The sequence below is a fragment of the Gossypium raimondii genome, chromosome 7 (genome assembly GCF_025698545.1).
Source record: "Gossypium raimondii isolate GPD5lz chromosome 7, ASM2569854v1, whole genome shotgun sequence".
Taxonomy (NCBI): domain Eukaryota; kingdom Viridiplantae; phylum Streptophyta; class Magnoliopsida; order Malvales; family Malvaceae; genus Gossypium; species Gossypium raimondii.
The window spans coordinates 42,621,380-42,693,468 of record NC_068571.1 but is presented as its reverse complement, the minus strand read 5'-3'; the positions used below and the strand labels follow the sequence as shown (position 1 = coordinate 42,693,468).

General features: G+C 33.1%; 4 protein-coding genes, 1 non-coding gene and 1 pseudogene across 5 annotated transcripts in view; 3 read left to right on the top strand and 3 right to left on the bottom strand.

The window, feature by feature from the left end:
- Positions 1-22,702: 22,702 nt before the first annotated feature.
- On the top strand, positions 22,703-25,113 carry LOC105789991 (two-component response regulator ARR12). The gene is made up of 5 exons (XM_012617357.2): positions 22,703-23,007; positions 23,102-23,248; positions 23,331-23,705; positions 23,780-23,856; positions 23,942-25,113. Exons 1-5 carry the CDS (start codon positions 22,878-22,880, stop codon positions 24,911-24,913), a joined length of 1,701 nt encoding a protein of 566 aa, XP_012472811.1. The 5' UTR covers positions 22,703-22,877; the 3' UTR covers positions 24,914-25,113.
- Positions 25,114-34,160: 9,047 nt separating this feature from the next.
- Positions 34,161-34,267, bottom strand: LOC128042622 (small nucleolar RNA R71). The gene has a single exon (XR_008198137.1). It is a non-coding gene; the product is annotated as a small nucleolar RNA R71 (small nucleolar RNA).
- A 13,773-nt stretch (positions 34,268-48,040) lies between these two features.
- Positions 48,041-52,036, bottom strand: LOC105790005 (E3 ubiquitin-protein ligase COP1-like; annotated as a pseudogene).
- Positions 52,037-58,807: 6,771 nt separating this feature from the next.
- LOC105790012 (zinc finger CCCH domain-containing protein 3) lies at positions 58,808-63,207 on the top strand. Its single transcript, XM_012617387.2, has 7 exons — positions 58,808-59,224; positions 59,636-59,805; positions 59,952-60,005; positions 60,561-60,677; positions 60,751-61,044; positions 62,207-62,482; positions 62,612-63,207. The coding sequence occupies exons 1-7, from the start codon at positions 59,161-59,163 to the stop codon at positions 62,948-62,950; spliced, it is 1,314 nt and encodes a 437-aa protein (XP_012472841.1). The 5' UTR covers positions 58,808-59,160; the 3' UTR covers positions 62,951-63,207.
- A 1,523-nt stretch (positions 63,208-64,730) lies between these two features.
- On the top strand, positions 64,731-69,566 carry LOC105790038 (protein-tyrosine-phosphatase IBR5). Its single transcript, XM_012617429.2, has 5 exons — positions 64,731-65,261; positions 67,431-67,530; positions 68,439-68,496; positions 68,729-68,835; positions 69,091-69,566. Exons 1-5 carry the CDS (start codon positions 65,025-65,027, stop codon positions 69,384-69,386), a joined length of 798 nt encoding a protein of 265 aa, XP_012472883.1. The 5' UTR covers positions 64,731-65,024; the 3' UTR covers positions 69,387-69,566.
- Positions 69,567-70,576: 1,010 nt separating this feature from the next.
- The window catches only part of LOC105790023 (zinc finger CCCH domain-containing protein 3), a 4,263-nt gene continuing 2,750 nt past the window's right edge, over positions 70,577-72,089 (bottom strand). Inside the window, exons 6-7 of the mRNA XM_012617409.2 lie at positions 71,248-71,523; positions 70,577-71,118 (exon numbers count right to left, since the gene is read on the bottom strand). Coding sequence (XP_012472863.1) covers positions 70,774-71,118; positions 71,248-71,523 — 621 coding nt within the window. The 3' untranslated portion in view covers positions 70,577-70,773. The remainder of the gene's footprint in view (positions 71,119-71,247; positions 71,524-72,089) is intronic.

The following is a 72,089-nucleotide window of genomic DNA, read 5'->3' as shown; positions in this document are numbered from 1 at the left end:
TGCTACTGAAATTGTAAAGCATGTTAAAGCATGCCACTAATATTTTAACATGCCACTAATATTGTTACCGTTACCGATTAGCATGATGTGCTTCACTGATTGTATGCCATATTTGCATTTGCATGGGGTGGGTATTTGTGGTTAACGCAGGAGTTTGGTAGAGAACCGGACGTCATTTAAAATCTGCAATATTGTAGTCAGTGCATTGTATTGGAGATTTGAGGTGATTGGGTGATTTATCGCATTTTACTGGTAGCTTGACTGTATTTTTACTGGCAAAATTTCTGCATATTTTTATTGGTGATTTTAATCACAACGGGCTTAAGCCTATACTATTTTGGAGTTCAGATGATTAGGGGTGAGCAAAACTCGATTCGACTCGAAAAAATCAAATTTTTTTTTCAAATTTCGAGTTAAATGAATCGAGTTATTCGAGTTAATCGAGTTATTCGAATCAACTCGAAATTTTTTTTCGAATTTCGAGTTCGAATCGAGTTGATTTTTCGAATTCGAATAACTCGAATAATTCGAATAATTCGAATATCCAATTATAATATTTTACATTTTTACCCTAAACTCCCAAACTTTTTTATTGTTCCCTCAAAACTTTTACTCCTTCCCACTTGCCCCCAAAACTTTTACTCCCCTCCCCTCCCAACCCCCCAATCTACCCAAAATCCATTTCCCACCAAAATTTTACTCTCCCATTTATTTTTTTCTCAAAATTTTACTCCCAAAAACCCTCAAAACCTTTTATTTTCTCCCAAAATTTTTACTCCCTCCCACTTTTTCCCTAAAACTTTTATTCTCTTCCCATCCCACCTCCCATCTACCCCAAACCCTCCCCCCTCCAATTTTTTAATATTTTCCCTCCAAAATTTTACTCCCCTATTTACTTTCCTCAAACTTTTATTCCCCAAAACTTTTATTTTCCCCTAAACTTTTACTTCTCACCCTTTACTCTCAAAGAAAAATCAAAATTATCCAAAAAAAAATTACTAAGCATAAATAGTAATAATTTCATTTATATCTACTATTTATATTATTAAATTAAATTTCACATTTTATATTATTTATATTATTGAATTGTTTAGTCATATTGAATATTTATATTAAAATTGAATTATTAATTATGCCATAAAATATTCATGTTAAAATTTTATATTGGTATCAATTTCACATTTTATTTTTAAAATAACTTTTATTTAAAAATCATATTTTTACATTTAATATATTTTTAATTCCAAAATACATAGTGACAAGAATCAAGATAATTGAAACAACTAAGCAAGCAAAGAAGCTAACCAGTATATAAAAAATTAATAAATAAATTATGAGGTGATGAAAGTTAATAAAAAATTTGATTAAGGTGGTCAAATTTTATTACGATGGGTGACAATGGTTACAAGGACCCAAAATTATTTTTTAAAATTTAACTCGAACAAATATATTCGATTCGAATTCCATCTCACTCGACTCGATTCGAGAAAACTTCAAATAAAGTTAGGATGATAAAACGAGATTCGAAAACTCAATTAACTCGAAAATTTTCGATTTGATTCGATTCGATCGAATGCTCACCCCTACAGATGATGGGTTCTAGGGAACTTGTGGTGTGTAGTGGATGAATGGGTAGGATTATGGCATTGAAACATTGAGCATGCCATGTTTGTATGTTGTATTGACTTGTCAAATTGGTTGAATTTTATAAATTGACGAATGATTGTTTGATAGATTAAAAAACAAATATGAGAAAAGTGGAAAACGACCATAAGGAGGATTTTTAGGGGATTATTCTCAATTTTTTTAAAAAAACTACCCACTAAATCCTATTAGTTATCCTAATAAGATTTTCTCCAAGTTTGAGTTTAACCGAAATTTTGACAGCTTGTACAGCACAGCAAGGAGAACAAAAATAATTTCTCTTCTACACACAATAAGATTCGAACATAGGACCTATGAGTAAGCTAAGACCTTACCCCTAAACCAACAAACTCATTCTTACGAATAACTTACAAAAATTAAAGATAACCCTTACGAAACAGGTCAAATATGGAATTAAAATGTTTTTAAAAAAATCCTAAGGGAAGAGAATCAAACACAAGTCTTCAAACACACATCTAGAACACTAAACCACTAAATCAGATCAATCACTTGATATAACTCCTACAACATTTATCCTTAAAACAGGATGTGACCACTCTAGGTTCATTAACCCAATTTCTACTAACCCGGTTTTGAGATGTGACATGATTAACTATCCCAAAAGCTTGTTGTTTATACATATAAAATGGTTTAGCGGAATTAATGATTAAATTCCTCCAATTAGTAGCTAAACCATATATTTTGAGAACAAAACTTCCTTATATGTATAAGGATATGATATTTTACATAAATCAACACTTGTTTGCATCATGCCATAAGTTTTGACAAACACTCTCCATTACAATTGACTTTTGGTCAAGAGCCAAATGCAACCCATTTTAGAAGTTTTAAATGTGCGGTATATGTTTAAGTTGCTCCATCACAATGCACAAAATAGGTATTCAAAGAAAGTTAGGAACATACATTATTTAGAGTTTTCTTATATTATTAAATGTGTTGAATAAATTAAAGATTCAATTATAACATGATTTGATGATTACAACTTTAACTTGACAAGTTTTCTCAATAACAGAGGGAGAGAAATGATAATAACTAAATGAGATAAATTACTTGGACTTAATTATAATGATTTAGATCCTCATATAAAGTAATTTGAACAAGAAGTTCAAAAAAGATAATTCATTTTGTTGACACCACTTTTTGGATGAAAAACGGAGCCGACTTGGGTTTTGGAAAATGAAAACGAAAATGGGAGTCGCCACCGATCCTTTTTGATGAGGTGTGATCGGATCACCTTGCAAAGCGATTATTTTTAATAAACGATTTAATTTAAAACAACGATTTTGGTCCACGAAATTCAGAAAAATGGGTTCGGAGTCGATTCATACGAGGAAGGATTAGCACCCTCGTCGCCCAAAATTGGTACCTAGTTGATTACTTAATGTCTTAGTGTCGAAAAACTGAAAACTTTAAAGAAATTTAAAATACGATCCTTAAAAAAAAAACTCGAACGACATGGATTAAAATTCAAAAGGATATTTGGTAATTTGGATAAACGAGGAATCGAAACCCAGCACCTTAGGGCACGTTCCTCGAATTTCCAAACGCAAAACATTGCCTTATTTTGAAATTTTTGAAGAAGGATATTAAGCCATTTGGTTGAACGAGAAAAATCGACACCCAGCACCTTAGGGCATGTTTTCTCGAATTTCCTAAGCGCAAAACATTGCCTTATTCTTAAAAGTTTTAAAAGGATATTAAGCCATTTGGTTGGACGTGAAAAATCAACACCCAGCACCTTAGGGCATGTTTTCTCGAATTTCCCAAACGCGAAATATTGCCTTATTTTAAAACATTTTCCTTTTTTGAAATATGGCATTTATATGCATAATGGAATAATAAATGTGATACTGAGCATAAAATAATATGTGTAAAGAATGAAATAAATAAATAAATGAACATTAAGTAAAACAAATAATAACAAAGAAAGAAAATTGATCCAAATTATAAGATATATATATATATATATATATATATATATAATATTTATGCACATATAAGGAAAACATTTATATATAATTATAAAAATATGAAAACACATATATATATATATATATATATACATATTTTAAAGCTATCAAATATAAAAGCTTGTATAGGTATATACATATATGTATGTATACATGTATAAAAAGGATAAAAGAAGATATATTAGTATATATGTACTGTAAGAGAAATATATATAGACCTATATGTATATATATATATAAATTATAAAGTATAAAACATATATATAAATGGGTACAAGTGTAAAAAAAAGTGTATATATATATATATAACAAAAGCTAAAATTTTAAAAGATATGGACGAGTAAACAATAATAAAATAGTAATAACAAAGATAACAAATATAATAATAATAGTTAGTTTAATAATAATAAGAGTCTTAAAAATTAGATTAAACAATAAACAAAACATAGGACGAAATCGAGAGCAAAATGAAATTACAGGGTAAAAACTACAATAAAACAAACAACAAAGACCAAAATGGAAATGCGCGTAAATGTCAGGGACCAAACGAGTAATAAAACCCTTATCGGGACACGTACGTTGCTCGGTCGCCAGAAGGTCGGGGCGAAATCAAAAACACACGAAAGTTCGAAATGAATTAAAGGACAATAATATTGAACAAAAGGAGTTAATCTAAAAGAAAATAAACGCAGAAGGACCAAAATCGTAAATAGACCCTCAGGTATGGAAACACGCGGACCTTCATCGGGTCGGCTTGATCCATGTCAAAACAACGCCGTTTTGGGACTATTGAAGCCAGTCCTAAACGACGCCGTTTAAGGTGTCTATTTAAGCCTGTCTTTTTTTTTTGATTTTTCATTCCTCTGTTTTAAACAAAAAAAAATTTCCAAAATACTCTCCCCACCCCTCATTTCTCCGGCCAAAGACCTGCCAGGCCACCATGCTTGGTCATGGATTGTCGGCGCTTGGTCTGTGCCAGAAGCGGCGGTCGAGGAAGGTGAAAGGTCGATTTTTTAAACCCCGTTTCAAAAGCCTTTTGAAGATCGGGTTTTAAAGACCCCAAGGCCGAGAGAGAGAACCCCAAAAGTCGCCATCCTCGTCCATTCTCAGTGACTCGGACTCCGGCGACGTCACGACCGCGACGGGTCAGGTACGCTCTTTTTATTATTCTTGAGTTATTAACTGTAAAAAAAACCGAATGGAATCAAAGAGGAAAAAGACTAAAAATATCACCTTTTAAACTGATTTTATTTTTTTGATATTTTTTCAAGAAAATCGGACCCTTTACATGTTCTTAGTTTGGGCTTTTATAGCCGATTTACATGAAATCCCTAGTCTATGCCTATGCCTGTCTTGCTTGCCTTGATTTGCTTGCAGGGATCAACGCACGTGGATGGAGGTGACGGTGGCGATTGGCGGTGGTTCTTGGCAGAGCGGTGAGCGAAGACCAAAGGTCGAAGACCACAGGAGCGCGCCTAGTGCTCCTCTGCTTTCTGCTAGGGTTTTTGTTTTAGGTTTTAATGAGGGTAGACTATTGGGCCCATTCGGGTTTGGAAGGTGGGCTGGTTCTGCTGGGTTAGGTCTGTTTTAGGTGGGTGGTTGGGTACCGGGTTATTTGGTTATTGGGCTGCCGATTCTGGGCTTGTTGTTTTGGACATTATGGACTGTAATTTGGACTTTTATTTTGAGTTTAATTGTGCCCCGGGCAAAATGGCCTGCAACAGCTGCCCCTCTTTGCTCGTTGTCGTGTAACGAGAACAGAGCAAAGACCAAAAAAGGCCAATTTTGCCCGGTCTTGTCGAATCTTGACTTCTTCTAGTACTTTTTTTTCAAATTGCCTCCTTCCAGTCCACTGTGTCTTGTTGCTTTGATCCCCTTCGCAACAACTTCAGGAGGATGATGTTTGTCGTTTTAGTCTGCTCCACTGCTACGTCAGGGAGATAAGACTTAATGTTTCAACTTGTTTCACTGTAATCTCAAGAAGATAAGATCTCCGGCTTCAATCTATTCCACTATAACCTCAGGGAGATAAGATCTGAATTTCTTCGGTCTGTTCCACTGTAATCTCAGTGAAATAAGACCTGACGCGATCTACTCTGCTGTAACTTCAGAGAGATAAGATCCTTCATTTTAATCCACTCCACTGTAATCTCAGGGAGATAGGATTACTAACTTCAATCTGCTCCCCTGTAATCTCAGGGAGATAAGATCTGAAATTCTTCAGCCAGCTCCACTACAACCGAGAGAGGTAAGTTCGTCTTCGACCTGCTTCGCTGTTAATGCAAGAAGGCAAGATCTGTTGTCTTCAACCAGCTCCATCATAGCCGAGGGAGGCAAGGTTTGTGTCTTCAACCTGCTTCGCTGTCAATGCAGGAAGGCAAGATCTTTTGTCTTCAACCAGCTCCATCACAACCGAGAGAGGCAAGGTTTGTGTCTTTGACCTGCTTCACCGTCAATGCAGGAAGGCAAGATATTTTGTCTTCAACCAGCTCCATCACAACCGAGAGAGGCAAGGTTTGTGTCTTCGACCTGCTTCGCTGTCAATACACGAAGGCAAGATCTTTTGTCTTCAACCAGAGGCAAGGTTTGTGTCTTTGACCTGCTTCGCTGTCAATGCAGGAAGGCAAGATCTTTTGTCTTCAACCAGCTCCATCACAACCGAGAGAGGCAAGGTTTGTGTCTTCGACCTGCTTCGCTGTCAATGCAGGAAGGCAAGATCTTTTGTCTTCAACCAGCTCCATCACAACCGAGAGAGGCAATGTTTGTGTCTTCGACCTGCTTCGCTGTCAATACACGAAGGCAAGATCTTTTGTCTTCAACCAGCTCCATCACAACCGAGAGAGGCAAGGTTTTGTTTTCGATCTGCTTCGCTGTTAACGCAGGAAGGCAAGATCTGCTTCTTTAACCAGCTCCACTGCAACCAATGAAGGCAATGCTTTGTTTTTTTTATTTTCACTGATCTATTTTCTGGGAAAAATGACATGTATAATGAACCTAATTATGCCTAAAGATTAGGATGGAATGATCAAAATGAATTAAATGCTCCTAACTGGACATGTGTGAATGGTGTTTGTATAAATGCAGGATTTTATTTTTTTTCGAGAACGATCCCACCGAGGTTGTCATTACTCGAAGTTTATTAAGGTTTTGTGACTGACGCACTACAACGTCCTCTCACTTGACCGACTTCTTCAAAGAATCACTTTAGTCAGATTGCCCTTATTGTGAAATCCACTAGGACACAAAATTTGTACCATTATTCTCTCACTGTAATACAATCGTAAAAATATATGATCTTTCCTCAATCCTTCCTTATCACAATTCAAGGATACAGGATCCGAGTCGTTCTAGTTCCTTACACCATTCCCAAGGTGTCGTACCAAAGACTTATGCGCAAGTGAAGGCTCTCTTCTCTGAAGTAACCTCTTCCTATTGCTTGATGATCATTGCTTGCTTGTTCATTTAAGCTTTGTCATTAACCCGTCATCTTATCATTTTGTTCAACCAATGCATTCGACAATGAAATTCAAAGAGAAAGCCTAAATTCAGACTCTTCCTTCTTAGATTTCAACCTTTAAAATTGGTGTGTTCTAAACAATAGTCCTGTTTTAGGCTCCTATATTAATTAGAAACTTTTCAGAGTAATATACAAAACTTTTTTTGTGAAAGTTTTATTAGCCCATTAATCATTATTCCAATGCTTGCAAAAATGGTCATAACAATGGATAAGAATAAAGTTGGTTCTGAGCATAGCTCGAAAGAACAAATTATCGAAAATAGTAAAGAAGGATAACAAAAGAATTAATTGGGAATGTATATCTTGGAAAGAAAGAAAAAGTATTCCAAGAACAACAAATAATATGAGAATTGGGTGCCCCAGATATCGCAGCTTGAACTTCTCTATACAAACTTTCTGAAGACCCTTTTGAATTGGACATGTGTTTAGGAGATCTACAGTGCTCTGTCGATGCCCCCAAGATGTCGCCTATCCTTTCCTGTTGATTCAGGCATAGCAAGATCAACACATGCCCCAATATGAGCAAAACTTGAGCAGCTTATATCACCTCAAGCCCCATTTCGATCATTATTTGAGCCGCCCTTTTCGGGTTTCAGCTCAGATCCCCTTTGGCCTAAGGCGCCCTTTGCGGGTTTTCCCCTTAGCCTCTCCATTTTTACTCTTTTCTTTTTTCATTTTTCATTTTCCATTTTCATTCTTCATCTTTTTCTTTTTTGAACTTCATTGTCTTACAATCTGATGACAAGCTGTGATGTCGATTTTGAACCGATTCTGACCCTCAACTATCGTGTTGTCATTCCAGTTCAATACATTTTCCAATACCATCCTCTCTGGAATTCTATATTGGCATATGATGACATTGACGCATGCAGTAGCCTTTATCCATTTAATGAAGTAATTAATGATCTCAATAGTGAAGCAATGCCCATTAGAAGTCTTCGATAATGGTGATGTCCATGCCCCATTTTGCTCAAAATTTGAGTCGCCCTTTTTGGGTTTTCAACTCAAAACCTCTTTTGGTCACAAAGCGCCCTTTTTGGGTTTTCACCTTGGCCTCTTCTTTTCTTTTCCTTGCTTTTCATATTTTTATTTTGACTTTGATTGATTTCTCTTTTTCTTTTTCTTTTTTTTATTTTGATTTTTATTTTTTCTCTCTTTTCATTTTCCTTTTTTTTTGAATCGGATTTGAACTCTTGGGATTAGGCAAGTCCTCGTTATCCCTTTCAAAGGATCTTCTCTGATATCGGATTTCTTTTATAGAGCCTTTTGGGGCAAAACTACAACTGAAAACTTTTGATCTTCTTCTTCCATCGGGATAAAATCCAACAACATCTTGAAGGGATAGAAACTCGACTTCAAACGGGCAAAGCTATGCTGAATCGACGAGAACAGCATTGCCCCGGCAAAGAATTGTATCATTCATACAAGTTTAGACATCGTGTTGTTGTGCAGATTTCATTATCAGTGCTTAACCCGGCATATCCTGGTATGATCCTACAAAGACCTCTTTGAACAAGGTCTTGCTTCATTTTTGAGGACAAGTCAATTCCAAGCTCAGAATTCCTAGTGATTCATTGTGAGGTAGGATCTGTCTATCCTCCTACTCAACCATCCTCAATAAGTCCGGAGGTAAGCTACAATCTTTGTCATTTTCAAAGTCCTGAGATCCCTCTGAACACATGCCTTACTCAAAAGAAAAATCTGGGTTTGTAGCAGAGTCATTCACGTCATTGATATCTGAGGACCCATAATAAGCACCGAGGAATATACAAAACAATGTATAAATTTATGAATGATTATTTACAATATGATTATGAATGAATGATGGTTTGGAAGAAAATCCAAAAGAATGAAAGAATATAGAATTATCCGTAAAGAATGAAAATATCGGCTCAAAAATAATCGTAAAGATAACGTTCAGACATAAGTCTATTTCACAAAGAAATTTCTATCATTTCTAGGCTAAGAACAACAAAAATATTCTGACATTACTTTAAAAAGCTCTAGAGACTATAGGGTTTTCTTCTGCAGTCAAATTGCTTAGAACACTTCCACGTTTATAAGGCGGATATCTAACAAGGTCCCTTCTTAAGTTGCTTGGGCATTGCATTCACTCCACTCGTCAATTATGATTGGGTAATAGGTTTTCTGCACTGGAGGAATCATCAAATTTAACGACGCCCATACTGATAAGCCTTTCAATCAGTTTCTTAAAGGCAATACAGTTTTCTATGGAATGCCCTGTATTTCCCGCATGATACTCGCATTGTGCATTTGCATCGTGCCATTTGGGGTACGGAGGCTATAGAAGTTTCGTGTAGAGAGGGGCAACGATATGCGCGTTGAATAAGCTTTGATGCAGCTCCTTATACGACATCGGAATTGGCGTGAACTGGAGGTTCTCAGTGCCTTGTTTCACATAAGATTCTTGTCTTGATGAACCTTGTTGACTAGCGACCCCTTTACCTGGATGACTTACCGACCTTGAGTAACCTGTGTTGTTCACCTCATTTTCTCTTCTCCTTAGGGTTGATCTCTTATCACTCTCTTCCGCCTCAAATTTTTCGGCTCTTATAGCATTCTCAATCATTTCACCATTCATAACTATGTCAGAAAAGCTTTTTGTTGCACTTCCTAACATATGCGTAATGAACGGGGCCTTCAGCGTATTGATGAAAAGCATTGTTGTCTCTTTTTCCAAGAGTGGTGGCTGAACTTGTACGGTAATCTCCCTCCACCTTTGTGCGTATTGCCTAAAACTTTCATTAGGCTTTTTCTCCATATTTTGTAGGGTCATTCTGTCAGGGACCATATCAGCTACATGACTGTATTGTTTCATAAAGACTTGTGCTAAATCCCTCCAAGAACTAATCTGGGTACGCGTCAATTGATTGTATCACTTAGACGCTGCCCCTGTGAGGCTATCTTGAAAGCAGTGTATGAGCAGTTGGTCATTGTTGACGTATCCAGCCATACGCCTACAGAACATAGTAATATGTGTCTCCGGGCAACTAGTCCCATTGTACTTCTCAAATTCTGGCATTTTGAACTTATGGGGCAGTACCAGATCTGGGACCAAGCTTAAGTCTTTAGCATCAATCCCTCGATAATTCTCAATGCTTTCCATGGCCTTGAACCTTTTCTCGAGCCATTTGCATCTTTCCTCTAACTGCTTTGGCAATCCTTCTATCGTTTTCTCTTTCTCAGCCACTTCGTCGAAATCTGGGACGATAAAATTAACCAGATTATCGCCAGGACTAGAACCAAATCCGACCTGAAGGTTCTTCGGCATTGAAGCATCACCTTGAAGATGTTGAGGCCTAATCGAAACAGAAGGTCTTCGTGGATGTGGTTCAGTCTGAACTTGCGCATGCGGAGGTGTGAATCCTGGAGGAAAAAGTGGTTCATCATTGTTTTCTTCTTCATCACAAATCACAGGACCTTTCCCTTTATCCGCTCCCTTGGTTATTAATTGCGTCAATTTAGTCATTAGGTCATCTTGAGACTCCTTCATCTTTTGTACCATGTCTTTCTGGATCTTTTCCACATGTTCTTTCATTTGCACCTGCAACTGGTCTTGCATCTCTTTTTGCTTTTGCTCCAGTTTCTCTAATATTTGATCTATTTCTTTGGCTTTGCGACGAGTACCGTAAGGATGTTTGGTTGATTGGTTTTCCAGATTAGCTGAAATAAATTTACTCAATTAGACCCTTTAAATGGACTCTAATGCATGTAATACAAATGCATGAAATGTATGCCTAAAGAGACGTTGATTCTGATTCAATTACATTTAGGAAACTTTTCTATAAAGCAAATTCCCTTACATAAAACGGATACATGTACGGCCTCACCCTCATATTCCAAGAAACATCGGTCTTTTTCTTCATCCGCATGTTTGAGGTAATCTCGCCAATAGACGCCATTGCTAGCTCCACTCTTGATCTTGGTTGCAATCCATCACCTGCCAGTCCTCATAAGGCTCGTCCGCCTTTTTAAGGGATTGGGATGTTGAAGGCTCTTAGACAATTGCCTTGAATCCTCAGGCCACGAAGCAGGATCACGAACTCTTCCATCGCCATTCTTGTGTTTCTCAGAATATATTCGGGAAGTCGTATTGTTTTCCACTTTATCAAGGAATCCGTATTCCATGACAAGCTTTCTAATTTAGTAATCGAACTTGAATCAATATCTCTTTCCTAAGATGCAAATGCAATGTAATGCAATCATAATCAAAACACAACAAGAAGGGTTAGAATAAAACATAAGCAAGCACGGAAAACAAAAAAAACCTAATCAGGTAAATACTAGGGATTTGGAGTGGCTCTACCTAGGTTAAATTCCTAAGTCCACTATATGAGGGTTGGTTCTAAAGATAAGGTACCCGAACCAGCAGATTCCTCGATCTTCACCCATTATAGGCTCATACAGACCGAGTTCGGTTCAGGGGAATACATTTCCCTATGGCTGCACGGAGATGAAAATCTCATGAAGACATAGGTACGGATGTATCCCGGAAGTGATCCACTATCCTGCACGGAGGTGAAAACCTCACGAAGGACTAGTTTCTCACTCCCACTTAAACGGGTGTGACCAACGGTCATGCAATGCAATGTACAGAAAAATACCAAAATTTAAACAAACAGAGCAATTATAAACCACAATAATGAAAATTATAATGAAGAATGAAATGCCATGAAAGGATCGTAAATTTAAACCAAATTTTCAATTTTCGACAAAAAGACAAAAAGTAATCAACTCGTGGCTCGACTCACTTATTTTGAAAAAGTCCCCAGTGGAGTCGCCAAGCTGTTGACACCATTTTTTGGATGAAAAACGGAGTCGACTTGGGTTTTGGAAAATGAAAACGAAAATGAGAGTCGCCACCGATCCTTTTTGATGAGGTGTGATCGGATCACCTTGCAAAGGGGTTGTTTTTAATAAACGATTTAATTTAAAACAACGATTTTGGTCCACGAAATTCAAAAAAATGGGTTCGGGAGTCAGTTACGCACGAGGAAGGATTAGCACCCTCGATACGCCCAAAATTGGTACCTAGTTGATTACTTAATGTCTTAGTGTCGAAAAACTGAAAACTTTAAAGAAATTTAAAATACGATCCTTAAAAAAAACTCGAATGGCATGGATATTTGGTAATTTGGATAAACGAGGAATCGAAACCCAGCACCTTAGGGCACGTTCCTCGAATTTCCAAACGCAAAACATTGCCTTATTTTGAAATTTTTGAAGAAGGATATTAAGCCATTTGGTTGAACGAGAAAAATCAACACCCAGCACCTTATGGCATGTTTTCTCGAATTTCCCAAGCGCAAAACATTGCCTTATTCTTAAAAGTTTTAAAAGGATATTAAGCCATTTGGTTGGACGTGAAAAATCAACACCCAGCACCTTAGGGCATGTTTTCTCGAATTTCCCAAACGCGAAATATTGCCTTATTTTAAAACATTTTCCTTTTTTGAAATATGGCATTTATATGCATAATGGAATAATAAATGTGATACTGAGCATAAAATAATATGTGTAAAGAATGAAATAAATAAATAAATAAATAAATGAACATTAAGTAAAACAAATAATAACAAAGAAAGAAAATTGATCCAAATTATAAGATATATATATATATATAAATATTTATGCACATATAAGGAAAACATTTATATATAATTATAAAAAATATGAAAACACATATATATAAATATGTACATATTTTAAAGCTATCAAATATAAAAGCTTGTATAGGTATATACATATATGTATGTATACGTGTATAAAAAGGATAAAAGAAGATATATTAGTATATATGTACTCGTAAGAGAAATATATATAGACCTATATGTATATATATATAAATTATAAAGTATAAAACATATATATAATCGCGACTGCGACGGCTCAGGTACGCTCTTTTTATTATCCTTGAGTTATTAACTGTAAAAAAAACCGAATGGAATCAAAGAGGAAAAAGACTAAAAATATCACCTTTTAAACTGATTTTATTTCTTTGATATTTTTTCAAGAAAATCGGACCCTTTACATGTTCTTAGTTTCGGCTTTTATAGCCGATTTACATGAATTCCCTAGTCTATGCCTATGCCTATCTTGCTTGCCTTGATTTGCTTGCAGGGATCAACGCACGTGGATGGAGGTGACGGTGGCAGTTGGCGGTGGTTACTGGCAGAGCAGGTGAGCAGAAGACCAAAGGTCAGATGACCCTAGGAGCGGCGCCTAGGGCTCCTCTGTTTTCTGCTAGGGTTTTTTGTTTTAGGTTTTGGGCTGAGGGTAGACTATTGGGCCCATTCGGGTTTGGAAGGTGGGCTGGTTCTGCTGGGTTAGGTCTGTTTTAGGTGGGTGGTTGGGTACCGGGTTATTGGGTTATTGGGCTGCCGATTTTGGGCTTGTTGTTTTGGACATTATGGACTGTAATTTGGACTTTTATTTTGAGTTTAATTGTGCCCCGGGCAAAATGGCCTGCAACACATTTTATCACAAGTTAACTATTAAATACGTTTACTGACTGGATGAGAATAACCAAGTGTTAAATACCAACTAATGTTTTGATTTAAATAGAAGTCCTAGTAGGACAACTTGTTAGAATAATGAAAGTAATGCATGTATGAATATGGTAGATTGATTGGTACCAAATATGAAAAATCTCGTACAAGAAAATAAAAAATATATATGGTCATATAATGGATGTGAGTATTTGGAAGAGACCTAAGATATAACTAATCACTAAAACTCCAAAAGAGATTCAAGTACCTAAAGATGAAAACAAAGAAATCTTGATAAGTTATGTCAATATGAGAAAATATGGAACCATGAAAAATAGATTGTTGTTGACAACAATTTTGCATGCAAGATTATTATTGAAATAATGAAAGAAAATAAGAATCTTGAATAAATATGTTGAGAAATATTAACATAGATTAGATTGACCAAAAATGGAAAGACAAATTCAAGTATAATTAAATTTGTGAAGTTTTTGGACCAACGGTTCAAATATCTAAAGGTATAGCCATGGGATACAAATGAGTAAGTTTTGCAAAAACAAAATAAGAAAAATGAAGTTTTAATTAAGTCTTAACATTGATTATAAAATGTAAAATATTTTTTGTAGTGGATGCAATAACCTTTAGATATCTTTTTAATCTAATAGCTCATGAAAGATTTGATATGCGTGTAATCATTGTTATTATAGACTTTTATACAAATCACTATATAGTAAAAGTTTATATTAAGATTCTTAAAGGATTTAAAATGTTTGAAGCATATAGGAATATCCGAAAAATTGTTCACTATATGAATTGATTTGAACACATGTATTTTTATAGGAGGATTATGATCAAAGTTCGTTATAATTATTATTGAAACTCTGATGAGATCAAAATATATTTTCCCAAAATTTTTCCTCACTTATGACTTTCAAAAGAATGGTCATATAAATGCTTAGCAAATACGTTCAAGTGATAATTTGAAAAGCTAACATTTAAGATTGAATACATAGAATTTGAGATATCATGTGATGTTGTTATGATGGAGAGTAAACATACATTGTACTATTTTTCCCTTAACCGAAGTTTTGTCCCACTGGATTTTCCTAGTAAGGTTTTTAATGAGGTAACATGTTATGTGTATTATAGATATGTGTACTCATTTTCCTCCACTAAGAAATTTTTTTCACACAAGTTTTTATCTTAATAAAGTTTTAACGTGACACATTATCTACCAATGGATATCCAACGGGAGTATTATGAATATTTTATTATTAAGTGGATGTGTATCAAGATGAAGATAAGTTTAATATACATTAAGACTTTAATGTTTATCGAAATAAAATTTTATATAAATATAAATTTTGGAAAATATTATGAACAATAAAATTCCTACGTACCCTTTTACACTTCCAACTTCTTTATTATTTACTCTCTTTTATCTTTATTTCATAATAGTTTTGTATTTATTAAATTAAAGATTTTTTTATTCTCCAATTAACTTAAAAAGTAGATGATTTTGATGGAATAAATTTTAAATAGCCATTACAAATTGAAAAAGTTATCCCTTTTTCTAAAATTAGCAGAATATTATATAGAAATAAGTGAGAAGTACATGTACCGATAACATTTAACACCTTCTTTAGTTGGGGTTCCACAAACTCCCATCGTCCAATTTCATATTTTTAAGGAGAAAAGCTAAAGCTATCCACCACCCAACACTATTGCTATTTCACCTTTAAAGTATTATATAATATTTACCTTTTCTTTTAAAAATTAAGTTTAAATTTTGGAAATACGCTATCCCAACCACAAAACTTGGAGCTATGACCTATTTATTCATCTTTGAAAGTATATCATATAAATACTATCACTATCAATTAGTCATTGTGATGGACAAAATATTTGAAATGAACATTAGGAAGTTCCATCTTTGAATAACTCTTTCCCCTACTTTTATCCACCAAAATTTATATTGTATTTTAGTTTTAAGTTTATATATTTCAAAGACTATGTGTTTTTTGTGTAAAAGATATATAAATGGTTAGGCTAAAAGTTTAAAATTTATGTCTTAATTTCAAATATTATTTTATTAAAAATGAAAAGATGAAATACCCTTATATTAATTTTTTTAAATTTGTGTACTTTAATAATTTCCTAATTGAGTTAGTGCCTAGTTGACTCGTGACATCAACTCAACCAAGACTTAATATAAGTATAGATAAATATATCTAAAATTAAAACCCTAACATTTGATGTAGAGTTGTTCAAAGGTTGTCCAACTTGAAATATGGACCTCAAACTTTGTTCAAATTCGTAAATATTTGTAAATGGCTAACTCGAGTCTATTTAGGCCTGTTCATATTTTTAAATTTTTTTAGATATATTATTTTTAATTTTTGGTACATTACAAATTGTGAGAGGGGATGTCATTACTAAGAATTGAATCCTTGACCTTGAATGCCAACACAGAGCTCTTAACCACTAGCTTTTTTGAGTTCTTAAAATTATAGTAGAATAAATTTGTTTTACTTATGATATAAATTATATTATACATAAAATAAAAATATATATTATAATCTTTAAATGAGTTAGGTTGAGGGTTCAAGCTTACAATATTGCAGCTCGAGCATGACACATTTCAAACAAACTTATTTTTTTTTTGCCAAAACCCTTCTTTTAGAGTCAAACAAATTGTCCAAAACTTACCAAATATCAAGCAGGTTTTGGGTTTAGGTGGGTAGCCCGATACTTGAATGGCCCTAAATTGAAGTACCACTTTGAAATTAAACCTCGTTATTAATTATTAATAGGTCAAATTCTTACTATGGTTCCTCAATCATGCTCAAATTCAACATTGAGTCTATATACTTCAATTTGACATAATTTGACCCTTCAAAATTTTATAAAATCACTAATTAGGTCAAATAGTTAATACCATTAATTATTCCTATTTGAATATTGACATGTTTTTCTTTTTAAATCTTAACTCATTGCAGTGACTTGGGTTTTATTTTATTTTTGCATTTGAAGGGCCTTTTATCATTTTAATTAAAATAGTTAAAGACGTTATTTGTTTGGACTAATTAATGATATTATAAAATAAAATGAACAAATTATTTTAGATTACTACTCAAATTTGAGTATAATAGATGGATAAAACCATCTTTTGACCATTGTAATACCAAAAATGAAATAGAAAATCTTCTTCCTTCTTGGGTAATTTGTATTAATTAGGGGTATAAATAAGACATTAGTGCTTGCAAGTTATATGAATTTGACTAAAAAAAAATTGATTTGGTAATTATCGAGCCAAGGTTGAGCTCAAGCTATTGATAGCCGAATTCGATCACTGTAGTACTCGATTCGAGTGACTCATGAGGGTAAATGAGTTCTTCCTTTTTAGTATACTTTTATATTACGAATTTACATTTTTTCCCCTTATTATATAAATACAACTTAATCATGAACGAGCTCGAACTTAAATATGAATGAGCTTAATCAAGCTCGAGTTTAAGCTTGAATATAAAACTGATAAATGAACTTAACCGATCCTGAATAGCTCGATTATATCTCAAACCAAATAAAAATTTAAAAATTAATATTCGAACCGAGTTTAAATCAAATATTAACTTAGAATTATTTAAACTCAGTTGGATTACACACCTAATTCCCATAAAATAAAATAGTGTTTTACAACACTTGCTTGCCCTACCCTTCACGCAAACTTTGCCAAGTTCCTTGACCTATTCTAAGCTTTTCCTTACATTAAAAAAAGATTCATGGTCTTAAACATTTGTTTGATAATTTGGTCCACCTGCCTAATTAATTTGAGCAATTTAGTTGGTTCATATTCATATGCCGGCAATAAATCCAAAAATTGTTGAACCTTTTGATTGCACAACCATAAGTGTATGTCATTGACTTCAAGCTAGTTTCAAGTTAATATTTAGCTATTTAAAATAAATTTATTTATAAATATTTCACTCAATGATGAGGTAGTTATTATGCATGAAACTCATATTAATGTATCAAATATTATCTTTTAGTATTTTTAAAAATGTTATTGATTTCTTATTTTGAAAAATAAAATAAAATTGAGTCAACATCATGTTTACAAGACTTAATTTTGTAAATAAATAAAATCAAAATATTGAAAAGATAATTGATAGTGACAAATTAATATGGTGATTGAGTGGATATAGTTTTGCTTTCAATTTAAGCCATGACTTTCTCTCGTCACTTTGCATTTTGTGTGTATATAGAAAAAGAAAAAAGAGATCCATTAAGATAATATATCTACTGATTCCTTTTATAAAGTAATATCTCAAGTTTTTTTTTTTTTTATAAATTAAGTGTGTGTCTAATAATTTTGGTTAAGGTAATATTTACAAAATATTTAATTAATGTTTTTTTTTAATTTAATAAGTTAATAATCTTTAACTGCTTACATGCACCCATTCAAAGACGCTAGCATTGCATGATTTTCAACGTTAAAGATTGCCAACATTCGTTCGAAATTTGAAAGATTCCACCAAAAAAATTTAAGTTCAGGCAAAAATGAAAGAAGATTTATTTAGAGATTAGAATCCGACTTTAAGATATGGATGTTGGAAAAAATGTAATTGTTTAGAAATTTTGAGGCATATTTTAGATTGGTCGAGGTGGAGAGTTTAATCATGAAATTATGGTTTTATATTCTACTTCATGAGATATTTACAACGATATATCATATGCTCAAAATCGTTGAGTGATGAATGAGAAATTGATGCTCAAAATAAGCTACTTGTGAATATTTGTTTAGGAAAAGAAAAGTTTAGATTTCACATTGGTTAAATACAAGTGTAAGATAAGTATATATATATATATAAGAACTCGCTTAAAATATTATTAAATAACTAAGCTTGAAATCCTAACTTATGCATAGGGGAGTGTAGATCTAAACCCTTACACATCACAACGTGGGTGATGTGAAATGTTTGGACCAGTTGAGTTCAAAAGGGGTTTGCCGATATTTTAGCCCAATACATAATTTATTTTTTTTACTTGCGACAGATATTATACATAATTTGTTTTAAAAGGATAAATATCTTTATTTGATTTGATTCTAATTAATTTTATTTTATTTTATTTAAATTAATTTAAAGGCTCTTTTAATGTACATTTGTATGTTTGTTTTCAAAATTCCTCCATATTGAATATTGAATGTCTATAAAAGCCTAAAGAATACTCAAGAATTTTATACACAGAGACACAACGAATTTCACTCTAAAAAATTCCTTTCTTTTCTCTTCAAATTTTTCAAACGTTTTGATGATAAAAGAAGGCAAGGTTTGTTTGTTGATCACTGTAAATGTACTACTGCCGCAATCATTTTGTTGTTATATCCTAGGAGGCAATCGACCAATATTTCTCCAAGTACCATAGGAGTGGTCGAATCTGCCTTAAGGAAATTGTGAAAATAAGCCTAAATATCTAGTAAAACTCAATTCCCTTATTCCATTTCTCTTTCTTTTTTTTTCAAAAATCTTCTTTGTTTAATTGTTTTCAAATATGATGTTTTAAATAAATATAAATATTTATTTAATTTGTTTTGTTTAGATCTGTGTTTTACATAAATATAATTATTTGTTTATATTATTTGTTCAGATCTTGTATTTAATATAAATATTTATATTTATTCGCTAACGTATTTTATCCTACAATGGATTGAGTTCGGGGTTAAATGAGATTAAATTAATCATTTACAAATATGAGTAGATTTAAACAAAAGTTGAAACTAATTTCAGGATGGGTTGAGTTTAGACAACTAAATTAATCATTTACATAAGTTCAACTCGTACTTGATCTATCTTGACAACCAGCACCTCTAATATATATGAGTGTGTACAAATAAATATATGTTGTAACATTTTTGTCATGTAATTATCCAACAGGTATTTGCCATTGAGGGAGTTTTTTCCTTGAGGGTTCTATCTAATCACACATTTACTAAACCGTGTTTAACAAGGTTGACTTGTTTTCATAAAAATATTCGAAATGAGAAGAATTTCATATTTATTTTTTAAAATAGAAACTAGAGCATAATTGTAGTTGGTTTTCAAAATATTGTACAATAGGGTTGGAGCTTCCAATCCAAGTATTTGTATTTTTTTGGTCAAAATCCTATAGCGGTGATTTTTTTTAATGGGATTTGGTGATGATGGATCAAGTTTAGAGATGGATTTATATATTTAGTTCTTGTAAGACAACAATAAAATAAAATATGGTAAAGCTAATGTTCCGAAACGATGTTTGATGTTTAAGTTAGTGAGAAGTTTGTAACGCAGAAAGTAAGTAAACAATGTTGGTGAAAATATGAGATGAGATGAAGTAGATGACCATCCTTTGAAGTGATTAACATCTGTCCCTCAGCTGTCCTCTCTTTCATTACTTACTATATATCCAAGATGGTACCTCATTGTAATTACCCTCGCATATGAGAGTGGAAACCATAACTATAAGATTAAATTTATGGATAGGGATGCATGATCGGACTCCAAAGTAGCCCTTCCATCACCATGGATTTGAGCCCTTAAATGGTACTCAAAGAGTCACCTTCAAATTATGTTCTTTTCAAACTTAAAAGTGAAGCCGTTTTCAAATTATACAGAGCGGTCATGGCTTCATCACGTTCTTAAGGTGTTCCGATGTAGCTGCCACAATTTTCACGTTCAAATCTTTTAGTAAATCCCCCTTCCTCCGTTGACATCTTCACAACTCCTCAACCATCTGTCAACATGGAGCGGAGTTAAGAAATTATCCCCAACTCAGGTTGGTAAAAAAACAATACATTTCCTTAGCCATTATAGAGATCATCATCCCACTTATTTCCACTGAACCAAATTGTAAAGATGTTTGAGAAATTTTGATTTAATAACATTAAAATGCATTTAAGATGAATGTACAATATTTAAATAAGTTTAATTATTAAGATTTATGTTTATTCAAATAGTATAACTTGTTGTATTTGTTTTTTTAAAATATATAATAGATATGAAAATAATATCTTTCAGTGAAAGGATTAAATTGTGAGGTATGTGCATCATAATTTTCTTAGGGTGAAGGGACTCAATCTGCAAATAAACCAATAGTTATGATATAAACATACGCCGAAGTAAATTGTGTTGATTTAAAGTAGAAGAACATGGTAAAAACAAAAGTAAGTTAAGCGTGTTTTATAAGGAGACAAGTGTATGCATTCAGGGAAATTCATTTGAATATGTTGCCAATTGTAGCACATACCCTCGGGTTTTTATGCACATTTTGGTTCCATTTAGACTGCATGAGATCACAAATCATTAAATGTAAGATTAATCAAAATTGAACTGAAGAAAAACAAAAAGCTCATACCTTGAATTTTATTTTTCAAATAAATTTTGATTTGCAATTTGATCCTTATTGCAAGGGTAAAATATGGAGAGGGGTGGAACGTCAAATTCTTAGAAACCTATCATTATGGGAAAGTAAAATATTCTTGGAAATATTGATTTTAGATATTAAAAAACGGTAGTTAATTATTAAGAAGGGTCAAAATGTAGAAATGATCCAAAAGATTAGAAAAGTTATAAAAATACAGGTAAATATTGAATGACAGAGGATTGCCAATAATTACGGTCAATTTTATTTTGACCATGACTTAAATATAAAAGAGAGTACATGATTATGATTCCTTGTATCCAAAAATAACAATAGACTAAGTCATTTATAATTTCCATAATTAATCTAAAACCCATATTACAAATAATATGGAAATTCAGGTTGTTGAGTTGATAAGATAATTTACGATAATAACAATTTAAGCAATGTTGATGTGTTACTAAAATAAATGTGATGGTTAACTCATTTAAAACCTAAACTTTAAATTCGATTTTGTTTTAATACTACATTTATCATTTGCTTAATTACTCATTCATTTTGTTGCACTTTTTGGTCAATGTGGCATATGGGCCTAACAACCATATATAGTGAAATACACTCTCAATATTTGTTCAATATTTCTATTATGCCCTTCAAAATATTAATATGTATTTAACAATTGAATTTTTATATATAAAATAAATAGTTAAATATTTTAAATTTTATCTAAACATACGTAAAAATTGTTAAAATATTAAGCTTACTAAAAGTTAGGAAAGTAAATAAAATAACTTAAGTTGTACCCCAATGTATAATTTCCCATATACAAGGACGGTACCAGGGCAAAGTCAAAATTTTTTTAGGAGGACTGAAATTAAATTGTAATTTTACAATAGGAAAATGCAATTTCACCATTTTAATTAGCCTATATCTTTATCATTTTAAAGGGTTAAATCAAAATTTTATCATTTTAGGGGCCAAAGTACAATTTTACCTTTAATAATTTTAAAGGGCTTAAATGAAAATATTTCTATTTTTGTGGAGACTGGCCCTTCCTAAAATAGGAAAATTACAGTTTTACCTTTTAAAATGGATAAAGTTATAAAATAGTACATTGACCTCCTAAAATGATAAAATTTTGATTTAATCCTTTAAAACCATTAAGCTAAATTACATTTTAACTATTATAAAATATATAATTAAATTCCTGTGATTTATATATAATTTTGTACAATTTATATATAAAAAAAAAGTAGTCTAATGGACAAGTTCCAAGTCTTATAATAACTTTACTTGGCACCCACATTGTTTGTAGATTTATCTATATATTGGCATCATTAACCATAGTTGATGTTGTACGACTACATTCAACGTAAGATATATATTCTTAAATTTGTTGGTATGGAAATTATAATGTGTATAGCATAGGTGTTGACAGGCATTCAAAAGATAGAACATTAACTGGTTCAATTAAAGAGGAAAGAACATCATAATCTTGGTCTTTAATATGAAAGATTTATTTTCTCAAATTAATATTTCTTAAAATTTGTTGAATTTCTTCAACGTGATTTCAGTTACTAGATTCCTTAAACTCAGCCTAAAATAAAAAAAGGTTAGTTAAGTCTTCCAGTTTTCATACTAAATTTCCATATTTAACTTAGAGTTTATATAGAAAAAAAATCCCAAAGATTAGAATATTAAAAGCAAAATTTTCTTTTTCTTTATTCTAAACTCATCAATCACTTACTCATTCTCAATTTTTTCTTTTTCATTTTAGTTTTTAGATTTTATTCAAAGAGTTTTGATATTAAAGAAAATATGAGAGTAGAGCGAATAATCAATGAAACAAATGATGAGTTTCCCATTGGCATTCGAGTTTTGGCCGTTGATGATGATCCAACTTGTCTTTTACTGCTCGAGACTCTGCTTCGTCGATGCAAATACAATGGTTAGATTTTTAATTTGCTATTCTTCTTATCATGATTCAATTGAATCTTTTGAAAATGTTGAAAAAAAAAATGGTTCGAATGTGTAATTTGCAGTTACCACAACAAATCAAGCTATTACAGCATTGAAATTGTTGAGGCAAAACAAGTTTGATTTAGTGATTTGTGATGTTCATATGCCCGACATGGATGGTTTTAAGTTACTTGAGCTTGTCGGACTCGAGATGGACTTGCCTGTCATAAGTAAGCTAAGTAATGATACTCTGCTTTTATGGTTTCTTCTAAATTCGAGTTTAAACTTTTGATTTTGATAAAATGGTTTCAGTGTTATCTGCAAATGGTGATACCAATGTTGTCATGAAAGGGATTACTCATGGAGCTTGTGATTATTTGCTGAAACCTGTTCGAATCGAAGAGTTAAACAATATATGGCAACATGTAGTCAGGAGGAAGAGGTTCGAGAGGAAAGATCGGTATAATTCCGATAGCCAAGACAAGCTTCGTGCCGATAGCGGTGAGGCTGTAGGGATGGGAAGCATTGGTAACAATGGGAAGTTAAAGAAAAAGCGGAAAGATCAAGACGAGGACGAGGAGAGGGATGAGAATGAGGATCCATCGATTCGAAAAAAACCTCGTATTGTTTGGTCAGCTGAGTTGCACAGTAAATTCGTTGCAGCGGTTAATCAGTTGGGCATGAAGAGTATGTTCCACTACCTGATTACTTGTGTATGAAGTTTTTGATCTTGTAACAGTTTTCGCGTTGATGTGATGCAGATGCTACTCCTAAAAAGATCCTGGAATTGATGAATGTGGAAAAGCTTACCACACAAAATGTTGGCAGCCATCTGCAGGCACTCATCCGTACCTTTTCTGCTCATAGTTACGATGATCCAAAAGTTATCACCAAGTTAACTGTCGGTTTTCTTTTGGTTGCAGAAATTTAGGCTTTACCTGAAAAGAATCAGCTGTGCGGCAAACCAACAAGTGAACATTGCAGCCGCTGTACGGATGAGGTCTCCAAATGGACTTGGGAATTTTCATACCTTGGCCGGATCTAATCAGCTTCATAATGCAGCCTTTAGATCTTTCCCACCTAGGGGTGTGCTTGGAAGATTGAACACGCATGCTGGGCTGCTTATACGCAGCCTTCCATCTCCTGGAACTATTCGATCAGGTCATGGGCAAAGCGCGGTTAATTCCGGTAATGATCAGAGCAAGTTGCAATCTTTTGTTTCTGGAATCCATAATGCTAACATTCTACAAGGCCTGCCTATGTCACTAGAACTTGATCAAGTACAAACTAACAATGGTGTTAGCCACATTGGAGAGCTGCCGATTGCTGATAGTACAACTGTTTTCCCCGTTTCTAGCAGTTTAATAGATGCAACAATAACCGGATTCTCCGGTAATCCACTTCTTGGTGTCACAAGCCACTCTTTGATGTTAGAAGCAAGCTCTCAGCAAGCCGGTAATTCGAGAGATATTGTTCCTGCAATAGGCTTCCGAAACGGGAATACTTTATCGGACTTTGCTCCCTTAGCTCCGGCTTCTAATCGGGAATCAAATGCGGATTTACAATGTGAACCAATCCCGATCAACTGTAATGCTGGGGAATTAATCACAAGTGCTCCTCAAGAATGGAATTCCCCCTACCAATCAAATGTTACACCTTGCTCAATGAACTCTTCAATCCCTGTTAGTGGTACTATGGTTCAGTTTGGCCTGTGCTTGGACCAAAATAACTCGATGGACTCGGATTCTATCGGACCGTCGAGTTTCATTGACAACTCAGCTATGGAACAATCAATAATTGACAAGGAAGGGTACCTAATGTTGGAACCATGGGAACAGGGGAGTCACATACCTTATAACATTGGTTTATTGGAAGATCTCTGGGAATTGCAATGATGAAACAGGTAGATTATTATTAGTCAGTTTTTTAGTTTTATTTTTTCTAGTTAGTTAGAATATAAAGTATTGATTATCAGTTTTAGACTTTAGCAGTAAATTTGTATATATGGGTGAATAAGTAGATCAAATAAAAGGTCTCTTAGAACTGATACTTGATCTATTCTCTCATTTAATTTGAATTGTAGAATGTGAATTTTGATTGAATTTGTTTGGTCAAATTCTTAGTTTCATTATTTTAATGTTGTTTGGAAGGGGAATTTTACATTGCAATGTAAGATGAAAGCAATGCATTGGATGATTTGACTAATATTTTGTGCAAAATATAATTTGATAGAGATAAACAATATAAACATTAATGTCACTGCTAATGATAGTAAACTGTGAAAAATACTAGACAAGTGTAAGCATTTTCAACGAGCAACAAAGTTGCTCAAGGGTCAGATCTTGAACTTGGCAGGACTTTCTACACTTTTCGCATAGGTCACAGTCAATTTTTTAGACGAAAGTGAGAAGGTGTGATTTTTATATTTGTATTTACTACCAAACTTGATAAATTGATATTCTCGAAAACACATTTGAAATGCATTACAATGATAAAACCAAAGCTTCGAGTCTCTTTCTTTTTCACATATGTCACACCAATGATGGGAGTGGATAGTCATTGCTATCTCCATAAAAAAGCTTCAAAGGATGTTCGTCACAGCTATGCCGAGAAGTTTTTGGCAATGTAACACATCCTGAATTCAAAACAAAGTCGCCATCTTTGCATATGTTGGAACTTTCATTGTATCTACGTCTACCACAAGCACTGCAATCACTTCTATTTTCCACATCATAGAAGAGGTAATGTGATTCTTTTGTTTGATACGTAAAACTGTGAGGAGTTGTTGCACATTGAAGGCAGACAACAAGGCCATCGCTATATTCTTCTTCATAGGAGAAACCACTACAATCATACTCACACAACCAGCATTTAAAAATTCCATCTGTGAGAAGCATGAAGTGGTTTTGCGAGAACCATAGCAAAGTCTTCCTCAGCGATTTAACGCATAGTTTATGGAGAAAGAAATCACAACATGAACAATACTAAAATGAAGAAAAGATGTGCATCAGACACCCATTACAAATCTTATTATAATTGATCTCGTCGTTGAATGTCAAGCTGTGTTGATCATGACTAGAATGTATTATCTCTGCAGCTACAACATTGTCCCCAACTTTGATTTCTTGAAGAACAGGAATGATTAAATTCTCAAATTCATCGAGTTCAGTGAATTCATTTGGATTCTCAAACTCAGTTACATTGTACCAAAACTTGCTCGCCTCAGAAGTGGCACACTTGACATGGATAACGAAATCGCAATCTGGTCGAGAACAACAATAACTCCCATGTTCCATATCTACCTTCTTATAATAGATTCTGCAGTCCCAAATTCTAGAATTATGGCAACGTATGGAAAGGAAAAAGTTGCGAGAAAGGTGATGACGGTGCTGGGTAAATCTAATGAAGCAAGGCAATGAAATGCAATCCTTATGAACTTGAATGCTGCATGTAGAACAAATATAGGAAACATTTTCACCCTAGGTGCCACATCACAAGTGAATGAATTTGGCCTCGACAACAAAGTAAATGGGTGTTCATGATGTTTTTTTTATCTTTAATAATAGTTGGTGGCCAAGCACATTTGCTATGAAAGTTAAGATTGCAAATTGAACAATGATAAAACAATCCTATTTGATTGATTCGGAAAAGGTTGCAAAGACAAAGGTTCGGCTCAAACTCGAGAACAAGTTGGTGTTCGCCATAACAAGGGTGACTGATTTCAAGGTGTAATTCAACATATCTTTTGTGAAAAAAGAATTTACAATGGGAACAACTATATGAATTATCCACCAATGTGGTTGAACAACCGGAACAAGAAATATGTCGAAGTAGATAATTATGGTTATCAATGAAAAGCAATGGATGTTGATGGGTGAAATGGAGGATCTCTATGAAGTTTCCAAAAGTGTCACGTTGAAGAAAACTACATTTGAGGTGAAAGGCAATTTCACAAAAGGAACAATGATAACTGTTAGGATCGACCAAATTAAGCAACAAACAAGTAAAATAGCAGAAGAAATTGAGAAGATGAACACACAAATTTAACATGGAAAAACCCCTCCAAAGAGGATAAAAAACCACGGGCAAAGATAATTTTACTATAATGGCAAAAGAATGAAGAGTACAAAAGATGGAGATAAAACTAAACCCCGAAAACCCGAAAAACAAAGAACTCTCAAAACGTAAACACAAAATTCTCTGAATGTGTTATGAGTTCTAATCTAATGGGTGTTTTTATTAATGTTGTAAAAAAGCCTATTTATAGGCTAAATTCATTGTCAAATAATAATAAAATAGTCTAAACTAATCAGTGTTTGACTGAAACAAATAAATAGAGTTTAACTAAAAGATTATTTCTCAAATTTGACTGAAAATAGGAGTCATACTTAACAAATCTCCACATTGACTCATATTTCCACAACGCCATCTTTGCCAAAGCCCGCCACGAGCCTATCTTGAACTATGCAGGGAATTAACTGAGTCGAATCTGTGCTTAGAAACTAGAAGACTTCTAGCCTTCGACTTGTACACTGCCAAATCAAAACTAACTCGGGTCTGATTTTCACGAACACAGTGCCCTAACTTTTCAAAACCTGCATCCAAAAGAGAACCTCTCTTCAACGAAACGGTCATACATTTTTCCCTCCTATGACCAAGTTGCCTCCGCTCCAAATGAGTTGACTTCGACTCTGTAACGGATGAGGGAAATCCGATTTCACCGGTCACTGTAGAACCTTCCAGAATATAAAGACTGCCAGTTCTTTTACCTTTTAACAAAACGAGAGCTCCACGAGATACTTTAATACCGCTCGACTCGATGTTGATTTTGCATCCTTTCAAGTCTAAAATACTCAAGGAAATTAGATTCTTTCATAAATCAGGTACATACCTGACATCTGAGAGTGTCCTAATTGTCCCATCGTGTGTCCTGATTTTAACAGTTCCAATACCAACTACCTTACTAAATGAATCATTTCCCATGCGCACAACTCCACCTTCAACCGAACTGTATGTAGAGAACCATTTTCTATTGGGACACATGTGGAAAGAACATCCCGAATCTAGGATCCACTTGGACGTGAGCTTGGAGTTATCGCTCGTTGACACTAACAAGAAATCATCACCGCTTTCATCGGCCAAATTAGCACCAGCTACATCTTCCTCGTTACTCTTAGCAGCTCTTTTATTTCACAGTTTATAACAATCTGCTTTGACGTGACCTAACTTTTTACAATAGCGACACCTTTTGTCTCGTTTCTTTGATGCTACTAAAACGGAAGCTTGCCTATCTGCCTTGCTATCCAAATGAAGCTCATTGTCGATTTTGTCTTTCCTCAACAAATGACCCTTCACATCTTCGAACGAGATTTTGTCTCTGCCATAAATCAGGGTCTCCCTGAAAGACTTGTATGAAGGGGGTAAAGAGCATAATAATAGCATAGCTTGATCTTCATCATCAATACGAACTTCAACGTTCTTTAAATCATTTAAAAGAGTAATGAATTGACTGATGTGATCTCTAAGAAGCTCACATTCGTTCATGCGAAACGTAAATAGACGTTGTTTCAACACTAAACGGTTAGCCAGAGACTTAGTTGCATAAAGAGTTTCTAACCTTTTCCACAAGGCGGATGAGGTCTTCTCTATCAATACCTCCTACAATACCGTATTCGCGAGGCACAACTGGATTGCAGACAATGCCTTTTCATCAATCTCTTCCATTCTGTTTTATTTAGATTCTCAGGCTTTTTCCCGGTAACAACCTTTTTCAAACCGGATTGAACTAGAATTGCCATCATCTGAACTTGCCACAGAGTGAAATTTGTCTCACCATCAAACTTCTCAATTTCAAACCTTGTTGTTGCCATATCTGAATGGGTTGATCTTTGAACTAGCTTTGATACCACTTGTTAGGATCGACCAAATTAAGCAACAAACAAGTAAAATAACGGAATAAATTGAGAAATTGAACACACAAATTTAACGTGGAAAAACCCCTCCAAAGAGGATAAAAAACCACGGGCAAAGATAATTTTACTATAATGGCAAAAGAATGAAGAGTACAAAAGATGGAGATAAAACTAAACCCAGAAAACTCGAAAAACAAAGAACCCTCAAAACGTAAACACAAAATTCTCTGAATGTGTTATGAGTTCTAATCTAATGGGTGTTTTTACTAAGGTTGTAAAAGAGCCTATTTATAGGCTAAATTCATATGTCAAATAATAATAAAATAGTCTAAACTAATCAGTGTTTGACTGAAACAAATAAACAGAGTTTAACTAAAAGATTATTTCTCAAATTTGACTGAAAATAGGAGTCATACTTAACAATAACTAAATCCCTTTCTAGTAATTAATCGGTTGCAAGCGTTGCACCAAGTTATTTTTTCTTCAAGAGATAATGGTTGGAGAAAAATAAGAGGGTGGTTCGAATGAAAGGAAGGGTGTTAAATCTCCATGGAAGCTTCAACACATTCCTTATAAAGGAAAAACTCACAATCTGAACAGCTAAGGCTTGGACCCTTCACCTTTCGCTTGCATCCAAAGCAACGAAAAGTCTCCTTACTTTGATGGTTCATCTCTTGGTTGAACACCAGTGGATGTAAATGATATGGAATCACAGTTTCATACAATTTCTTCTCAAATGGCCTATATGTTGTTTAAGTTCCATTTTGTTACCTCTGAATTGAAACTTGACGTGGATGGCCGATGGTTGCTAAATCAATGGCCCATATATAGTATTCAATAGTTACGTGTTGGAGTTTTATGCTTGTATTTTAAAAAAAAATTTAAAACTTTTAAAAAAATCTGAAAAATATATCGATTATATTATAATTTCTGCTAAATTAAAAAATTCAGCAAAGTATCTCTAGCTAAAATAATAATAATTAGGCATCATTCTCTTTTTAAAAAAGAAAAAAAAACTCAGCAATGTAGTAATAATTTTTGGCTTAATATAACATTTGGTAATTGAACTTGATACGTTTTTGTAATTTGGTACTTAAATTTTTTTGTGTCCATATTGTATCTGAACTTGACATTTTTTTCTTAATTTGGCACCTAAGCTTTTTTTTGTCCAATTTTGTAAGGACTCGGTTTCCAGTGATTCGAAAAATGTGGTTTTGGGACTCCATTTTCATAAATTGAGTCCTTAAATATTTAGTAGGGATATTTACAGAGCTAGTATATTGATGAATTGAAATTTGGATAATTAATTTAGCCGAATTAGTAATTAATTAAGGTTCAGGGGCTAAATTGTAAAAGTTCAAAGGCTATAGATTTTTAATTAGGAAATGACTTGAGAACTTAAATTGCAATTAACTAAGGGATTAAAATGGAAATTAAACCAAAATAAAATGAATGTTAATGGATAGTGATGTAATATTCCATTAGTTTATTTAATTAAAGGTTTAGGTTTAATCAATCAAAATTAACTTAATTAATTAAGTTTAATTAACAACAAAACAAGGTATATATGTAAAAGAAAGTGGGAAAAGATGAGTAATATCATCTTCTTCATAAAGACACGATGGGAAAAAGAAAGAAAAACCATGTGGAAGCTTTGAAATGTTCGACTAAAATTGGTAAATTATTTAGGTCTTTTCTTGCCCATGTACCAATTTGTAAAAATTTTAAAGTTTTAGAAAGATATCATTGTTGATTTCTTGAACTTTTAGGTGTTGAATTAATAGAAATTAAGTTTAGTTGAAGAAAATGACTAAATTGTAAAGCTTAATTGATAGTTTTGCATATTAGGGATCAAATTGAATAAAATGTAAAATTGATAGTAGGAATAAGAAATAGGAGATCTGTAATGAGTAACTGTGAAATAGGATTTCAATCCGAATATTTAAATTGAAAGTTATGTTAGTCCCGATTTTAAGGATTAAATTGAATAAATTGCAAAAATTGTGTAAATTGAAAATTGACTAGAAATTTACATTACTATAGGTTTTGTGATTATTCGTAGCTAATGTTGACCTGAATTTGTCGAGAGGGAAAGAAAAATCCAAAGTAGTTGACGAGTAGCTTGGAATTCAAGTTTATATTTCTATGATTCGGGGACAATTTATTTATTGCATAATCATGACATGTTGTATTACATGGTATCGAGGTGAGTTAGCAATGGCTATTTAAATTGATTTACTATGATTGAGGTTCAATATCAAAATAGGGACTAAATTGAATAAAGTACAAAATGTTTTGTTTACTTAATATGTGGTAATTGATAAGTGCTAAAAGTAACATGTTTTAATCTTGTTTTTAATGCATTTTTGGGTGATTATTCGATGTTAATGGTGAATTCTATGCTCCTAATCCTTTAAATTCATGTTTTTATACTTATGAGGGCATTTCAAAGCAAAAAGAGCGAAAAGCGAACAAAAAATGGAAAATCGAAGCGAGTTATAGGAGCCATACGGGTTGAACCATTCCACACAGCCTGGACACACGGCCGTGTGAGCCACACGGGTTGCCACACAGCTATGTGGCAGGCCGTGTCAATTTCATGATTTGCACTCTAAACTAACGAGAAAACACGATTTTTAGGTTTTTCAGGCATTTTAAGACTTATATATGACAAAAATAAGAAGATAGGAGTGAGCCATTGATAAGTTGTAAAAGTAACATATTTTAATCACATTCTTAATGTGTTTTTAGATGATTAATTATGTAAATTAGTGAATTTGATGCTCCTAATCCTTTAAATTCATGTTTTTATACTTAGGAAAGCATTTGGGAGCGAAATGAGCGAAAAACGAGCCAAAATCAGACAAATAGAGCTGTTTTCAGGATGCACACAGCTTGGGCATTTCCACATGGGCAGGCCACACACCTGTGTGAGCCACACGGGTTGGCCACACGCTCATGTGCCAGCCAGTGTCGATTTCGCACCCTGTTTCTCAAATAGGCAGAAAAACCTAATTTTTAGGCTTTCTGAGCATTCTAAAGTCTATAAATACCAATTAGAAGAGGACCTAATGGGGCAATCAGAGAAGATCGAAGAAAACACCCGAAGAACGCCTTCAGAATCAACTCGGAAGCAGATCTCCCTCGAGATCGAAGATCTCTCTCGAGATCGAAGATCTCTATTTAATTTCTTCCGAAGTTTTATTGAGTTTCTTTATGTCTTGTGGTTATCCTAACTTTGAGATGTTTGTATTCAGGATTGTGAACTAAATTCCCTAAATACCTAGGGTGGATGAAACCATTGATGAATCTTATTATTTAATTTCTATTTTTACACGATACATACTTGATTCTTGTTCTCAATTATGTATGCTTATTTCGTGTTTTAATATTTTTGGGATATTAATTCATGTTTAATGTGCTAATTTTAGTGGAGCAAAAGTCTCTGTTTAAGAGTAGATCTAGCATAATTGAGTGGAGTTGCATGCAATCCTAAAAATAGGACGACATAAATCTACCTGATTAGAGTCAAACCTTATAGGGGAATCTATAGATCGAGTTAATGCGACAATAGGGATTTTAATTTGAAAGAGATTTCAATTGATCAACCTAGAGTCAGTTGTTCTTACTCTCGAAAGAGATATTAACATAATTTAGGGATTTCTACGAATCAAGACACAAGTGAATAAATCATTTAATTCAGATTCAGAATAATAAGTGAAGTCTAAGTGGATTCTTTCCTGGGTATTATCTTTCTCATTGGTTATCTTCGATTATTTTCCTATTTCATTCTCTGCTGCATTCTTAGTTAAATTAGATTAGTAACTTTCAATTAAAAACAATCACCCCAATTTGTCGGCTAAATAATAGAAGAACAGAAATTACTAGTACTTTTAGTCCTCGTGGATATGATATTCCCTACTCACCATAACTATACTATTATTCGATAGGTGTGCTTGCCTTAGTCGTATTTATAGTTAGTTAGTGACCATCAAGTTTTTGGCGCAGTTGTCGAGGAGTAAAATATTAGGAACACTTGATTTTTATTAATTTAGCCATTTATTTTTATTGCATTTTGTTTTTTTGTTTTTTCTAGCTTAATTTTTGCATTCTAATTTTTCTTTTCTTTTATTTACTTCTGGCAGGTTCCTTTAGTTTATGACTAGAAGAAATCCGTCAGGACTATTATTATTTGACAGTGAAATTGAAAGTATAGCTCGCAGAAACCGTAGAGAAGTAAGGCAGAGTCGAGAAAATATAGTAGACAAGCAAGAGGACATTATTAGGGCTGTGCATAATTCGGTTAACCCGATTTTTTTCGGTTAACCGATCGAGTTCGGTTAATCGGTCGGTTAACCGAAAAAATTCGGTCTGGGGTCGGTTAATTTTTTTTGATTTTTTCGGTTAACGGTTAAATCGGTTCGAAACCGGTCGGTTAACCGAAAAAAATCGAGTAAACCAAATTTTGCAGGGTAGGGCCTAAAATAGGTCAAATTAAACCCGGCCCAATTTTTTCTCAAGCTCAACACCGAACTTTTTCGGTAATTTTCGGGTAATTCGGGTAATTTTAGGGTAATTCGGTTAATTCGGTTAATCGGGTAATTCGGGTAATTTTTAACCAAAAATAAAAAAACACATAATTTTCGGTTAATTCGGTTAACCGACCTTATTAACCGAAAAAAATTCGGTTCGGTTAACGGTTAAAAAATTTGGAAGGTCGGTTAATTCGGTTATAGCAATTTCGGGTCGGTTAACCGAATGAACACCCCTAGACATTATTATTACTGAGAAAATAGGTGATAATCAGAATAATCAACTACCTCCTGCAATTGCTGCAAATCCTGAAAATCCAGATCCTATTCCTCGTACTATGTACGATTATGCCAAGCCCACTCTAACTGGGGCTAAATCGAGTATTATGAGATCCACCATTGCTGCAAATAATTTCGAACTGAAGCCGAACACTATTTAGATGATACAACAGTTTGTTCAGTTCGATGGTTTGCAAGACGAAGATCCAAATACTCATTTGGCTAATTTTCTAGAAGTCTGTGATACTTTCAAGATAAATGACATTTCTGACCACGAAATTTGCATACGGTTATTCCCTTTCTCATTGAGGAACAAAGCTAAATAGTGGTTGAATTCTTTACCACGAGGTTTCATCACTACATGGGATCAAATGACCGAAAAGTTCCTTATAAAGTACTTCCCACCGACTAAGACAACTAAGTTGAGGAATGATATCTCTTCCTTCGTTCAAATCGATTTAGAGACCCTATATAATGCATGGGAGAGGTATAAGGACTTGTTGAGATGTTGCCCTCACCATGGGTTACCTTTATGGTTACAAGTTCAAACCTTCTATAACGGTTTGAATCCCTCAACTAAACAGTTGATCGATGCAGCGCCAGTAGAACACTTAACAATAAAACACCTGAAGCGGCTTATGAGTTTATAGAAGAGATGACATTAAATAATTATCAGTGGCAAGTCATGAAGACAAAGCTAATAAAAGCAGCCGGTGTTTTCAACTTAGATGCAGTCACCAAGTTATCAAATCAGGTAGAACAATCAAATAAGAAAATTTATTATTTATATGTTTCTACGCAGGTACATTCGGTGATGCAATGCGATACAAATAGAGGTGGAATGAACAATCTAGAATGCTTACCCTACGGTCCTAGCACAGAGAACGAACAAATCAATTATATGGGTAATAATTCTAGGCCTCAAAATAACCCTTATAGTAACCACTATAATGCAGGTTGGAGGAACCATCCCAATTTCTCTTGGGTGGTCAAGGAAATCAAATAGCACAACCCCCTCTAGGCTTCCAACAACAAACTTACCAGCAAGAGAAGAAATCGAACCTTGAGGAGATGCTGACAAAGTTTATCTCAGTGTCAGAAACCCACTTTCAAAACACTGAAGCAGTACTTAAAAACCAACAAGCATCGATTCTAGGACTCGAGAATCAAATCTGCCAACTTGCTAAGTTAATTTCAAAACGACTACAATGTAGTTTGCCTAGCAATACTAAAACTAACCCAATGGAACAACTTAATGCAATTACTGTGCGAGATGAAGAAGGGTTAGTTGAATATAAACCAGAATCGAGGCAAGAAATTGTGGTAAGTAACGGTAAGGTTGAGGTGAGCCAGAATGAGCAAAAATCAGTTGGTAAAGAATATAAACCTCGAGTGTCATATCCTAACGTGACGAAGAGAGACCACACGAACGAACAATTTGGTAAATTTCTTAAACTTCTGAAAAAATAACATATTAATTTACCGTTTATTGAAGCTCTTTCACAGATGCCCAATTCCGTTAAATTTTTAAAGGAGTTTTTGGTGAACAAAAGGAAGTCAGATGATTCGTCGACTGTAGAGTTAAATGCAGTTTGCTCGGCCATATTGCAAAATAAACTACCCAACAAATTGAAAGATCCAGGGAGTTTTACTATTCCTTGTTTAATTGGTAGTTTGAATAATAATAATGTTTTGGCTGATTTAGGGGATGGTATTAATGTTATACCCTATAAAATGTTTAAAAAATTAGGTCTTGGGAAACCCAAACAAACTAGGATGAGTATTCAATTAGCAGATAAAACCATTAGATTTCTTAGAGGTATTATTGAAGATATTCTTGTAAAAATTGATAAATTCATATTCCCAGTTGATTTTGTTGTTTTAGACATGGATGAGGATAGTGACGTACCTTTGATTTTAGGTTTGGCCCTTTTTAACAACTGCTAGAACTATAATTGATGTTGGTACGGGTGAATTAGTACTTTGTGTAAGTGACGAAACGATTACTATCCAAGCTCGTGATTCTGTTAAGACATCTAGTGACCGAGATGATTTTATAGGTTTTGTTAATATAAGTAACCATGTGGATGAATGGTGGACACATGTTAAGGAGAACCCGAAAAAGCACAATGGAGAGCCAAAGCGACGCCATGATGAGCATGTGGATGGAACAACTAATTTAAGGTAGGGAACAAGGTACTACTAGATAAAACAGATCCTCGAATTGCCACTTCGGTGCTTGATGCAAACGGATCAAATCCCTTTACGGTATTGAAGGTCTTCCTATACAGTACAGTCGAGGTAACTCATTCTAAATTTGGCACATTTAAGGTAAATAGTACTCGACTTAAAACTTATATTGATAATAGAATTGATAACAAGAAAGAGGAGTTTCGACTCCGCAAACCATCGTGACTGTACGAATACAAGGTAAGTCAAGCTTAGACTTTAAATAAGCACTTCTCGAGAGGCAACTCGAGTGTTAACACTACTAATTCTCTTAATTTTATTTCATGTTATTTTTAAAACTAATTAATTTTGACCAATCCCAGGCCTTGTGCACAATAAAGGGTTCGACAGTGAGTTACACGGCCTGGCAACATGGCCTTGTGACTCACACGGCCTGGACACATTGGCATGCCCTTGGCCGTGTGGATCCTTGGACTTAATCTTTCCAAAATTTGATTGTTACACGGCCTAAAATAGTCCACACGGCCATGCGACACATCCGTGTGAACCCTAGAGCTAATTTTTTCGATTTTATTTCAAGTCAGTGAGTTACACGACTGTGTCACCTTTAAAAAAACCTTAGCCTCCCTTTTCTTTTCCTTTATTTTGTCTTCTTCCCCCAACTTCCCAACATACCCTAGCCACCACCGCTTGCCTACTATAACACCCCTTACCTGTGTTCGACGCCGGAACAGGGTACGAGGCATTTCTAGAACATAAACACATGCAATTGTACAAAACCAAGACTTATATATATATATTAGTTTTTTTTAACTTTTCGATCAAGTCATGAAAGCTTGCACATCCACAAAATGCATCATCAAGAACATATAACTTGATCAGTATTAGCCAACATCAATGGCTTTATACTAAATAAATTATCAAATAGCATAGACCAACATTTTAGGCCAAATCATTTATGACACCTACCCTCCACATTCCAGCTATCGTCACCCCCATTCCATCGCCGTTTATCCCGCCTTCTCCTTCATCACCCCCACAACCCCTTCTCCTTCTCTTTTTCTCCCCATCGCCGCGCCTCCCTTCCATCCTCACGCCCCCTCATCGAGCTTTACCTTCCTACACCCCGCACTACAACCGCTTCCCCTTCCAACTACACGAACCTCCAGTTAACATCACAGCCCCCTCACATTGTCACCCATTTCACCAAGCAAGCCATGTCCCTTACTGACCCCGATCCCTTCCCCCTCTCCCTTCGATGCGCACCCATGCCTCACCCACACACACGCACCTCCCACCATCCTAAATAGCCCTGTTCTACCACCATTTCCCCTAGCCTTGTCACGTTCCACCGTGCATCGACCGACGTTCCCGTCACTGCTAGTAGCTTCGGTCACCACCCACTGTTTTTATTATTTATTTGTTTATTACTTAATATTATTTTTAGTTATATTATTTTATTTTTCTAGTTGTAATTGTTTCTTGTCATTACTATCATTATTATTTCATTTTTCTTAGTATTCTTACCTTTCTTATCATTAGTTTAATTTAATTATTTGTTTATTGTTTTTATTGTTACTGTTCTTAGTATGTGCCTTATGTTTTTATATTTTATATTTTTATTCTTTTCCTTATTATATATATCATTTATTTTTATTATTTTTACTGGTCTTTCATTATTTTTATCGTGTTTAGTTTTTCATTTCGTTTCTTATTATTATTTTCCTTCATTATTATTTCTTAGTAGTTTGCATGTTTAGTATATTTAGTACCTAATTTATGCATGATTGATATTCATCAATATTGTTTTAGGCGTCGATTTTCTATTTAGGTTGTTTCGATTTACGCTGAGCGTCATAGGATGATTCTTAGTGTCATAGTTTTCGTTACACGACTGTTCTATCGGCCTCTCTATATGTTTATTTGGTATTGCTTATGTTATTTTTTTGATAGTGAATTATTTTATTTTTCAGGCACACCATGACAAACTTTCGCAGTAAATCCAAGGTCGCTGTTTCCTCTTCAAAAAAGCGAAAGACCCCTGGCACAACCTCCTCCTCGAGCGCTTCGGTCGAAGCCCGCCACCCCTATACCTGATTTTCAGTAGGTCGCCATTAAGATTTATATTAGCTACTTCAATTGTGACCACTCGACTTAGGTCTATGTATAAATTGGGCCGCTTTGGCGTAGGTCCAGTTAGCTTTCCTTTCTACAGCCCCGTGGAATCGATTTTTCTATCATCGAGCCCATATACATGAAGTTGGCTTTGGATTTCTGCTCTACATTTACTCTCCAGCATGTGATAACGACTCATGACGAGCCGAGCACCATTACCTTTAACTCGGTGGCCTAGCCCGACATATGAGTGTCCTTGAGTTTGACGTTGCTTTGGGACTGTACACTGAAGAGTTTATGAGTGTCGAGAACTTTCTACGCCTACATCGCCACATCTACTACTCGTCATCTCGTTGTTGGGTAGATCTTACGGCGAGTACGACACCTTATGACACGAGTCGCTCGAAGGCTACTTCTTTCCCTCCAGCTTTGCAGTATATTTATGCCCTTTTAGCTTACACATTAATTAGTAGGAGGGAGAGCACGGAGTCGTCAATACCACCAATGCATATTTTTTTATGGAGCATGGCCACAGGGCATATTTTTTATTTAGCCTACTTCATCGCCCTCGCCTTCCACCATCAGATAGACCGCAACAGGAAGGGTCCTATATGTTTAGGCCCTTATGTGACTCGACTAGCTCGACACTTCAGTCTCCTCGACACACCGGAGCAGTCCTCTACGCTTACACTAGCTGGCCAGATGTCCCCACAGGGAATATCGAGCATGACTCATATAAGGATGATCGAGCAGCTTCATGGAGTAGATCCTCCTCAATACCGACTATATCATTCTGACTCTCAAAATGAACCCAAGAACTTCACTGATGATATCTCTTTCCATCACAAGGACCCACCTCATCATCCACCTTCGAGTCTCCGTCCTGTTTCTTCTGTTGTTACATTAGAGAACCTCTCCGAGCGGTTCACTCGCTTCGAGCAGCACTGCTTTTAGAGGTTCGATAGTATTGACGCGACACTGCAGCAGATCTGTCAACACCTCCATATCTCTTCTTCAGCACCTGTGACTCACCCTACTGATGCCTCCGACGATAAGGATCATTGATTTTATTTGTTTTATTTTTAATTTAATTTTATTTTTTATGTTTATGTTTATTTCTATTTTTAGTTGTTTTGTTTTATTTTTATTTTCTTGTACTTCGTTTAATTATTATCTTCACTATTTGTGTTTATTTTCCTATTAGTTTGCTCGGAATCATGCATTACATCTAGATTTGTCTACAATTTCGCTTTTCACCATTCTGGCGATTTCATCCAATATTCAGGGCAGTTTGAGTTTTCTCCCTCTCTTATGATATTTTACTTATACTGTGATTATATTTGTTTGTACATTGAGGACAATGTATATCTTAAGTGTGGGGAAGTTATTTATATAATTATTAGAAAATCCCTGAATTATGTCTCGTATTTAAGTAATTTTCTCATACTTCCATTAGAATGAATTTTTGTCGATTTGGAATTTTTGTCGATTTGTTTTAGATTAATTTTTTGATAATTGTGTATTGGTTGATTCAAACTTGAAGACATGAGAGAATCAAGCATGATAAGTTATTTTTTAGAAATTAAAAATTTTTATGTTATTTCCCTAAATTAAAGTATTATCTTGAAATTTGAGATTTGCAATATTAACATCAAAAACTATGATTTTTTGTGAGACTTTGAGCCTTTAGAGCATACATTTTCCTTGCTCATTTTATTATTGGTTATAAGTGTGTCAATTTGATTTGTTATTCTAGAACTTGCTTCGATTATACATGTCGAAACCACACCTTTGATTTGATATACTGAGATGATAAAGGCACTTAGGTTTTAACCCATTTACCCCATAAAAAGCCTACCTTTTTAATTAACCCTTAGTGAATCCCGTTGAGCCTAACACACCGTTTCTTAATTTACCCATTAATGTTAACCCATAACACATTTTTTTGTTCGTTGAGAATTTTTCCCGTTTTATTGACCCCATTTTTGTCGAGATTTGATTTGGTTAGTTGCCTAACTATGCTCTTTTGTTTAATTTGTTGAAGTATTTCTTATTGTTAAAAAGAAGAAGAAAAAATCAAAAGAATATACATATATATTGATTATTATTTAGTTCTATGATTGAGCTTGAATAGTTAAATTCATATTTTGAGAAGAAGTTTGTTTTCTTATTCTTGAATAGTTCTTGATTTATGCACTTGTTTTTAATTCAACATTTGTTATTTTTCTAGTTTGGTAATTTATCAATTCGATCTTGATTTTAACCATCTTTAACCTAAGCCCCATTACAACCTCTTAAAGACCTTTTGATTTGTGTATCATCTCATTTTATAGTGGTGGGGATTTGTTTTTTATGCAAGCCTACAGTGTAATACCTCGAAAATTACTATAGTAAGAAAGTAAGATATTATCATTGATTTGATAAAATAAGGAAATAAAGTGATAAAAAGGGAAATTTTGAGTTATGTCAACATTGGGAAGTATATTATGATATATTAATTCAAGAAAGGACTAAATCGCAAAAGTGAGAAAAGTTTTGTTGTTCAAGAGTAAAAATTCAAAATTTGAGGGGTTAAAGTGTAAATATGAAAAGTTGAAGGACCAATAGTGCAAATATTTTAAGGATGGAATGATCTAGAAACTAAGAAAAATGGATGAATTATGACCAAATTGAATAGGTGAAGAATTTTGAGGGACTAAATCGTAATTTTACCAAATTAAGTGATGACTCGAGGATGAAATTTTAAAAGATCTTAAAGGGAAAAATGGTCAAATTAGAGAGAGAGAGAAATATAGAAGGCAATGATGATGTTGGTGATATTTTAGATTAATTAAAGAAATAAATATTAGTTTATTAATATTTTGATTTGATTTTTTTAATTATATTATTATATTTATTATATAAGCAAAGAAAGATGAAGAATTCTCTTCATCTTTCCATGCTACAACGTGAGAATAAGAGAAAGAAAAGAAAATTTTCTTTTCTTTACAATTTGGTCATTTACTATGAAATCCCACTTTTTCTCTCAAATTCTTTGGAAATTTTCATAACCACCCAAAAGAAGAAGTGAAATAGAGACATTAGAGAGTTAAAATATCAGCTTGGAAGAGAGAAATTGGAAGTGAAAGTGGAGAAAATGGTAGAAAAAGTGAGAAAATTAAAGAGACAAGGTAAGTACTTCTAGAAATTTACTTTATTTAATTTTAATCAAGCATAGAGTATGCTTAATTAGTTGAATTAATTGTGAATGTGCTAATATTATGTATGAAAATTAAAATGGCATATTAAAGTAGTAGAAAAGAGAATAAATTGTAAAGTAAACAAAATAGGTTATGTGAATTTGAATGTTTAAAGAGAATACAAATGAAGTGTGATGATATAAAAAGTGAATGTGTGGAAAATTTCAAGTTACATTAAATTTTTATAATAAGGAATAAATTGTAAAGTGTACAAAAGTTTATGTGTGAAATAAAATATTGTATTAAGAAGTTTAAATGGAATGTTAAGTGTTAGTGAATTAGTTACAAAGTGAAGTTAAAGTGAAATTATAGTAAATAATGAATTTTCAAGATATTAGGAATTAAAGTGTAAACTTGTGAAATTTATAATTGAAATAAGAGAAGTTATAATAAAAGTTGATGATAAATGAGTTTTAAGGATTAAATTGGACAATAGTTAAAATTATAATGATTATGTATGTTTAACTGAAAGTTAATACAAAGAACCATGAAAGAGTAAAATTAGCATTAAAATAGTTTCTGGACAGCAACAATGGTTCAACTTTGAAAAATCACCAAAATTGTGGAAATCGAATTAGAGGTTGAATAAAATATGAAATTAAATGTTACTGAGCCTAGTTTTTCATAGAAGAAACAGTGTAAGAAATGGAATTTTAAATTATGAGATATAATAAATTTTGTGAGACAAGATCAGAATGATTTTGGGTTCCCTATTCGACTTTGGAAAATTATTAAAATTTTAAAAAATACTTAGGGGTTTAAATTTATATATTGATATTCTTAATGAGTATATTTTCAAGAAAAATAAATGGAAACATCATCCAAACCCTATACTAAGAGATAATTAACTTTTAGTAAAGAAAGGTCGAAGCTGTCAAACAAGAGAACAAGGATAAATTTGAAAATTTTACTGTACTTATAGACTAAATTATAAATTCTGAAATTTTATAGTAGAAAGATATTTGAGTCTAGTTTCAAAAACATCAATCATTTCTTAATTTATAATTCTTTATCTCAAGATATAAATAATTTAGTAACTATGACTCAAGTGGACAACTTTGAATGAACATATAAGTAAATAGTGAAATTATAGATAATGTTACATATAAGCATGTTATATATATTAAGGATGTGGAATGGAGATGAGTAGGAGGAAAATATATATGAATATTTAGCTAGCATGGGTTACATTAAAATGGCTAATTTGCATGTTTTAGGCTCGGGGACTAAATTGAATAAAAATAAAATTTTAGAGAAAATTTTGTAAAAATGTCAAAATGACCAAAATTGCATGAAATGAATTTTTTATTGTCTAAATTAATGTATTGAAATAAATTATTAATATCAAGTGGGTTTAGAGCATTAATCTTGTTGTATGATGATAATATAAAGTGATTTTGTTAAATATTGATGTTAGTATCAAATTGTAAAAATAGTTAAAATATTAGGGTTTGGTATTAAATTTTTGTTTTATTAAGGGTTGTGTGATAGCCTACAATATTTGGATAAATTATTAATCGAGAAAAACTAATTGATTTGATAGATTAACTAGTTGAAGGACTAAATTCTAAAAGTTGTAAAAGTCGGGTAATTTTGTAAATTCAAAAAATGAAGGGTATAAATTGTGAAATGAATTGGAACTGAAATATATGCTAATGAATAAGAAATTTTATATTTTAGAACAAAATTCGAAAATACTCGTGAAAAAGGAAAAATAGCGAAATAGTCCCTGAACTCTGCAAATATTTCACTTCAATTCAGGTAAGTTTGTATGGTTAAACTTTAATTTTATATATTAAATTTATGGATAGTATTATGTGTTTATTCATATTAATTGTTGAAAATAAAATTATTGTTAAAATTATGAAATTGAATTGAATGTTCGAAAAAAATAGAACGCGGGATTGAGTACAGTCGTTCTATGCAAAGGAGAAATTGACGAAAAATTACCCAAGTAAACCGAGGTTCAGCATTTGTTGCGAACTTTCGTGTTTACTTTCCGTTTAGCTCTCATGAGCTTCAGTTAACTCATATGAGTTTCCATTTAACCCTAATGGGTTTCCGTTCAGCTCTTTTGAGCTTCAGTTTAACCCTTATGGGTTTTCGTTCAGCCTTACGAGCTTCCGTTCAGCCTTACAAGCTTCCGTTCAACCTTTATGGGTTTCTGTTTAGCACTTATGTGCTTCTGTGCAGCCTTCGGGCTTCTGAATACGATGTACTCATATCCGTAAGTCATTCCCCGATTCGGTAAGATCTAATAAGTGACATATGAAATTAATGTTTGAAAACTTAATGTTATTATTGGTGTTGATCTGAAATAAATGTATTTATCGATTGAAGTTGTGATGAGTAATAAATTCAAGTGTGATATGTTGATGAAATAAGTTTATCAATGTTGAATTTATATGAAACATATTCAAATATGCTAACAAGTGTGTTGTTGATGCTTAGACAACTGTCAAGCTACTGGTTAAATGGTAATATGTTTATTTATATGATGCGTTGAAAGGGTAAGTGCTCAAATAAAAATACACTTGTGCTCATGAAAGAGCGGTAAGTTTTAAGTTATGCAATTTCTTATGAAATGGTTTATCATGTGATTAATTTTTAAAAAAGGGCTATGTTCAAATGCATTTGCTTGTGGTTATGGTGGTATAGTATGTTTATGACTAGTGAGTTATGCATATGGAATGAGTGAGGAAAGTAAAGAAATGCAAATGAAAATTTAGAAATTTGGAATAGTTAAAGTTGTTGAATATATTTTATGAATATTGTGGTATCAATATTGGATTATTCTGGATATGTATAAATTTCTTATTTAAAATGAATTGATATGATTAAAGTTTATATAAGCCTATTAAGCATTCATTGCTTACGTAATTGTTTTCCTTTACTTTTCAGATTATCGGAAGCTTGATTAGGTTGGAAGCTTGTCGGAGATATATCACACTATCCATTGGTTCTATCAGTAATTTCGAATGTTTTAATTTTGGTCATAATGACATGTATAGGTATTTTGTTTAATGTTGGTCTATATGTAAATTATTGAGATTAGACACTTATTTTAGCTTATGTTGAATTCCATGTTATAGTTTGTAGATTTGCGAATTGGCGGGGATAGGTTAGTAACAAATTCGGTGGGAAATATGGCTTGTAAAATGACTTGTTTTCGTCCACACGGGCGCGTGTCTCAACCGTGTGTGACACACGGCCAGGTGACACGGCCTTGTGTGACACACGGCCAGGTGACATGGCCGTGTGTCCCCTGTATTTTGAATTTGTACAAAAAAGAATGCTCACACAGCCTGGCCACACGGCCGTGTGACCTCTACAGTGTTGAAAATTTTAAATCTTTTTAAAAAAAATTTTGAGTTTTCAACTTAGTCCCTATTTGTTCTAATGCGTATTTTGGGACTCGATGGCACGTTTAAGGGACAATATGTATAATTTTAATTGGTTTCTAATATGAATGCTAGATGAAATGAAATGTTTGATAATTAATTTTTTAAACTTCGATAATGCTCCGTAACCTTGTTTCGGCGACGGATTCAGGTTAAGGGTGTTACATATGGTCATGACTTCATTGGTTGACTATTGGGTATTTTTTCGTGAACTTTAAACACTTTGAGTGATTTGAATGAATCTTTAGTGAGGATGTTGATTCTTGTAAATTTTGAATTAAAGGCAACTACTTAAATAAGGGAAGACACCTACGTTTTCGTATTTAAAAATGCTAGCTTGGATTGTTTGAGACTTTAGTGTTCTTTTGGTTGAATTGTCAATGCATGACTATTTGTGAATTATTTTGAGACATTATTGATAGGAATTACAAGTTGAGAAATATTAATTTTAATAGGAGTTGAAGATTTTGCTTGAGAACAATCAAACGCTTAAGTGTGGGGATATTTGATAAGCTGTAAAAGTAAAATATTTTAATCTCATTCTTAATGCGTTTTTGGATGATTAATTATGAAAATTTGTGAATTTAATGCTCCTAATCCTTTAAATTCATGTTTCTATACTTAGGAAAGCATTTAGGAGCAAAAGGAGTGAAAAACGAGCCATAATCAGACAAATAGAGTTGTTTTCAGCATCCACACAGCCTAGGCATTTCCACACGAGCAGGCCACATGCCTGTGTGAGCCACACGGGCTGGCCACATGCCCATGTGCCAGCCCGTGTCGATTTCATACCCTACTTTCCAAATACGCAAAAAAACCCAATTTTTAGGCTTTTTGAGCATTCTAAAATCTATAAATACCAATTAGAAGAGGACCTAAAGGGGAAATCAGAGAAGATCGAAGAAAACACTCGAAGAACGCCTTCGGAATCAACTCAGAAGAGGATCTCCCTCAAGATCGAAGATCTCCATTTAATTTCTTTCGAAATTTTATTGAGTTTCTTTATGTCTTGTGGTTATCCTAACTTTGAGCTGTTTCTATTCAGGATTATGAACTAAATTCCCTAGATACCTAGGGAGGATGAAACCATTGATGAATCTTATTATTTAATTTCTATTTTTACACGATAAATACTTGATTCTTGTTCTCAATTATGTATGCTTATTTCGTGTTTTAACATTTTCGGGATATTAATTCATGTTTAATGTGTTTATTTCAGTGGAGCAAAAGTCCCTCTTTAATAGTAGATCTAGCATAATTGAGTGAAGTTGCATGCAATCCTAGAAATAGGACGACATGAATCTACCGGATTAGAGTCAAATCTAATAGGGGAATCTATAGATCGAGTTAATGCGACAATAGAGGTTTTAATTTGAAAGAGATTTCAATTAATCAACCTAGAGTCAGTTGTTCTTACTCTCGAAAGAAATATTAACATAATTTAGGGATTTCTACGAATCAAGACACAAGTGAATAAATCGTTTAATTCAGATTCAGAACAATAAGTAAAGTCTAAGTGGATTTTTTCTGGGTATTGTCTTTCTCATTGGTTATCTTCGATTGTTTTTCTATTTCATTCTCTGTTGCGTTCTTAGTTAAATTAGATTAGTAAATTTAGATTAAAAACAATCACCCCAATTTGTCGGCTAAATAATAGAAAAACGATAATTACTAGTACTTTTAGTCCTCGTGGATATGATATTCCCTACTCACCATAACTATACTATTGTTCGATAGGTGCGCTTGCCTTAGTTGTATTTATGGTTAGTTTAGTGACCATCAGCCGTCATAGAATACTCAAGAAAACAATTCGAAAAACATCATTGAAGCAGATTCTAAAGCAGATTCCCATCAAGATTGAAGACTCCCAGTTGATTTCTCAGGAGATTGTAATGAGTTTTTTTGTTTCTAGTGGTAATACTGTGTTTTGAATGTTTTTATTTGCAAGTATGAACTAATTTTCTAAATACCTAGGAGATGAACTCTATGATGAATTCTGTCTTTTGATTTTTATTTTATGCAATAAAGACTTACATCTTATTCTTAATTACGTGTGCTTAATTATTGGTTTGATATTTCTAAACTATTAATCCATGTTTGATGAGGAATAGACCCTATTTAAGAGTAGATTTAGCATAATTAAGTAGAGTTGCATGTAATCCTAGAAATAGGACGAGATAAATCTATCGAATAGAGTCAAATCTAATAGGGAATCCATAAATTGAGTTAATGAGATAATTGGGGTTTTAACTAGAAAGAAATTTCAATTAATCAACCTAGAGTCGATTACTCTTATTCTTGAATAGAGATATTAGCATAATTTAGGATTTTTACATATCAAGATATTAAGTGAAGAAATTGCATAATTTAGATTGAAAATGAGAGATGAAATCTAGGTGAATTATTTCCAGTATTGTTTTGCTTATTGGTTGTTTACTCGATTATTTTCCTAATTTTTCTTTGTCATGTTCGATAGTTAATTAAATTAGTTAATTTTAGTTTTAATTGATCACTCAATTTATCGGTTAAATAATAGAAAGATAGTAATTACTAGTACTTTTAGTCTTCGTAGGAACGATATCTTTGCTCACCGTAACTATACTATTAATTGATAGGTGCACTTGCCTTAGTCAAATTTTTAGTTGGTTTACGACTATATCATATTCAATATAAGCAATTAGGTAATCAAATTTATCAATTTTTATAGTAGTTAACAATATCGATTATATTATAATTTTGCTAAATTAAAGAATTCGGCAAAGTATATCTGTCTAAAAACAGAAGTTAGGCATCATTCTTTTTCCAAAAGCAAAAATATATAATTAATAAAAGAGTGAGGAGATAAAGTAGAAAAGGATGTCAATTAAAAGAAAACTTAGTAACTAATAATTTTAGTTTAATATAACATTTGGTATTTGAACTTGACATGTTTTTCTAATTTAGTACTTAAGTTTTTTAGTTCTAATTTATACATGAACTTTACATTTTTTCCCTAATTTGGTACCTATTTTTTTTTTGTCCAACCTAAATTTGCCAACTTTTTTTTCATTTACCTTTAGTTTAAGTAGTTTTTATTTTAATTTTTTTTAAGTTAACATAATGAATTTATTTTATTTTGAGTTTTTAAAACCCTTGTTTTCTTCTTTAATATCCATTTGTTTTTCAAGCATAATTTTTTTAACATGAATTCCCTTTGATATTGACGATATTTTTGTAGAATTGAAGGCTTTGCGAAGGCTAACCCATGCTTTAAGCGTGCGGCCTCTCTTGAATCATTCTTACCATTAACAGTTAAAGTAATTTAATACTAATGAAAAGTAAAATTTGAGCATATTGTTTGGTGAAACATAGGAATCTCAAAATAAACGTAATCATTTCTGCCATTAAATTCCATGTCCGTAACACCCCATTTCCCGACCCAACCGCTATGTTCGAGTGACAAGATGTCGCATTCGTTGTTGGAGCTACTACAAACATATAACAATCAAATAAAACATAAATCATGCAAACTTAATCATTTCAGTTCATTTTCACATTACACATTTTCTCAAGCCTTATACGAGCCTAGGTATGCTCTAAGTTAACCTAGAATAGAACTAAGACCAATTTGCAACATTTCCCAAATTTCAGCTTGATGTCACGACCTGACACACTGGCTTGCCTCGTTGTGATGATAGGAGTTCCTCGTCACGCCGTGGCCTAAAATCCAGGTCTTGTTGCGATGACAAACGCTTGACGTCACGATGTGGACCTTGTTTTTGACACAATTTCAATCCAATTCAACTATTTGCACCGTTGGTGCATTTGTACACATTCAACCTGCATAAAACATGTTCAAATACATTCCAAACAAAGCATTTTAACCAATTCAATTCAACCAATCCAATATGCCACAAATCAACAGCAAAACATATCTATTCAACCTATTCAAACTTCACCTATATAATCATGCTTTTATACCATTTCATATCATCATTTTAATATCATATACTATGTCACACAAGTTACCAAACATACATTTACATATAAAATCATTAGCATTCCATAATTCAAATATCAACCCAGTTAAAACCAAACTACCCATGCAAAGTAAACACATATATCAAGCCAAGCGGAGGCATTAATGTAAGGGACAGAATGTTTTGGCCGCTTTTTTCTATTCTAAGCTGAGCAAATAGAGTCTTAAGTGTTTTAAGTCATTTTTCATTATGGTCAACTACAACTAAAAACAATCATAAATAAAACAAAAATTGGCCACTAAAACCCTCTAAAATCACAAACCTGGGCATGAATCCGCTTTTTTCTTGCAACAAAAAGACCTGATTGATTGAAACCTTGTGAGTCTGCTCCACCTAAGGCATCTTTTCTCTGAGCTCCATGGCCACTCACCTGTGTCTTTCCATCTGACTTCTTGTTTTGAAGATTCCCTGCAGACATACCTACTCTGACATTAAGAGAACTAGAGGCAATTCCACTACTGTTCCTTTCTACGGATGAATCCCATGGCTTTCTAGTGCTAGAATCATTTCCAAGCATCCTCAATTTCAGTGAGTATCTATCTCTTGCACGATACAAATCTATTCTATGCCTCTCCACAGAATTTATGTCCTCTTTAATAAAGTGAAGATCTGTTTGTACCTACAGAAAGGGAAAAGAATATTTTTTTATTAAAAGAAAATTGGATCAAAATACTTTTCAACCAGTGTAGTTATTTGCACCAATATGTGCACAGAACTGTTAAACTAAGATTAGAGGAAACTAATTGCTGAAGCAAGGGAATATCATAGAGCTACTGAGGAACAAATGCCACATCTGATGCAACATATAAGAAAAAGACATCCAGCAATGATCGGTCCAACTGAAGAAAAAATTGGGTGGATTAATGGAACAAAAATTAGCTAACCAAAATAAATAGTGGTTTAACGTACATGAGAACCAACCTCATTCAGTTCATTAACTTTTTGCTTCTGTAAGTGATTCAAGAAATCCAGCAGTATTTGCATATTTCTCTCAGCTTCATCTTGTTCCATTTTTCTCTTCTTCTCTGCAAGGAGGGACAAGGTTGTCCAGTTCCTTAATTGAAATTGCATAACCCTGTTTCCAGAACACAAAAGAATCAAATTTAGACAGGAAAAAGAAGCTCAACTGTAAGAAACTACGAGCTAATCTGCTCCTGCTCCATTTGAAGAAGACATTGGATGCATTCTTAGTTAAGAGCAACATAGCAATAAATAGCACATTAAAAACTATTATTCATGAAAATTCACCTTGGACTCTTATACGGTCAAAGTTAAGGTAAAAGGTGACTCAATTCGCATTTTAGGGTTAAAAAGTGACAATTCACATTTTAGGTCTTTCTTCCACCTATAGGAAAACCCATTATCACTAATTAGAAGTTTCAAGATGCAAACACAGTTTCTAGTAACGGCCATATATTTGCTTCGGTACCAAACATGGTATAAGCAAATTTTTGTACTACACTCTGCAACACATTGCCTAGCAAACACAACTTAAGTACCTTAGACAGCAAGTAAAGCACCAAATTGATTGGAATGAAAGACCAAGTCTGCAAATCAACTAATGCACTTACTTTAGCGAGACTTCTTTGTGCATGGCACATGTATGGTAAGAAAAGCTGCACTCGTGATGTATTTATTGCAGGGTGCGAGTGTGTGTCAAACAAAGAGAAACATCATTTGCAGAATACCCCTACCGAAACTTGGAACATATTCACGATGCATGAACTCCTGAAAATATAATTATATGGATGCATCAATTTTATATAGATTACATGTAAACATGAATTGACTACCATCTATGGATATGGTTAATTAAGAAAAATGGCTCTTAAGCGACAAATACTTGGTTAATAAAAGGAAAGTAAGATTAACTGTAAATTTATTGTCCCAGAAAAACCCAGAATAATTTATGTAGAATAAGTACTTCGAAATTGAAAGATTCAAGAAGCAATCTGAAATCTTAACAAAAATTCTCAAATATCAGCAACTGTATAATCAAATATCTAATAGCCATTCTCAACTAAACCGTAAGGCCCAAGAAAACGCAAAATACCTTAAATGACCTTAAATCCTATTACTCGGACAGGAAGTAAATACTAACTAGTATAAATAATGTAAATAATATAAAATACCCTATATAATCCAAAAAAGCAAAATTTTGGTTGATTAGAAAAATAGGATAAAAAAAAACGTGTTTCACCGTAACTAACCTGCTGTAATGCATCACGAAACTGTTCCACAGGGGAAGCAGTTTTTGATATTTGACAAGCTGAAGTCTTCTTCAAAAGCTACAAAAGGGTACAGAGAAAGTGTATAACTGGAGTAGAAATACAACATTTCAAGATACAAATTATCTTGTACTTGCATGGTAAAAAAACAAACAGTTTTAACTTCCCTATTTATGAAACCATGTAGTCATCGTCACAAGATAACTAAATCTAAAACCAAACCAAAACAAGGTTTCACATATATTGGGGTATTCTAAATTTTCAACTGTTCAATGTTCATCTTCCCTGCTTGACCATTAGCTGCAGCTTTTTGGACTAAGAAATCGAATAGCTAGGAGTATTAAATTCCAAAAAGTAAAAAAAAAAAAGTATGAGAATCACAAAAATCAATTGTACAACCCTCTGATTAAAAAGCTAAAAGCATTACAACTGTCCTAAGTACATAGCGAAACATGAGAAAAATATTTGTAAGACATAAGCTAAATTATGCATCATGCAGCTATTCCTCTTGACTAAGTACAAAATTTCAGTTAGGAGACATCGAAAATGATTGGTGCTTTCTAGTAGATAGATGATTCCGATCATATCTAAGTCGAATTTTCAAGGAATTGTATAAACAGAAGCTCCGATAACTCTTATTATGAAATTAATTCTGTCATACTTATTGCGAAACGGGATAAAATACAAAGTTCGAGCTAAGAAAAATGAAATCAAAAACCTTATTGAGCAACACGTTAGGGAAAAGCTGATTGTTAGTGAGAAATTGAGAGCAAGAAAGGCAATCGCTCTTGCTCCGGAGATGAGTTGTAATACAAGTATGGCAAAAGCTGTGACCACAAGACGTTACAAACGCATCCTTGATTATCTGCATACGTATCGGACACAACAAGTCCTTGTCCAGCTCAGCGACTCCGGAAACAGTAGCGGCGGCGGACGCGGTGGCGGATCCTTCGAGGGGCGGCGGAACTTCCTCGAAGGGAGATGGCTTGGAATCCGGTTTCACCGCTGGCACTCGAGGCTCGGCGCCTGTTGAGACTTCTTCCATAGTTGTAACTTACATTTCATCGGTATTACATTTTGATTTGATTTTGTTGGGACGGTCATCACCGGTCAATGTCCACGTAAAGGGATAATGCAAATATTTAATCCTTGAGCTTAATTACCTTTTCCAATTTAGTCCTTAGACCTTTTCTCTTTCTACATAATTCCTAAACTTGACAATTTTTCTTAAATTTGGTGCATACGGTAAATTGACACTTAAATGTTTTGCCATGTCATTATCTAATTTTTATTAAAATTTATAATTTTTTTAGGTGATTAGTGGCGAAACTAAGGGGCTTATAGGGCTCCAGCCCCCTAAAATGAAAACTTTTTTCAATAACCTTTTAAAATTTTTAAAATTTTAAATTTGTAAAGGAAAATTTACACTTTACCTCGTTAAAAATATAAAAATTTTATTTAATCCTTTAAAAATTACAAAGATATAGTATATGAAAATGGTGAAATTATATTTTTTTATTATAGAAATTACAATTTAATTTCACCCCCTAAAAGTTTTCTGATTTCGCTCCAATAAGTGATGATATGATACCAAAATATTATGTCATCAAATGGAGCAAGATCAAAAAAAGTTGTATAGTTTGAGAATGAAGTGTTGCTTTATCCACAACAGCAACAACAATAATAAGATATTAGTTTTGTTGGTTAAGGTAAAAGATTTAAGTGTTTGAATATTTAAATTCGAGTTTGCGCAATTTAAGATGTGTGAGTATTTCGTTTCAAAATATAAATATATTATAAATGTATTTTATCTTATTCTTTCTAATTCTTCATCTATTGTATTTTATATCGGTCTGGTTCTACGATGTAATTACTAAGGGTTAATATATTATTTGGTACGTAAGTTTGGTTTCAATATTTAACTTAGTTTAGAGATTTTCCTGTTCCAATTTGATATTGGAGTTTGGCTTCAATGATCATTTTGGTTCTTGATTTTTTTTTTCAATTTGATAATCGAGGTTCTTTTGATCCTATTGGTATCTAAGTTTTTCCTTTATCTTAATTAAGTACCTATGTTTTTTTTTCTAGAGCACACGTGTCAAACATTCATTGGCAGTGGTGAATCTAGAAGGGGGTTGACATGGGTCCGCCCCTCCCTAAAATGTAAAATTGTTATTTAAGCCCTTAATTTTTAAAAAAAATTTAAATTAGTAAAGGTAAAATTATATTTTGGCCCCCTAAAATTATAAAAATTTTATTTAATCATTTAAAAATTATAAAGATATAGACTATAAAAACTTAAAATTTTAGTCGGCCCCTAAAAGATTGTTCTGGCTTCGCCCCTGTTCATTGGGTCACATACTATTGTTTAGTCTAGATATTGAATTGAGCCTTGAAGCCAAATTTAGGCACCAAACTAAAAAAGAAAAAAATTAGATATCAAATTAAATATTAAAGCCAAAATCAAATACATAATAATATATTAACCCTAATAATAATAATACAAATAGAGACCACGAAATAGTTTTGTGGAGGTAAAAATATGCCACGTAATCATTCTTTTTTTTTTTTGTCTTTTTCAATTGTTATTATTTAGATTTTGGCCCGTATTGATGAGTTACAAGGTAGCAACCTCCAAACTCCTTTAGTGACTACTTGTGATGGTAGCGAATCATATAAAATATTTATAGCTTTTTTAAAATATATATTAATTTGAAAATTTTATTATTGTATTAAATATTATTATTATTATTATTCAAACTCAAAATAATTGGGAGTGACTATATTTTTGCCTCTATTTGGGTTTTTTTTTTTCGTATTGATACTTAAGTACTTTTAACTAGGAAATTTTGAATGATGTAATTTTTGATATATTTGACAATTTAAAATAAAATAATTATAAAAAATCTTTCAAAAAGAAAGTGTGAAAAATGATAAATAAATCAGAGTTACTTGTCGTTTAATAGTTAACAGAGATATTTTCAAGGGTAAACTACCAAAATAGGCACATTTATTTGCCTCAGGTTACATTTTAGTCACTTATGTTTAAAATGTTATGTTTTAGTCACTTACGTTATCATGTTGTAACATTTTAGTTTCTGAGCCGTTAATTGCCATTAACGGTGTAACAGTAAGCTGACGTGACACGTTAAATCATCATTTCAAAAAAAAAATTTAGGTTAAATTTTACAACTGGTCCCTATATTTTTTCATTTTGAGTAATTTAATTTTCTTTCTTTTATGTTCTTTTATTTTTTTTTATTTTTCATTCTCTTCTGCTTCTCCCTCTATTTCCCTCTCTTCTTCATTTCTTTTAACATAGTTTTTCTATGTTTTTCATTTGTTAAACTAGTCAACAAGCTCGCCTCACTCGAAAAAAAATTAAATTGTTCAAAAAATAAAAGTATAGGGACTAGTTTTAACAAATGAAAATATAGAAAACTATGTTAAAAGAAATGGAGAAAGGAGGAAAATAGAGAATGGAAAAAGAAAGAAAAGGGAAGTTAAAAAAACATAAAAGAAAAAAACTAAATTGCTAAAAATGAAAAAGATATGGGGACCAATTGTATAAATTAACCTAAAATCTTTGTTTGAAATGATGATTTAACATGCCACATCAACTTACCGTTACACTGTTAACTACAATTAACGTTTCAGTGACTGAAATGTTACAACGCAATAATGCAATTGACTAAAATGTAACATTTCAAACATAAGTGACTAAAATGTAACTTGAGGTAAACAAAAGTGACTATTTTAATAGTTTACCCTATTTTCAATTAACTCAATTTTATTTACTTATTTTAATATTATATTATGTTATAAAAAATTTATTTAGATTTTGAGTTTTATTTAAAATAAAGTGAAATGTTCAAAATTAAAAATAAAATATTTTTTATAATTTAAAATCTAAATTTTAATACTTAATTTTTTCTGTACTTAATTATTTTTGTTTATCAAATTATACCTAAATTGGCGTCAAATGGGATCTGAATTTGTAGTCAAAAACACTTTTATTTATTAACCACGTTAAGAAATGATAGAATAATTAAATCTCACAATCACTTAAAATTCATAAATATATATTTAAAATATATAAATTATAAATAATTCATAGTATATAAAAATAAAAATTCACAATATTCTAAAAATATAAATCTAGAAACAAGTAACAACCCACATTTTTTTAATTACACGAATGTAATAATAATGGGCACATATTCTTTTTTTTTTACTTGATTTTTAATTTATACTTTTGTCCAATTTGATTTTAATATATATTAAAGGTAGGTAGGCTCTTCTAGAGTTGGACGGAGGAAGTAGCAAAGGATTTAATTTAATCGAATTAAGTCACACATGTGACATATTATAGATTCCTTTTGTTCAACAATGTGACATTTTATAGATTAAAAATTCATTTGTATATAAATATATTAATCCTCAAAACTTACATTATAAATATATCAAAAGAAAACCCAATTTAATGTTCACTAAAAAGATTTAAAGCATCGTTTTGTAATTTGGATGATAAAATTTCAGCTGTCATAAAAAATTAAAAAGAAATAAAAGAACAATTACTCTATTAGTGGCTGTATTTAATGAATCATGTGTAAATATGGTCTCAATTACTAAATATTAAATACTACATGTTAAGTATATAATCTTTTCTTTTCTTTTTTGAACTTCCGATATTAAAAGCCAGGGTGAATCTACAAAATTTTTAGGTTTGAAATTAAATAATAAAATTTTGAAAGATTAAAATATAATTTTATAATGTATTAATTTATTATTTTTATCTTTTTAATGATTAAATATATTCTTTTTATTTTAAAATGATCATTATCATAATTAAGTAAAATTAAATAACAAATCTTCATTTGATGGGGTTAAAGCTTTTGTCTGCTGCTCAAATTTAATTTATAACCAAATAAGCTCTTATAATTTAACATATATCCAAACTATTGATGTAAATTTATATTTTTACTTCAAATAAGGACAGAATGAGGTAGGTACAAATAACAAGACTTGTTCGAATACAGCAAAAATAAACAAATAATAATATTTTAATAGAAAATGTTTAAAACATATAAGTTATAAATAATTTGATGTTATTACGAAAAAAAAACATTTTAACATTTTGTCGAGAGAATATCACTCCATTGTGAGAAATACGTGAAGTTTTTTGTTCCGAAATTCAGCAAAATTTTTAATGGGTTGTTATTATCTTCCAAAAAAATTGTCTCCCAACCCCATTAAGAAGTAGGTGATGATAAAATACAAACGCTTCATCCAAGTAAATCTCATATTTACACTTGGTGAAATTTGAGAATAAATGTATCTGAGAGATCCATCCCTGGCACTATTAAAGAATCATTTATTAATAGAGGGATTATCGGGTAAGTATAACTTCAGCCACTAGGGTTTTCGACAACGTCGGAAAACAAAATCTCTCAAAAATAACACTGACCAGTTAAGAGATCGACATGAGACTTGAGAACGGAGGTTCGTGGGTCCTATAAAACCTTTAGCTTAGCGAGTTAGACAAAGCTGGTTTCTTTCTTTTTCGTTTTGAAGACCGTCGGGTTCCACTCCTCCAAAATCTAACCGTATCTAGATAGCACCATGAATCCGACGGTGACAATTTGTCACATTTCTTTTCTCTGTTTTCTCATCCGTCAAAACGACAAGAAACTGAAATGAAAATAAATTAACCTGTTATAACTAAACAGTATCAAAAGACATTTACAGCCCTCTACCAACTATTTCGTGAACCACATGACAATAAGGGTTAGTTTCGTCATTTGGGGAAGAAACATTTGTCAATGAAAAGCTTTTAGGATAATTATATTTGTAGTCATCTAATTATGATTTTTTTATCATTCAATTATGAAAAATTATAAAATAAACACCTACCTATTCGCTTTTATCTTTTTAATCACTCAATGAATTTTTTAATATGTCCACTTATACATTACCTAGAGTGAGTTTAGATTGGCGGTGCGTTTACCCGCGGTTAGTGTAAAAATAGCGGTGGCGATGAGATTAGACACTGTAGCGATACTGTAGCGTGAGACAAAAAGTAAACTAAACGCACCGCACCGCACCGCACCGCACCCAATCGCACATCCAAACCCACCCCTAGTCAATAACAAAAAACAAAATTAAATAGTTTAAAATTAAAAAATCAAAGTTTACCCAAACTTTTATATCGGGTCCCACACTCCCCCATCGTAGGTTCAAATCCACTAGTCTAGACCTCATCGCTGCCTCCCAAGTTCGCGCGCTTTCGACGGTGATTTAGGTTTTATAATTTTGTTTAAAAAAAAAAAAAAGGAGGGAGCTTCCCCCTCTATTGCCGTAACCTACACGCTTATTTGTTTCTTTTACTGAAATTAAAAGGACATAAATACCCTCGTTGTTTTGCACATATTCAATTTGGTCTAAATTATGTTGGAATTATTATTTTCAGCTATGTTAATATTTGTTTTTAATTTAATTTTACCTTTTAACATTTCCTGAATCATGGATATAAATTTTATTTAAAACATTATTATATGAAGCTTTGACAATTTGATTAGTTACTTGATTCGTTATGAAGTTAGTTATAGTTGAGTGTTTATATTGATTAATTATGATTACAATTGTTGATATAGTAGTTAATTTAAAAAGTATTTTTATTTTCTTAAAAATACATGATTTGATTTAAATACACAAATTAATTGTTTTATAATTGATATTACATTTTAATTATGAATTTTTTCTTATATATTTCTAGAAGATACAACTAATAAAAATATCTACAAATTGAAATCTTATTACTTAGTGGAATACTTGAATGCTGTAAATAATTAAGTTTTTACTTTACAATAGAATAGTAAATATTGATAAATTTCCCAAATTTGAATAAAAAATGACATTTTAAAGTTAAGAAAAATGATCGTTATTGAATTTTTTAACTTTAAAAAACAATAAATATGTCAGATCCAGGTACAATTGGAGTGGGTAAAGACTTTTGTTGAAATCTATTCATGGTTAATAGGCCGAGTTGAGGTTCTAGCTCAATCCGTTTAAATTACCCAAACTCATTTTACTCTTCCAAAAATTAAAAATATATTTATTTTAATTTAATTATAACATATATAAATATTAAAATATTTTTTTTTTATATTTTTAAACAATAAAATCGGCTGGAATTTTAAAAATATAAACACAAACCCAAGTAAAAAGTAGGTAAGACCTCTCCTCTTTGTAAAAAAGTTATTTTAAAAATTGAACAATATATATAATTTAAAGGTAAGTTACACTTAAGGTCATTAAATTATTAGTAAGTTTACGTTTTGGTCACTCAATTTTAAAAATCTATAAGATGGTGACTGAACTATTTAAAAAAATTTATTTAAGTTACTGAACTATTCAAAAGTTTTTATTTAAGTCACTGGGCCGTTAATTTTTTTTAAAAAATGCTCGGCTAATGACCTCCAAGTGACAATTCGACGATTAGTAGCTTAGTACGGTGGATACTCATCAACAAGTAGAAGAACATACCTTAGATCCAAGTTGATCTGATGGTCAGTGTTGGAGTTCGAAGAAGAAAGTTGTTTGAATTTTAGTTCGAATATTAGTGAGCATGAAGAAGGTCATACAATAATGATTTCAATAGTTCAGTGACTAAAATGAAATATTTTTAATAGTTTAGTAATTATTTTATAATTTTTTAAAATTAAGTTACCAAAACATAAATTTATTAAAAAAGACCAAACCTGTAGCGGTCAATAACTGAAAGTGAGTAGTTGTGGGTAATAATGTCTTTTGACTAAAAGAAAAAAAATATTGGTGCAGCGGGACAAAACGCAGAAGCTTGCTCGAGAAAAAGAAGATTTTCCCATACAGCAATAAAAAGAGAAAAGAATTTTTAATTTCTACAAAAATAAAAATAAAAATCAAATTGGAATATTTTCTACGATTTCACCTTTTGTTTCTTTATAATCTTTTCTCATAGTTTCCACAAGAAAAAAGAAGAAGAAATTTCTCTCTCATTGAACTCATTTGATCATCATCGTCATCATCGTTTGATTTAAAATCTATTTTTTTTTTGAAAACCAGACGAATTTGCCTTGATTTATGCCCTGCAATTGAATTTTTTTTTAAATCTCGTGTTGCTTGGGTTTTGATTGTTTCGATCAAAAGTAAGATACGGTTTTACAAAAATTTCGTGCCGCATCCACCGATGCCAGATAATCGGCAAGTTCAGAACAATGTTGTTTCGAATCAATCCGCTGATAACATTGAAGGTAGCATCAATTCTTTGTGCGCTTTTTGTTACTTCAAATTAAATGAAGATCTGATGCCACTTTATACTTTTTCTCTATTATTATTTATTTAGAATTCTTTTGTTGTGATCGTTTTCCATTGTGATCAATGATTTTAAATTATTGTGAAATTTGTAAATTTCTATTCATTCAATAAAAAATAAGCAACTTTGTATATTTTAATCTGAAAGTCTGTCGTTCTTTTAATTGGAGGTTCTAAAATTGTTTTTTTCTTTCTTTCTTTTTAAAATTATAGTAGTAATAGGTTTGGTTAGGAAGCTCGTTGTTTCAATTGTTAAATGTGATGGCTTATTTGGTGCAATCAGATTATAAATATTTGAGATTCTGATTTTTCATTAATTTCGGGAAAAAAAATTCTCTCTTTGTTTTCAGAAGCAATTCTGCGTTTGAAAATTAATGATAATAATCAAGAGGTGGGTGTTTCCAAATCAGTCTCGTACCCTGATCGTCCTGGTGAACCAGATTGTTCTTATTATTTAAGGACCGGATCATGTGGTTATGGAAGTAATTGTCGTTTTAATCATCCGGCTTATGATGCTCAGGTAATCTAGTCTTTGTTTTTCTTTTGAAGTGAATGGCATTTAGTGACTGATTATTTCAAGATGTAAAGCAAGTAGATTCAGATTCTCATTATATATCTATATTGCTTTACTGATGTAATGGTTGAATTTGTTGTTATTTGGTGCAGGGCGGTCAATATCGGGAAGAACTCCCTGAGAGAGTTGGACAGCCAGACTGTGGGGTATTGATACTTTCTCATTTAAGATCAGTGGTCTAAATTTGCCTTTCCCAAAGATGTTTGTGTTGCCATTTTGTGCTAGGGTGTATCTTAACTCTTGCTAAGAAAAGGAAAGGCAACTAACACTTGGTTATGACAGTAGATGGTATTTGATTAGAAACAAAATATTCCATTGAATATTAGCAGGCATGATTCTGTGTACATGTGCAAGAACGTTAACATGGTATGCAGTCAAATGGAGTTTTCTGGTTATGCTAGTCATCATCGTGCTGTTGCTTTTATTTTGATGGTGTATTGTTTTGTCAATAATTCTTTTTTACCAGTGGATGGACTAGGATCTTAATCTCACTAGTGTGCTAATGTTTCCTTTTAACCCAGTGAATTGATGTAGCTCAGGATCATGGGTGATATCATTTTTCTAATGCTAAATTGTTTTGACATCGGTCATTGCTGTCTCCTTTTATTTTTTTTTCTTGTTCTTGTGATCAGAGACTAAGAAAACATTTGTTATTGGAAGTTTTTTTTTTAATTAAAAATTTTCATTAACCTCCCTTGCAGTACTTTCTGAAGACAGGAACTTGCAAATATGGATCCACTTGTAAATATCACCATCCAAAGGACAGGAATGGAGCTGGACCTGTTACATTTAACATTCTTGGTCTCCCTATGCGTCAGGTGCTTTCTTGTTCTCTTATTTGATGTGCTTGCTTGACCTTATGTTGTCTCATGCTGGCTCTGGATTTAGCAGGATGAAAAATCATGCCCTTATTTCATGAGGACCGGATCATGTAAGTTTGGAGTTGCATGCAAGTTCCATCATCCCCAGCCTGCTTCAGCTGGAACTGGCTTACCCGTAAATGGACCTGTGGGATCATCAGTTTTGCCACCAACAGGTGTGCCATATGCTGGTGGATTATCCACATGGTCATTACCTAGGGCACCATTTGTCTCTGGTCCGCATTTACAAACCCAAAGCTACATGCCTGTTGTTGTTTCTCCTTCTCAAAACATAATTCCTGCAAATGGCTGGAGCACATACATGGTAAGTGAATGTTTCTTTTGTTGAGTAATGCTTATCTGAAGTCCTGGCTCCAATCAATAAAATCTAATCTCTGCAAGGTGCGATCGTGTACTGTTTTCTTAAAATTTGAAATTTAAACATTTCACTTTTCTAAAAGCAAGCTTCATAAATTCTCTGCAAGTATAAACATCTGTTGATTCACTTGACTTACGATTCACTTTAACTTCCTATTGCTATATTGTGTGTTGTGTTTTCAATCACTGGATATGAGAATAATGTGAACCTTGGCATTTTTCTTAAAATAAAGTGATATGGTCTTGATTATTTTTAAAAGTTATTTATGAACTTTCTTTTTACCAGATGTAACTAAGACCTGAAGGGTCCGTCCCAATTTCTTGCTTCTGCATTTACTTCATGTTTTCTTAGAAAAACTCATAACATGCATTTTCTTCTTATCTGCTGACAACATCTTATATCATTTTCTCATAAAGACTTAAGATGTGTGTTTTTATCAGTTGGTTGATAAACTGAAAGTTCCATGTTCATGATGATGCTGCTACATCCCATATCTATAATATTTAACAATGTCTTTGTCAATTGATTATGACCGGTTAGTTCAATGACTTGTTCTCACCGGAAGTGACTGTCATTCAGATGTTATGATAAAATTATCTGGTCTTGACTCCATTTTTATACGAATTCATTTACTATTAGACACATTTTCTTTTGCACAATTACAAGTTTTAGACACCTTAGATGTCCTCATCTTTGCTCAATTGTTGCTTGGGCTGCTTTCTGGGGAAAGCTGAGAGGCTTATGCATGCTTTTTTTATATTTGAAATGAATACTTAAAATGAATAACTTCATTGCTTGTACTAGTGACTGTTGTCCAAAACAAACTTAATGGTGTCTTAAATGTGTTACCCTGTTTTGCAAACTTGCATATCCCTTCATATTTCATATCCATGTCATTCACTGTTTTTTGTGGTGATTGCTGCAGTAATAGAGATGTAGGGCATGGTTGCTTTTCATATTTCATGTACATATATCTGACAGTTTCCTGCAACTACAATGTCATATATCTGCAGTTCTGATTCTTTATGGGTAGCTCTTGCCGGTTGGAATATCTTTTCTTATTTTGCCTCATTTCGTTTTTCTTCATTTCGAATTTAATTTCAATCAGGGAAATATGAGTCCTGCATCTTCTGCTGGTATTCTTGGATCCAATTACACTTACAACTCGATGAATCCTGCTGAGTTGGGCTCTAGTGGACAGATGCTTTTGTCATCAGCACCTGCTTCTAATTTTCCTGAAAGACCTGATCAACCAGAATGTAGGTATTATATGAACACCGGAACTTGCAAATATGGATCTGATTGCAAGTACCATCACCCGAAGGAAAGGATTGCTAACTCAGCCATGAGTAGTGTTGGCCCACTTGGGCTTCCTTCCAGACCTGTAAGTTTCATATCTATTTTTCACATGGTTAGCTATAGCTACTAAATATCCATTCAGGTGAAAAGATTGCTTTTAATATACACACACTTGCTAAATAACAACTTTTATAATTTCCTGTTCTGAATGTAGGGGCAACCTGTATGTTCTAGTTACACTATGTATGGACTCTGCAAATACGGGCCAACTTGCAGATTCGATCATCCTTATACAGGATATCCTTATAATTATGCTCTAAGCTTTCCTTTATCCATGTTTGATACGTCTCTCCTGACATATCAAAGAATGACACCACCACCCAATTTATACGAAGCTCCTCTACCATCAAGGGTTCCTGATTGGGCACGGAACACCGACCCCCCAAGCAAGAAACATCAAAACTTAGTGACCAAGAATTCAGATGATTCGTCTGAACAGGTTGCTTCTCCACCACATTCTTTACAGAGTTCTTCAAAAACATCACACGATTAAAACTGATAAAATCCGTGTTGTTTTATCATCATTTTTAACTCGTCTGTTTTGTTAAATTCAAAACCTTCCGAGAACACTTCCATGATATGTGTACCTCCTGCACCCCCTTTCACCTGTGATCCGACAGTGTTGTAGGTATCTTTTTTTTTTTTTGAATATTTTATATATGCAAAATGCTGGGGGGACGGGAAGGCATTTTTCTTTTTCTTTTTTGTTGTGAATAAAATGCAGGTGAAAAGTTGATATGTTTCTCATTATTATTGCTTCTATGTTAGTAGAATGTGATATTTGTGCCGCAAACTATTCGTGGTTGACTTTAGATATGTCTGAGTTCAACTTGAAAATTTGGGTTTAATTCAGAAAATTTCTTAGTCTGATCATTGTTGAGAATTATATAATTTATATAATTTACATCATTTAGAAAAAAAAATTGAGTGCAGTTTTTGGACATGCTTCATTGGGTTCGACTGCCACTGAACGTGAAACCGTGCGGAGGAACTTTGAAAGGCGGTGGACGGGCAAAAATGGAAATATGACTGAGGTTGTGATATTCACGGTGGCGAAGACAATAATTTGTTATTAAAGAGCTAAAATAAAGTTTTAAAAGTTTGGGGTAAAAAATTTGCTTTGAAAGAGCTTAAATTTAAGATTTTATAATTGAAAAGGATTAGAGCTGCTGATATTATACCAATTAACTAACGGAGCCAAGGTCTCCATTTATAGCTACGTATGGAGTAGGGGCCGGGTGGATGCGGGCGGTGCTAAATTTATCTTTCCTCTCATTCCACTATGAATGAATAATGTTGAAAATTATTATCACTTTCATTGATGTTTTATGCATCTATTCCCATATCACTTTAATTTAATTTTGATATAGATTTTTTCTATTACATGTTATTACATTTTAATCTTTTTAATAGTTAAACATATACACGGATAAAATAACATTTCTCATATAGTGAAGTAGGGTGAACAAACAATTACCATAATTGTTCTATATCTAATGTCCAAAAGAAAAATTCCATCTCACCCCACCTCTAACTGCTTTTCAAAAAAAATAATTCACTCCATTTAGAGGAATGAGTTCAAAATTCATGAGGTGGTTCAAGTTTTGTCATCCCTAGCTACGATCTTGATTATCATATGTTATTGTTGTAACTTACACATAATATAAGGACCGATAGTAAAATTTCACCTTTTTAGATAAACATCACCCAAAGTTACTAAATTATTAGTAAATTTATGTTTTGGTCACTCAACTTTAAAAAAAATACAAAATGATCACTGAACTATTAAAAAGTTATCATTTAAGTCACCAGACTATTAAAATTGTTATTGTATGGCTTTCTTTGTTCGTAAAGCTTGCACCAATTGAAATCACTCATTTCCCTTCTCTTATACAGTTTAAATTTTGTTCATAAAATAACTTTGAAAGTCATGGATCTATGAACCAAAATCCAAGCAGTTTTCTTATTCGACCTTTGACATCGATTGTCAGATCAACTTAAATTTAAGGTATATTCTTTTACTTGTTGATGAATACTAATTCATCATATGGATCATTGAATCGTCGTTGAAGTTTGTTAACATAAATAAAATTTAATGCTCAATCACTTAAATAAAATCTTTCAATAATTCAACAATTATTTTATAAATTTTAAAGTTAATATAAATATTTTATTTGATGTAGTTTATTTTATATATATATATATATATATATATAATATCAGTCAGGTTAATGAATATATAATAAAACTCAAAGTACAAATCTCTCATTATGACTCAAGGAAAGATCGTCTTTCCCCGATGTCCAATGTATTTAATATTAATACATATTTCATCAAAAAGATTATTACATATATAAACACCATAGAAAAACTAAGAATCCTCTGGATCTCGATCAACCAAAATCTCGATTGCTACAAGAACCTTCCTTCAACTAAGAAACCATTTAATCCCCCCCCCTCCAAAAAAAAAAGAACTCTAGGGTCTTTTTTGTTTTTGGTTTTCTCGATCTGGGTATAATCTAAAAACTATTGTGCTTGTTGTTGCTGGTGGGGTGGTGGTGGTGGGGATGAGGAAGAGGGAAAGAGAGAATCCTTGTGGGATATGTGGTCACTATCACAAATTCGAAGAGGGGGAGGTTTGTGGGGTATGTGGGCATAGAGCTCCCGTTTCATCTGACAAAACGTCGCTTCAAGTCAGTGCTTTCCCCTCCGTGATATTGCCTGATTTTCTTTATTTGGGTAGCTACGATAATGCCTCTCGTTCTGAGCTTCTTAAGACTCAGGGTATTACTCGTGTCCTCAATGTAAGCCGGCTCTCTTTTGATGTTCTCTTCATTATTGTTTTGTTTCTGTTTTTGTTTTTGTTTTTTGCGTGTAATGTTGTATCAGCTTATGGATGGATGTTGAATTTATGGATTTTGGTATGGATTTTTTGTGTTGTATGTCGAAGATTGTGTCCTTAACTATGATGGGATTTTTGCATTTTAGCTACTTGGCATGTTGGATTAATGATTGAATTAGTCTCTTTTGTTGGGAAAATTTTGGTATTTTTCTGATCTAGATAACTTTTGTGTTAGTTTTATATGTGGGATTAAGGATGTTAAGGAAAGCTTAGTTTACAACTTCGGGAATCTAGTGAATTTAGTTTGGTTATTGTCAAAGTACATTGCATTTACATTAATAGTTGAGACTCTAGTTTAGGCCTTTTACCTTTTGGCTAAACTTATAGATGTGTTGAATGAATTTCTATGGTGATATTGCATATTTGGTATGTGTGAATGAGGCTAAGGCTAGTATCATTGATCATGAGTTACAGAGATGGAGAAGAAGTTTAAAATCAAATGTATGATTTTGGCATGAGGTGATACCAAAAGAGGATGTATGGCTGCAATGTAGTAATGCTAGAACTAGAATTAATAGTAAGCTTTGTCATAGTTAAATAGTTCTACGAGTGATTGCTTTTTTTCTTAGTCTTGCGTGTCGAACGGAGAATCTAATAGTGCAATTAGTCATAAAATTGAAGTTGTAAGATTTGCATAATGTTTACTTGAGAATTTTAAAATAGGATAGGCAGAGGTAAAAGCACTATGGAGGCCCTTTTACTAAGAGTCGGATTGCATTTTGCCCTTTCTACTCAAAAAATGTGTAACTTAGTCTCTGTAAATTAGATCAAAGATCTAACTAATCATTCTGTTAAAAACCAGTCTATGTACATTAGAACGAGGTACATGTGGCATACCATGTGTAACTATCTAGTTATTTCATCAACCATGTCAGGTTTTAACTATAGAAATGGCTTGCTCTTTGATCTAGCGTATATGGACTAATTTGCCCATATTTTTTAGTAAAGAGGGCGAAATGCAATCAGAATCTTAGTACAAGGGCCTCCTTGGTACTTTTACCGATAAGCAGATAGGTGTAGAGTAGCAATCAGTTTGAAGATAAGGAGTGAATGATAGATGCATTGAAGTTCCTTTTTCTTATTTATTTTTGAAAAAGGTTCCGTTTACTATAGTAATGGATCCCTTTTGATAGTAATTTAAAATTCTAGTGAGCCTTTCAGATGTTTAGAATTAACCAGAAAGTGCATAAACATAGCAGCAAATAAATAGCTTGTTTGTTAGATTTACATGATATTGAAGTTTATGTATTCCACTCGCGTTTTCTAAGGGTTATAAACTGGACTTTACTCGACTCGGTCAAAGATGAAAGATCTTCTTGCATCAAAGAATGGAAAGGTGTTAAAGTTTTGGACATAATTTAACTGAAACTATAATAGGAATGAGGAGAAAATGGGATTGGGGATTTTTATAACTGCAGTCTTAGGGTTTTGATGTTTTGAATCATAAGTTTTAGGGTAAACTACACCATTAATCACTAAACGATGTGTAAGTTTTTGTTTTGGTCATTTAACTAAAAGAAGTTGCAATTTAATCACTAACATTTTCAAGATTGTTTTTTTCGGTCACCCGATTGATAAGTGGCATTTTTTTAGTTGGTATAATAACAATTTTAGTCTTCAGTGTTTTTTAGTTAAGTTAAAAAAACTGAGGACGAAAATTGTTATTATGCCAACTAAAAAAGTGCCACTTAACAGTCGGGTGACCGAAAAAAACAATTTCGGAAACATTAGTGACCAAGTTGTAACTTTTTTTAGTTAAGTGACCAAAACGAAAACTTACCCGTAGTTTAGTGACTAATGGTGTAGTTTACCTTAATTTCATTCTAAGAAAACAAGCATTCGTTATCATCTCATTGCTTGGTGATGGGATTGAAAGGAACATGCAGGATGGTGTCGAGAACATGCAGGATGGTGTCGAGATCCGTTCTTTTATATTTTCCATTCTGCAGTTTGCTCTCTTCTTTGGATACTGTGACTGCTACGATGCGTAATTGCATAATATCACTGTCAAGTATCAAAATTATATACTTATATGGCATGTTCTTATGTTATTTGTATTATCTCTTTGCAGACTGTACCTGCTTGTCAAAATCTCTACAAGAATTCATTTACCTATCACTGCCTACAAGATGACAAAATTTTGCAATTTGATGATGCTGTACAATTTTTAGGTCCGTTAATCCTCGTATTGCATTTTGAATTTTAGTTCGTAGTCATGCTTATGACTTTGATATCTCCTCTTTCATGCATGTCTTTGGTATTTCATCCTTCACATTGAGTTTTTTTGCTTGTGCAAATTTGTAGATGTACACAATAATACTCACTCTTTTTGGGTCTTGAGAAGCATTTATATTTTATCAAGTATATTTTCTCTCATTCTTATTCACTTGAGGTAAAAGTGCCACAGAAGTCTTTGTTTTAGGAGTCAAATTGTGTTTTGACCATTTTACTCAAAAAAGGGGTAAATTAGTTCTTGTATATTAGATTAAAGAGTAAATTGGTCATTTCTGTTAAAAATTTCATCCATTTCTACTATTAAAAATTAGCGTGGTTGATGGAATAACTAGACAGTTACACATGGCATGCCACACGCACCTCATGCTGACATATAGTGACCAGTTTTTAACAGTAGGATCAGTTTGCTCTTACAGGAACTAATTTGCCCATTTTTTAAGGGGGCTAAATGCAATCTGACTTCAAGTACAAGAGTCTCCATGATGCTTTTACCTTTACTTGATGAGTTGTTTCTTTAATTTCTTATTTCACATGGCCAACAGTGTGTATTCTTCTCTCAATTATATGTGCTTCCCTTAGGCTTCAAAAACCATTTTTTTTAAGTCCCAATTTCTTCTTTCAACTTGTTAATCTTCTTGTTGTTTGCTCTACTTGAACCACCACGCCCTTCGTTACCCTAGTGAAAAAAAATGGCTTTCCGGGAGCTTTCACGCTGATATTATTCCCGTGATAATTAATTTATGTTTGTCAGTTGCATTGCAGTAGCTCAGACACTTCTAGTTGACATGTTGCATAGTTTTATAATCTCTTTGGCATTTTTCTGACCTGTGGTCCATTTTTGCAGAGCAATGTGAGAGAGATAAGGCTCGAGTCCTTGTGCACTGCATGTCAGGAAAAAATAAGTTGAGTTTACTGCTTCTTATCCAAGAAATTCACACTAAAACAAACATGAGTGTATTGAAGTCACTTGCTAAACTGCTATATGAGTGTTTATATACATATATATATTCTTTTTATTTGAGGAAAGGGGTATTCCAACTCTTCAAGAAGGGATAGATGCACCTATCAATGAGCCAAATGCTCGTGTGCTTGTGTGTAATGCCGATTTAAACAAAACGATATTCTTTCTGGCAGGTCACCGGCTATTGTAATAGCTTACTTGATGAAGTCTAAAGGATGGAGGCTTCAACCGAGCTATCAGTGGGTTAAAGAACGGAGATCATCTGTTGAGTTAAGTCAAGGTATTTTCTAGCCTCGACTTTGATTAACCTTATATCATGAAAGCCATTAGTTAAATTGACTGTCAGTTGCTTAATTGAAAAACGTCTCTGAAACACTAATAAGTACTTTGATTTTAGGTATGCTTTATTCCCATACGATGTTGTTGCTATTACTCATCTCTTGTATATATACTCGGCCTTTTTTTCATTTTTCATTTTTTGCTTTGGAAACGTTTTATTACCTTCTGAGAATTGGCGTTGGTTACAATTTTGTAGATGCGTACCAGCAATTGCAGGAATATGAGCAAAAGCTCTTTGGATCATGTGATAATAGCAATCTTGCAGGAGCCCCATCCTTCAACTTTGGCTTCTCGAACCCAAGTGATCCACTTCCACTTCCTGTTCCCATTCCCGCTTTCAACAACCTTGGTGCTACTTCCATTTTCGCCCGTCCACCGCCTTTCGAAGTTCCTCCGCATGGGTTTACGTTCGGTGCTGACCGAACCCAGAGAAGCATGTCTGAAAACCTATCAAACCCTAGTGGAAGTGATATTCCAATGGATAGTTCTTAAATTCCTCGAGTTTCTTTTGCAACTCCAACCCTTTTAACCACAGAGTCGGATTAGGACGACACCTTGGCTGTAAATTAATGCTAAACTTTTCTGGTTCACTAGATTTTCTAATGAGTGCCTTGAACGTTAATGAACGAAGCACCATTTTGGTTTCGAATACAAAGATAATTTTCAGTAGAATCAATTTCATTTCCTTCTTTCTTTTTTCTTTCCCATTTTCGGAATAAATACAGTTAGTTAATTTGAATAAATTTTGGGTATGGATATTTATTTTATCATCTGTAATGAATTTAGGATAGTTTGAATGCTAATCCTTGGGTGCATGATATTTGAACCAGTTTTAGTTGATACATTTTGTGGGAGTGCCTTAACAACTGCCCTAAGGCGATGCCGGCTACTGGCCACCACCCGATCATCCCTTGTCATGAGGTCGCAAGGTGTCGCTTGTGGACTGTGGTGACTCTTGTAGGTGTTTGTTTTTCAAGTTTTTGCTCGAGTTCATCTCCTTGCCTTGGGTTCCCGATTGCGCTGTTTTCGTTGGAGTCTTAAGTTCCCATCGCTGGTCAGGTGCTCCTGTGATATTGGTTTGCCATTAAATGAGAAGAGATGGAGGTCTGGTGTTAACACGGCAGTTCTTTTTTCTGGTGGCTAAATCTATCATTGTTGGTTTTATTTCGGCCTGCTTCAACTTGCATCAAATCTCTTGGTGGATGTTGGTGCTTGCTTTTAGGTTCAAAATGATGTTACTCTGTTTTGATTTTCTTTTTTCTAGTTTAACTGTATTCTATTATTGGGGCTTCATTTTCTCAGTAATTTTATCTTTTTCGCTTAATAAAATTCCTTTATTTAAAACAAATAAGTCTAATTGTAATTCCTGTAACATTGAATATTTGATTTCATTACTTTAATATATAAATTATAAATTTAGGGAACTCAATTTTTTTTCTAAATTATATAATGCTCAACAATGACGAGAATTGAGACCAGAAAAGTTTCTGAATTGAACCCAAATTTCGAGCTGACTCAGACATCCAAGTCGAACCTGAAGTTAAGCTGAACTCCCGAATAACTTGTGCACTGATATCACATTTAAAAACATTATAGTGACACCACTAACATAGAAGCAATAATGTTTGAGAAAGATATCTTTTCACCTGCATTTTATTCACAACCCACACACACAAAAAAAAAAAAAAAAAAGCCTTCCCGTCCCCCCAGCATTTTGCATATATCAAATATTCAGGAAAAAGAAAAAAAGCCTACAACACTGTCGGATCACAGGTGAAAGGGGGTGCAGGAAGTACACATATAATGAAGTGTTCTCAGAAAGTTTCGGATTTAACAAAACAGACATGTTAAAAATGATGATAAAACGACACGGATTAACCTAGTTTTGATCATGTGAGGTTTTTGAAGAACTCTGCAAAGAATGTGGTGGAGAAACAACCTGTTCGGACGAATCATCTGAACTCTTGGTCTCCAAGTTTTGATGTTTCTTGCTCGCAGGGTCGGTGTTCCGTGCCCAATCAGGAACCCTTGATGGTAGAGGAGCTTCGGATAAATTGGGTGGTGGTGTCATTCTTTGATATGTTAGGAGAGACGTATCAAATATGGATAAAGGATAGCTTAGAGCATAATTATAAGGATATCCCATATAAGGATGATCGAATCTGCAAGTTGGCCCGTGTTTGCAGAGTCCATACATAGTGTAACTAGAACATACAGGTTGTCCCTACATTCAGAACAAGAAATTATGAAGTAATTGTTTAGCAAGTCTGTGTATACTAAAAGCAAACTTTTTCACCTGAATGGATATTTAGCACCTATACCTAACCATGTGAAAAATAGACATGAAACTTACAGGTCTTGAAGGAAGCCCGAGTGGGCCAACACTACTCATGGCTGAGTTAGAAATCCTTTCCTTCGGATGATGGTACTTGCAATCAGATCCATATTTGCAAGTTCCGGTGTTCATATAATACCTACATTCAGGTTGATCAGGTCTTTCAGGAAAATTAGAAGCAGGTGCTGATGACAAAAGCATCTGTCCACTAGAGCCCGACTCAGCAGGATTCATCGAGTTGTAAGCGTAATTGGATCCAAGAATACCAGCAGAAGATGCAGGACTCAAATTTCCCTGGTCAAAATTAAATTAGAAACGAAGAAAAATGAAATGAGGCAAAATAAGAAAAGACATTCAATCGGCAAGAGCTACCTATAAAGAATCAGAACTGCCGAAATATGCTATTTATGACATTGTAGTTGCAGGGAACTGTCAGATATGTGTACATGAAATATGAAAAGCAACCATGCCCTACATCTATATAACTTCAGCAATCACCACAAAGAATGGTGAATGACATGGACATGAAATATGTAGAGATATACAAGTTTGCAAAACAGGGTAACACATTTAAGACACAATTAAGTTTGTTTTGGACAACAGTCACTTGTACGAGCGATGAAGGTATTCATTTCAAATATCAAAAAAGTATGCATATGCCTCTCAGCTTCCCCCAGCAAGCAGCCCAGACAACAATTGAGCAAAGATGAGAACATCTAAGGTGTCTAAAACTTGTAATTATGCAAAAGAAAATGCGTCTAATAGTAAGTGAGTTCGTATAAAAATGGAGTCAAGACCAGATAGATTTATCATAACATTTAAATGAAAGTGACTTCCAGTGGGAACAAGTCATTGAACTA

Excerpts from the sequence above, each read along its gene's own strand:
- LOC105790038 (XM_012617429.2), top strand. The coding sequence starts at position 65,025 with ATGAGGAAGAGGGAAAGAGAGAATCCTTGTGGGATATGTGGTCACTAT. Across the intron at positions 67,531-68,438 it reads TGATGCTGTACAATTTTTAG|AGCAATGTGAGAGAGATAAG; the intron begins GTCCGTTAATCC and ends CCATTTTTGCAG. Across the intron at positions 68,836-69,090 it reads ATCTGTTGAGTTAAGTCAAG|ATGCGTACCAGCAATTGCAG; the intron begins GTATTTTCTAGC and ends ACAATTTTGTAG.
- LOC105790012 (XM_012617387.2), top strand. The coding sequence starts at position 59,161 with ATGCCAGATAATCGGCAAGTTCAGAACAATGTTGTTTCGAATCAATCC. Across the intron at positions 59,806-59,951 it reads ATCCGGCTTATGATGCTCAG|GGCGGTCAATATCGGGAAGA; the intron begins GTAATCTAGTCT and ends TATTTGGTGCAG. Across the intron at positions 61,045-62,206 it reads ATGGCTGGAGCACATACATG|GGAAATATGAGTCCTGCATC; the intron begins GTAAGTGAATGT and ends AATTTCAATCAG.
- LOC105789991 (XM_012617357.2), top strand. The coding sequence starts at position 22,878 with ATGAGAGTAGAGCGAATAATCAATGAAACAAATGATGAGTTTCCCATT. Across the intron at positions 23,249-23,330 it reads GATGGACTTGCCTGTCATAA|TGTTATCTGCAAATGGTGAT; the intron begins GTAAGCTAAGTA and ends AAATGGTTTCAG. Across the intron at positions 23,857-23,941 it reads ATGTTGGCAGCCATCTGCAG|AAATTTAGGCTTTACCTGAA; the intron begins GCACTCATCCGT and ends TTTTGGTTGCAG.